We start from the raw sequence: 72089 nt of genomic DNA, 5'->3' as shown, positions 1-72089 counted from the left end.
GCAATTTACAGTTGTTGGTCCCCAGAGTATTGGGGACCTCATGCATTCCCACTTACTCAAGCATTATTATCCTACCCCTGAGGTCCCCTTGCTCAAGAAAGGTTTTTGTTTCGTCTGGCTTCAGCTTACAGCACCATGAAACTCATGGCCAGTCATGTGCTGTCACCCAGCCTGCAAGAGTCACCTTCTCTTAACCTGGCTTTTGCTTTATCTATTGTCTGACCCTACATGGGTCACCTCGTAGCCAAGCACATTTCTCTCACAAATCCCTCCCCCAGTCATAGTTCTGTAATTTAGAACTTTAAATCCTCTGAACCTTTTGATACTGATATTTCCTACAAAATTACCCAGAGGTCCAGGGGACTATGATATGCAAATCCTCTTCTTGAATGTCTGAGTAATCCATTCAATGGTCAGTTAAGTATCCTCACAGCGGGACCTCTGGCAACCTTTTCAGTCTCCTGAGCTTGTGGCTCAGGTTGCATAGTTGTATTGTTCTGTTCTTTTCTCTCCTGTAGCTCACTCAAACCTCAGTCTCTTGGGGGACGGGTTCAATAGTATAAATAGTATCAGATACAGTATAATAAAGAATCTATTAGTAGCTATACAGGAAAGGCCAGGGTGAAAAAGTAACTCAGCCCTTTTCCTAAATTCTGAACAAATTGAAGTTCTCTTGGCAATATAAAAGAAAGTCTTCTGAGTAGCTTCCAATTTTGACTCGCTGACAGAAGGAGTTAACCCTCTCAAGCAGATCAAAGAGCTTTCATTGGAATATATTGCTTGAGTCGATGAACAAAAATGAGTGCGCAAAATTGTTCACAGCCTTAAAGACAAAAAATAAAAAGTTACAAATTGTACTCTGAATTGTAGAGGTAAATTCTCAAAATGAGAGAAATATGGTCTGATGCTTTGATATCAGAAAGAAGCCATACTGCACAGTTCTAGAATATCTGCAATTCATGGAGCTGGTTTAGAGGTAATCCCGCACACAAAGAGTTGCAAACGTCTAGACAAGTTCTCACCAAAGCTTGCAGCAAAGTAGAAAAATAATCTTAAAAATGATTGTTCCTGGTGAATACATCACAACTGGTAAAACAACTTGGGGTAACAGCAGAAAATCTGGGGCCACACTTAACGTTTCCCCTGCAATAAGGGTGGCACCTCCCATGTGCACTGGGTGTTAGTATACCCCCTCTAGTATAACAGATGTTAGTATACCCCCTCTAGTATAACAGATTCCTCTCCGCGCCAAAAATCGCCGCGATAGGAAGCCCCGCCCGCCGAAGCCAGCCTCCAATAGGAGCCAGCCCAGAGGGGCTTTAAATCAGAGGAAGCCCGGCGCCATTTCCTTTCGAACGCTGCTGCTGCTTGTTGCTTCAGCCTGCGCGATCGGCGCCGAGCCCCGCCGGGGGAAGGCTTGCAAAAGCACCCTCCTCCCCCAGGAGACCCAGCGCAGACAGCGAGGCAAAAAGATAAGTACCTACAGGGACTTTACCATCTCCTCTCCGCGCCAAAAATCGCCGCGATAGGAAGCCCCGCCCGCCGAAGCCAGCCTCCAATAGGAGCCAGCCCAGAGGGGCTTTAAATCAGAGGAAGCCCGGTGCCATTTCCTTTCGAACGCTGCTGCTGCTTGTTGCTTCAGCCTGCGCGATCGGCGCCGAGCCCCGCCGGGGGAAGGCTTGCAAAAGCACCCTCCTCCCCCAGGAGACCCAGCGCAGACAGCGAGGCAAAAAGATAAGTACCTACAGGGACTTTACCATCTCCTCTCCGCGCCAAAAATCGCCGCGATAGGAAGCCCCGCCTGCCGAAGCCAGCCTCCAATAGGAGCCAGCCCAGAGGGGCTTTAAATCAGAGGAAGACCGGCGCCGCGCGCCGTGCGTCGCGCGTCTAAGGAGCGCGACAAAGGGGCCTGCCCCTTTGTTTCGCCCCTTCGTTTCAGCCCCGAGGAGGCCAGAGTCCTTCCTGCGGAAGTGTTCTATCTACAACAAAGGTAGCAACTATGAAAGGTACGGAGCTAACCGTTTCAGCCGTATGGAATAAAAGTACCACTCAACCATTTTCATCCATTCCAGTCTCCACAGCGTCATAACATACATCTACAACAAGACCCTCCACCCCTTCAGGACGCGAGTCAGGTTAGACACTCGTTGTGCATTCACATACTACCTCTCCACCAACGCACCCGGACCTCGATCCATCCCCCTTCCCACCTGCATTTTTCCAGCATTCATCCACCTGCACCGGCAATCTACAAGCATTCAGCCAGCCTGTCCTGCAAGCTTCCAGCATTCATCCAGCCTCACCTTCAAGCTTCCAGCATTCATCCAGCCTCACCTGCAAACAAGACCAATTCATCCAGCCTCACCTGCAAGCTTCCAGCATTCATCCAGCCTCACCTGCAAACAAGACCAATTCATCCAGCCTCACCTGCAAGCTTCCAGCATTCATCCAGCCTCACCTGCAAACAAGACCAATTCATCCAGCCTCACCTGCAAGCTTCCAGCATTCATCCAGCCTCACCTGCAAACAAGACCAATTCATCCAGCCTCACCTGCAAGCTTCCAGCATTCATCCAGCCTCACCTGCAAGCTTCCAGCATTCATCCAGCCTCACCTGCAAACAAGACCAATTCATCCAGCCTCACCTGCAAACAAGACCAATTCATCCAGCCTCACCTGCAAGCTTCCAGCATTCATCCAGCCTCACCTTCAAGCTTCCAGCATTCATCCAGCCTCACCTGCAAACAAGACCAATTCATCCAGCCTCACCTGCAAGCTTCCAGCACTCATCCAGCCTCACCTGCAAACAAGACCAATTCATCCAGCCTCACCTGCAAGCTTCCAGCACTCATCCAGCCTCACCTTCAAGCTTCCAGCATTCATCCACCTGCAAACAAGACCAATTCATCCAGCCTCACCTGCAAGCTTCCAGCATTCATCCAGCCTCACCTGCATACAAGACCAATTCATCCAGCCTCGCCTGCAAATTTCCTACAGTCATCCAGCCTTAACTGCAAGCCTTTAGCACTCTTCATGACCCACCTGCAAGATTCTAGCACTCATACAGCCTCTCCTGAAAGCCTCTAACACTCATCAAACCTGCACAGACAAGCCTCCAACTTTCACATAGCCCCTCTCACTATCCTTCTAATCTCGCAACATAGTTCTTACAAATGGCTCCATTTTTCACAATTCCAATTCTCCAACATAATCCACCACCTAAAAGAATTTCTTTCCGACATGCCCAACAACACAACCTTAAATCCCTCTCTTCAATTTTGATCACTCCTACCACGCAATTGCTAGGCCTCACCCTTTTCTCTTTAAGCCTTTTCAATGCTCAATCTCTAACGAAAAAGTCTGTAATCTTAAACGACTACCTCATCGACGTGAAACCGGAGATATGTGCAATCACTGAAACGTGGTTAAAACCAGCAGACACAGCAATAATTAATCAATTACCTACAGAGGCTTACGACTTCTTCTCGCTACCTCGTCATAAAAAAAAGGGAGGAGGTATTCTTTTAGCAACTAAAAAGGACCTCAAATTCTCTCTACAGCAATCCAATTCCAATTCTAAACTTGAATTTGGCTTCTTCACCTCAGACAAGCTCCAAATCCTTCTCGTATACGCTCCCCCAGGACTCCTGGAATCAGATGCTTCACCACTGGTCGAACTAACCTCTTCCCTCATCAACCTTGACTCGCCAGCTATCATACTAGGTGATTTCAACATGCACGTAGATAACCCTACCCCATCACATAACTGTGAAACACTACTCACAGCCTTCTCAGCGCTAGGCTTCACTCAACTAGTTAACAAACCTACTCACAAAGCCGGCCACACGTTAGACCTGATCTTCGTTAACGCTGCAATCAAGCCCGTATCTATCCCAGATTGCACAAAGGTCCCATGGTCAGATCACTACCTCATAACAACTTCATTCTCTATAAAAGATACTAGCCCGGCTTGTATTCCTTCGCCCTCCTTCACATACAGGAAAACTTGCTCCCCAGAAGACCTCAATAATCACCTATCACCTCAACTCCACAAACTGGACCTTACAGATCCGAACTCAGCACTTCGATCATGGAATACAATCACCGAAACTATAGCTAACAAGCTATGCCCTTCAATTACAAAAAAACCACACCAGAATTCCTCCAAAAGACAGCCCTGGTTCTCCTCAGAACTAAGAAAGCTCAAACTCCAACTAAGGCAAAATGAGGCTAAATGGCGCAAAAACCCAGGAACCAACACCCTTTCAATCTACAAATCATCTCTGCATCTATACAAATCAAGCACATTAAGATCCAAGAGGGACTATTACGCCTCGAAGATACACGACCTTGTATTCGATGCCAAAGCCCTCTTCAGCTATGTAGCCAACCTCACACAATTAAACCACCAGAGATTGCACATGACCAAGCTCAATCGAAAGCGGAAGAATTAGCTCTATTCTTCAGCAACAAAATCAACACTCTTCTATCTCAGCTCCCCACTAACCCCACTGGGCCACTAACCACTCCTCAACCCTCAATCAACTACACCCAGCTAGAAGAACTTGACACAACTTCATCCATGGAGATCCAAGGAATTCTAAGGAAAATGAAACCTTCCTCCCACCCTTCAGATCACATCCCAGCCAATCTACTACTATCAATTCCGGATTCGATCTCCAAAACCCTGGCAGATATCATAAATTGTTCCCTCTCACAAGGACTCTACCCTGACAACCTTAAACTAGCATCACTCAAACCCCTTCTCAAAAAACCAAATCTTGACCCAAACGATCCTAACAATTTTAGACCGATAGCCAACCTCCCCTTCATAGCCAAGATAATGGAAAAATTGGTAAACTCTCGACTCTCAAACTTCCTTGAAGACAATAACCTACTATCCCCATCTCAATACGGATTCCGTAAAACCTTAAGCACGGAAGCCCTCCTCATCTCTATGACCGACCACATCATCTTAGGCTTAGACAAAGGACAATCATTCCTTCTGATCCTACTCGACCTTTCATCTGCATTTGACACGGTCAATCACGCTCTTCTCATCAACCAACTAACAGCCATAGGTATCTCTGGCACTGCCCTATCTTGGTTTAGAACCTTCCTCAGCAACAGAGGATATAAGGTTAAGATTCATAATAAAGAATCCTCTCTTCACCCTGCGTCAGTAGGAGTCCCTCAGGGCTCGTCCCTGTCTCCAACCTTGTTTAAACATTTATCTGTTACCCTTATGTGAACTTCTCTCTGACCTCAATCTCAAACACTTCCTCTACGCTGATGATATTCAGGTACTGATCCCCATCAAGGAGTCACTCGCAAAAACACTATCTCACTGGGAACCTGCCTCCAAAATATCAAACAGCTTCTCACAAGTCTCAACCTGATAACTAAATTCATCAAAAACGGAACTTCTAATCATCACACCAGAAAACAAGCTCCCTCACACACACTCATCCAACCATACCAAACACCACACAAGTGAGAGACCTAGGAGTTCTAATTGATAATCACCTAAACCTGAAAGCGAACATCAACAAAACCACTAGAGACTGCTTTATAAGCTCCAAGTGCTGAAAAGAATACGACCTCTCTTCCACACACATGACTTTAGAACAATTCTACAATCAATCATTTTCGCAAAGCTGGACTATTGTAACTCCATCATGCTTGGTCTACCTTCATCACACACCAAACCATTGCAAATGGTCCAAAATGCCTCCGCCCGTATACTCACTAACACCAGGAGAAGAGAACACATAACCCCTATCCTGATGGGCCTCCACTGGCTACCCATCCACTTCAGAATAATCTACAAGGCCATTCTCACCATTTTCAAAAACATCCATCAATTAGCCCCAATCGACCTCCATATCCCCCTCCGATTACACCACTCAACAAGACCGACAAGAGATGCTTACAAAGGTTCACTTCAAGTTCCTCCAGCCAAAACGACCAGACACATCACGCTCAGAGATCGGGCCTTCTCCACAGCCGGTCCAACTTTATGGAACTCCATTCCCCCGGATCTCAGAATGGAACTCAGCATCTCAACATTCAAGAAAAGACTCAAGACGTGGCTGTTCACGCAGGCCTTTCCTAACTCAAACATTACTTAAACTCCCTTAAATCATCAATCATTAATAGCCACCTCTTATAATGTTTTGTATATATATATATATATCTGATCTCCATTTCCCTTCTTACCCCAAGTTATTGATTCCCTGTTACATGTAACTGCTTTTCTGCACCATTGTTCAAATTGTAAAGTTTATTTGAGTTTCACCCCCTGTTTCTTGTGAACCAGCATGATGGGACTACCGTCCTGAATGTTGGTATATAAAAAAACTTAAATAAATAAATAAATAAATAATGGTGGACCTACAGAATCTTGGTCTTATGGGTTACGCATTAATCAGTTTGTTTTAGTCCAAGCTGAGATCTTATCAAGACATAGGTTTAAACTTCTTTCAGCGGCCCCCATCTTGCCCAGTGAAACAAACAACTGTACATCATCTCCATAATAAAAGGGGAAAGACTAGACCCCTGAGGGACTCCAGCATTTAAGAGCCATGAGGAAGAAAAGCTGTTTATGAGACAGACCTGCTGTGCCCTTTCAGACAGCAATGAAGCAAACCAGTCCAAAGCCGGATAGTTTATGCCTACTTCTCTATAGTGATACGGCGAACTCTTCAAAAACGTACAATCCTTGGGCTAATAAATGGGCAGGAAGGCTCTTACTGATATATCCCAAGTTCGATATAAAGAATCACTAGACACATTATAACCCCGGTTTTCTTCCTGGGTAAAGCGTGACTAGACAGGCACAGAGCAAAGTCTGAAATGGCTCAAAATGCTATGCATGGGCAGCCTTAAACGTCCTGCATGGCAAGGGGTCACTGGTGGAAAGATCTGGAATCTTCTGAGTGACTGTAAGAGACCTGTTCCTTTGAATCTGGATGTTATACTCGTCTAAAAAAAAATGCAAAACCAAGTAAATTCTTGTGAACATACAATCCGCTTAACCCCTTTCTCTCCCACAGGATCTCTGCACCTAACTCATCTCTTTCACTGTGCATTTACTCGTGGAAGGGTAAGCCTGGCTCTTAAAAACAAAAACAGAACAGTGACAATAGAGATGGTTATTTATTACTAATATAACATAACCACAGGAGTAATAATGACAAAGAACAAGTGCAAACAGTAGGGAAGTGTAAATGATCCTTCTGAACATCACTGAACTCCAGCTGTGTAGAAAACCATAGCCAACAATTGTAAATCAGAGGCTAGATGCACTTTCAGGGACCTGTTTCCTCTCATTCCTTGGATAAGGAAGAAAGGGGGAAGGATGCCTGAGGTTGGAATCCCCAGCTTTGTGGTAACCAAGACAAATAGAGAAGAGCAGCCCAGCCAGTAACATTAAGATATTAATGTGGCTTTTGGCTTCCACCCTAAACAAGAAGACAGCGCAAAACTCAGCCGTGCACGGCGTCAGGAAGGTAAGATCTGAAGAATGGAATACGGGAGTATAAGCCTCCTGTTCAGAGCACTAGAGTGCACTACACACCGCCAGCCTAGGCCTGCCTGCCATCAGAGGGGGTTACTGGATCAAAATCCGTGATCTCCGTCGAAAGGCTGCCGATGAGTCTGAGCTTCAACATCTTCTGCCCATCTCTAAAACAAAGATCTGTGGAAAACAACGTTGGCCCTCTGCTTCTTCCCATCTCATAGGGACCTCTCTCTGTTTTTACTACTTCTTTCTTAGTCCTCCTTTAGAGGGAAGTTGGAGAATCTTCGTTTCTTCTAAGAGGATTAATCTCATAGCGGACCACTAGATCTGAGTCTTTGTGCTCACAAACTTTAGCCCAAGTTTTCAAAGTGGACTTACGCGCGTGATTTGTTTTCAAATTGACAGGCTCCCGAGCAGCTGTAACGTCCTACGTGCAACCTTTAACATGCGAACTTGTGATTTTCAAAGGAGTTCCGCGCATGAAAATAGTATCTACTCAGGTAAGTAGCATGTAGGTGCAGAGGTGCTATTTTATAAATCTCGAGGCTCATTTTGGGTTCGCCCGTACTTTTTTTGCCAGGGGGGAAACAAGGGTGGGCTAGGGGCATTCTGGAGCGGGGTTCAGAAGTACATGGCGGTAAGTTGCAGTTTTGTTAGAAGTATACATCTACACATTACCAACTTAATTTGTACACTTTGCATCGTGCAAGTGGATTGGACTTGGTCCGTTGTCTGCATTTCTGGGTGAACTGGTGGGGGCTCAGGGTAAAAGTGCTAAGGCTCTAGATACAGGGGTCAGGAACCTTTTTGGCTGAGAGAGCCATAAACGCCCACATATTTTAAATGTAAATTCCATGAGAGCCATACAATATGTTTAAACTAAATACAAGTAAATGTGTGCATTTTATGTAAGATCACACTTTTAATGTACAATAAGTCTCTGAAAATATTAACCAGGCCTTAAGACACCAATACATACATCTCCTATTAGGAAAACGGACCAAGTCAGGCTGCTATAGAGTCCTACCCAGAAACAACACGCCCAGCAGAAAAACCTCACTGAATCACGTGCTGTCCCTCACCTAACATAGAATAAAGAGACCAAAACGCTAACAAGAAGCATGCAGAAAAAACTGAATTGGAAACTGCAACAAGCCAGAGTCTCTGTATGCAGTGTAACAAAGGAAAAAAGAAACCATCACCCATCCTTATAAAACAAATCAAGAAATATAAAATCATCAGCATTAAAACTGTACTAACAAAAGAACATATTTCGAAACAGCTGATGAGTGGAATATCCAATAATTAAAAACTCATAAAACATTTCCAGATACCAACAAAATATTTCAAATAGCAGACACAAAGATCCAGTAATGAAAAATAATAAGGATACAAAAATTTTTTGCTCTGCATACCTGGGAACGTTGATATCCAGGTGTCCTGAGATTGTTCTGAATTGGAGGAGGCGGGGTGGTTTGCTTGGAACTTTCTCCTCTCTCTCAGTCACATACCAGCACTCTCCTCTCTCACACTGGCTCTCAATGACACACCTATACACACATGCTCTCAGTACTCACATATACCATGCTTTTCTCTCTCACTTATATAGGCTCTTAATTACACATTTACACACATGCTGTCTATCTTTCACGCTTACACACACACACAGGCTTTCAATCACACACATTTCTCTCACACACAGACTCTCATTCACATGCTTACAACACTGTCCTCTCTTTCTCTCATTTACACACAGGCTCTCAATCACATACTCACATGCTCCCTCACCTAAATCAGCTCTCAATCACACACAGGACACACATGGTCTCTCTCTCTCATTGAAACACAGGCTCTCAATCACATACTCCATCACCTAAACCAGCTGTCAATCAGACACAGACACACATGATCTCTCTCTTACTTATACACACAGGCTCTTAATCATACATACACATGATTTCTCTCACACACAAAGGATCTCAATCATACACACATACTCTTTCACACAAACAGGTTTTCGATCACAAACTTACACATACAGTTCCCAATGGTAAACTTACAATCATGCTCTCTCTCACAGGCAGGCTCTCAATCACAGACATACTCTCTTTCACATATACAGGCTCTCAATCATTCACATACATGCAATCTCTCACTCACACACACAGGATCTCAAAACACACATGCTTGCTCGCTCATTCACTATCACTCTCCCCCACCCCCACCCCGGGAACTCGCGGCAGCAGCAGCAGCCTCTTCCCAACGCTAACCTCCTTCATTTTCAGCCCTCGCGGAGGCGAAGGCGAAGTCCCATCGGTCGCGGTTGAAACTCTTCATTTTCCTCCGAGCCGCGCTGCAGTCTTCTTCCCGTCGGACATTAGCCGTGGCCTCTTCTTCCCGCGCAGGCACCCGATGCTCACCACTTCCTCTACCGGGCCGCAGGAAGAAGAGAGCACGCTGGTGCGCTCTCTTCTTCCCGCGGCCCGGAAGAGGAAGTGGTGAGCATCGGGTGCCTGCGCGGGAAGACCTCCCGCGCAGGCACCCGATGACTCCAGCGCTGGCACCCAGCTGACACCCGATGACTCCCGCGCAGGCACCCGGCTGACTCCAGTCGTGCCGCTGACTCTCTCTTCTCCTCCCCCCCCCCCCCCGCGGCCCGGAAGAGGAAGTGGAGAGCATCGGGTGCCTGCGCGGGAAGAAGAGACCACGGTCTCTTCTTCCTGCGGCAGGCACCCGATGCTCTCCCACTTCCTCTTCTGGGCTGCGGGGGGGGGGGGGAGGGAGGAGAAGAGAGCACGCCGGTGCCGCTGACTCCAGCTGGTCCTGCCGACGTTCGCCCGGGCTGACAGCATTTTAAGCCCGGGTGGCGGAGGGACCGGGGAGCAGCTGGGTCAGTGGGAACCGCGAAGTGTGGCGACCACTGGTCCGCGAGCCAGATGCAGCCCTCAAAAGAGCCATATCTGGCTCGCGAGCCATGGGTTCCCGACCCCTGCTCTAGATGAAATGGAGAAGGACTGGGTGAACTGGCGATTCCAGGAAACATGCACAAGTAAGTATTTTCAAAATGGTATACTTTATAAAATACCTGCCTCTGTGTTTCATTCTGGGCGTTTGTGCAGAGTCACACTTATTTCTTGCATAAGATAGATACGCGCATATGCTTATAAAATGGGTTAAGGAAGTGTGCGCTTCCTTGCATTGCGCAAATGCTGTACCGCAGATAGGTTTGAAAGTTGGGCTTCAGTGTGTGCATAAAAGCATTCCCCGCCCTGACTCCGCACCCCTGGAATGCCTCTTGCTAGCGTGGATAATACGCACAATTCCTGCATTCTTTACACACACAGCCTACCTAATTGATTTTCACAGTTCCACTTAAACACATAAAACAGGGCTCTGTGCACACAAATCACTTGAAAATCAGGTCCTGCAATATTTTCCTGTTGCACTGTCATCCATCCTTAGTACTGATTTTCTCCTTTAGTTGAACAAATGGTAAATGAACAAATTAAACCGATCAATAGGAGGGTTACAAGTTATAAACAGCTGCTCACTGCCCTCACTTTTTAAAGTCCTCTTAGTTAAAAAATAAACCAAAAAAACCCCTCAATCTGATTTCAGAATCTGAATCCGCTTCATATCCCTCAATCTTCAGCTTCATCCAAATTGGTTGAAAAAATTTTTGAAATTTGGGGCCCATTCCCCTGAGACTTATTGTGCTCCTTTCAGTATTTGGACCTCGAGGGCTTCATTGCCAGAGCGACTCATGCTCATGAAATTCTGTTTCCCGTGCACAATCGATGCTGTGAACATGAATGAGGGGGCTGCGTGTGTACTTGCAACAGCCCTTCCTGCACAGGCTTTTACCCTCACTAGCAAGAGGCGTCCTGGGCTGAAGTCAGGCCAGGACGCAGGCTTGCGTACGCATACTTTTGATCTGAGCAGAAATGCACAAGCAGAAAGTTCCAGCTGCTCAGGAGCAAGTGTGTGTGTTTGCAGGTGCGGGGACAGCCGCGCATTTTCCAAGCAGACTTAAATTCACATAAGGGTCCGCTTTGAAGGTTCCGGCTAAAACGTCTGCGGGCAGGGCCAGTGCACCCTAGGTGAACCTTACAGCCTTATGGCCCCCAGCCCCACTCCGGCCTCCTCCCCACAAACCAATCTCCACACACACAATTTAAAATTATGAATTTATAATAGGTTTTAAATGATTAAGGACATTTAAAGTTCAGCCTCTGAGATAAAAAATATTGAGGACGATATTCAGCAGGACCTAGCCAGCTAAGCAGTGGCGGCTGAATATCCGCCACTTAACCAAGATAACTAGCCGACCAAGTGGCAGGGAGGGCGAGGGTGAGGGTGTTCGGGAGGGGATAAGATTTAGCTCGAGCAAGTATCCAGCTAATTGAATATCAGAGTTAGCCGGACAACTTATTCCTGCTAAGTCTGGTCAGCCCATAAGGCTGGTCCTAAAAAGTTAACCAGATAAACTTAACCAGCTAACTTTAAGATAGCCAGATACATTCAGCGGCATGACCATGCCACTGAATATTATGGGCTAATTTAACCAGATAAGTTTATCCCGCTAACTAGCCAAGCCGCACAGCAGCACAATATCTATCTCATCACTTACAGCAACATGCACGACTGTGGTGCCAAACCAGAGAATCCGCAAAACAGCAAAGAAAGACACTTGGAAGCAATATGGTATTAGGCCTAGTGTAATGCATGTTTTGGTATGGACTTGGGTCTCAGAAAGTCATTAGTAAACTGAATTACAATTGCAGTGTAGTAAACCTCCTAATCAAAAACAGCACTAAACTGCCTACACGGAAACAGTAATAACCCTATCTATGAAAAAGCAATACTACAAATATTACATCAGCCCTAAGACACCAACACACCTATTAGGAAGAAAAGAAGAAGAAGCCCGGCTGTTATAGATTCCTACACAAAAACTACACATCAGCAGACTAAATCACCTCGGTCACATGCAAGAAACACAGACAGAACCTCCCAAATACAGACTAAAGAGACCATAAAGTATACATAGAACATGTAGACAAAAACTGAACTGGAAACTACAAACAAGCCAGACTCTGTATGTAGTGCAATAATGGAAAAACAGAAACATCACCATTCCTCATAAAATATCAAACAATTAAAACCAAGAAACATAAAGCATCAATCATAATAGTAAACTCATACTAATAAAAGAATAAATATTTCAAAATAGCAGACACATCAAATAACACCCAATAATTAAAAATAATAAGAATTAAAAAAAAAAATGCCCCACTCCTCCATACCTTGGGAACTTTGATTTTCAGTCACTTTGAACCTTGTCATAGATTAGTAGGGAGGGGAGTGGGAGCACAGAAGCTTTCTCTCTCTCTCATATACACATGTTCATTCTTTCACATACACACTCACTCATTACATTCCCTCTCTCACACATGCATACACCACACACAAAACACTCTCACACACACACTGCCATATGTTCTCTCACTCACATAGGCTCTGTCACTCACACACTCTCATATGCTTCTCACATACACACACACATGCTCACTCTCTCTTACTGTCATATGCTGGGCTCTCCCTCTTGTTGTTGGCCACTGGCAGAATGGGCTCTGCACCAAGCCTGATGGGTCTCTTCCTTAATGCTTCAGGGCCTCTCTTTCACTTTTTCAGCTGCTTGCATCTTCTTCAGCCACTGGTGGGATGAGTTCCTCTCTTCTTCAGCCCACTGGTGGGACAGGGTCACACTGATGATTTTGCTACCACCTCCCCAAGGTTTTCTGCTCTAGAACACTTCCAGTTTGCCTAATGGAAAGCACCAGCCCCTATCTGCAGGTACAAAGTATTGCAGGTGTTTAGCCCTATCTGGGATGTTATCAAATTATTCTCTGAATGGTCTATTTGGCCCAGAAAATAGCATTCTATATAAATTATTACTGTTCTCATGATTCATATAGGGCATACCAGATGTATGCAGCACTGTGTAGAGACACAGAGGAGGTAACTTTATACCACTGCGCAGAAGTTAGCTGGCAAATATATGCCCTAAGTTACACCAGTTTTCAAAGCGGACTTGGGCACATATGTCCCCTTTAAAATTATCTCAACAAAACTACTTGCATACAATTACACTTACTATTTGGTGCATGTAATTTTGCCAAGAGAACGTAACACAAAACTTTTTAAAATCAAAAAGTGGATGCATAAGTCCCAGCCCTACCCAGGTTGCACACCCCCCCTAGAATGCCTTTCTCCTATGCACATAAAAGTGCACACTTGAGTGTGGCACATGCATCATTTTACATGTGTATCAGTAATGCACATTTTCTAATGGCCCAGTTTTGGTGGGCAAATTCTCTCTCTCTGCACACACACATATACATACAGAAGAAGAAGCAGCTAGATGCAGTAGCTGATGGTATCTGAGCCTTCCCGTGGGTTTAGGAAGGATTCTCTGTTGCAGCTTCTCAATAACCTGTAAGCAGGAAAGCCTCAATAGGGCTACAGTACAGATTGTCCCTCACCTACAGTGAATGTGTGATTGATCAGAAGTCATCAGTCAGTCTTGGCAGTCAGCATCAGGTTACTGAGTTCAGCACATGATCAGCATGGTCTCTGCCCACAGCAGACTAACAAGGTCCTCTCTTTTTCATTTTCCCGTGGGAACCCTGGCCCCAGTGACCTAAGAACACAAAGTGAACCTCGGCTCAGGGCAGTGACCTGGGAGAGAGCGTCAATGGAAAAACCAGCCCTCAGTGCGGAAAGAAGAAATAATCCCTGCAGCTGTCATTCTTCAAAGACAAAATAGCACTGACAAATCCAAAACAGCCCGATATCAGAGCTTAATTAATTAACTGAAGATGACAGGCAGCACATCTCACTAATGTTTCCCAGGTGAATTTGACTCATCTCATGCTTAATCTCTGCTGAACAGCTCTGCTTAAGGGAAGAAGGAGGGATTCCAAACAGCAGGACGTCCTCCTGCCTCTCTGACCTACTCATTCCCCCAATACAGCCTGTATCTCTATGATCGCCATAATCAACATAAGCTCTTTACTGTTAATGCCGCCCTCACTCCTGCCCCACAGCACCTCCTATATTCTAACACTGAGACTCGCACACACAAGCTCTACTAATGACACCTCACTCCCTGCCCCACAGCACCCTCCTGCTATTCTAACACTCGCACACACAGCTCTGCTAATGCCCTGATTCCTGCCCCGCAGTACCTCCTCGCCTATTCTAACCACGCACATACAGGCTCTGCTAATGCACCCTTACTCCTGCCCCGCAGCACCTCCTGCTATTCTAACACTGAGACTCGCACACACAGCTCTGCGAATGCACCTTACTCCTGCCCCGCAGCCACCCTCCTGCTATTCTAACACTGAGACTCGTTACACACAGCTCTGTTAATGCATCTTACTCCTGCCCCGCCGCACCTCCTGCTATTCTAACACTGAGACTCGCACACACAGCTCTGCTAATGCACCTACTCCTGCCCCGCAGCCACCTTCTGCCTATTCTAACAACTGAGACTCGCACACACAGCTCTGCTAATTGCACCATTACTCCTGCCCCGCAGCACCTCCTACTATTGTAACACTGAGACTCGCACACACAGCTCTGCTAATGCACCTTACTCCTGCCCTGCAGCACCCTCCTGCTATTCTAACACTCGCACAAAACAGCTCTGCTAATGCACCTTACTCTTTGCCCCACAGCACCTCCTGCTATTTCTAACACTGAGACTCGCACACACAGCTCTGCTAATGCACCTTACTTCCTGACTCCGAGCACCTCCCTATTTTAACACTCACACACACAGCTCTGCTAATGCACCTTGCTCCTGCCCCGCAGCACCTCCTACTATTCAAACACTCATACACACAGCTCTCATAATGCACCTTACTCCTGCCCCGCAGCACCTCCCAGCTATTCTAACACTCACACAGAACAGCTCTGTAATGCACCCTTACTCCTGCCCCGCAGCACCTCCTGCTATTCTAACACTCGCACACACAGCTCTTCCAATGCACCTTACTCCTGCCCCGCAGCACATCCTGCTATTCTAACAGTCATACACACAGCTCTGCTAATGCACCTTACTCCTGCCTCGCAGCACCTCCTGCTATTCTAACACTCGCACACACCAGCTCTGTTAATGCACCTTACTCCTGCCCCGCAGCACCTCCTGCTATTCTAACAACTCGCACATACAGCTCTGCTAATGCACCTTACTCCTGCTCCGCAGCACCTCCTGCTATTCTAACACTCGCACACACAGCTCTGCTAATGCACCTTACAATTGCCCCGCAGCACCTTCTGCTATTCTAACACTCGCACACACAGCTTGCTACTGCACCTTACTCCTGCCCCACAGCACCTCCTGCCTATTCTAACACTTGAGACTCACACACACAGCTCTGCTAATGCACCTTACTCCTGCCCCGCAGCACCTCCTGCTATTCTAACACTCATACACACAGCTCTGATAATGTACCTTACTCCTGCCCCGCAGCACCTCCTGCTATTTTTAACACTCGCACATACAGCTCTGCTAATGCATCTTACTCCTGCCTCCGCAGCACCTCCTGCTATTCTAACACTCGCACACACAGCTCTGCTAATGCACCTTACAACTGCCCCGCAGCACCTTCTGCTATTCTAACACTCGCACACACAGCTCTGCTAATGCACCTTACTCCCTGCCCCGCAGCACCTCCTGTTCTAACACTCATACACACAGCTCTGCTAATGCACCTTACTCCTGCCCCCGCAGCACCTCCTGCTATTCTAAAACTCATACACACAGCTCTGCTACTGTACCTTACTCCTGCCCCGCAGCACCTCCTGCTATTCTAACACTCGCACACACAGCTCTGCTAATGCACCTTACTCCTGCCCCGCAGCACCTCCTGCTATTCTAACACTGAGACTCGCACACACAGCTCTGCTAATGAACCTTACTCCTGCCCTGCAGCACTTCCCTACTATTCTAACACTGAGACTCGCACACACAGCTCTGCTAATGCACCTTACTCCTGCCCCCGCAGCACCTCCTGCTATTCTAACACTCATACACACAGCTCTGCTAATGTACCTTACTCCTGCCCCACAGCACACTCTGCTATTCTAACACTCGTACATAACAGCTCTGCTAATGCCACCTTACTCCTGCTCCGCAGCACCTCCTGCTATTCTAACACTCGCACACACAGCTCTTGCTAATGCACCTTACTCCTGCCCCGCAGCACCTCCTGCTATTCTAACACTCGCATATACAGCTCTGCTAATGCACCTTACTCCTGCCTCGCAGCACCTCCCTGCTATTCTGAGAACTCGCACACACCGCTCTGCTAATGCCACCTTACTCCTGCCCCACAGCACCTCCTGCTATGCTAACCACTCGCACACACAGCTCTGCTAATGCACCTTACAATTGCCCGCAGCACCTTCTGCTATTCTAACACTCGCACACACAGCTCTGCTAATGCACCTTACTCCTGCCCCGCCGCACCTCCTGCTATTCTAACACTCGCACATACAGCTCTGCTAATGCACCTTACTCCTGCCCCGCCAGGCAACCTCCTGCTATTCTAACACTGAGACTCGCCACACACAGCTCTGCTAATGCACCTTACTCCTGCCCGCAGCCACATCCTGATATTCTAACACTCATACACACAGCTCTGCTAATGTACCTTACTCCTGCCCCGCAGCACTCCTGCTATTCTAACACTCGCACCTACAGCTCTGGCTAAATGCATCTTTACTCCTGCTCCGCAGCACCTCCTGCTTATTCTAACACTCGCACACACAGCTCTATGCTAATGCACCTTACAATTGCCCCGCAGCACCTTCTGCTATTCTAACACTCGCACACACAGCTCTGCTAATGCACCTTACTCCTGCCCCCGCAGCACCTCCTGCTATTCTAACACTGAGACTTCGCACACACAGATACTGCTAATGCCACCTTACTCTCTGCCCCGCAGCACCTCCGTTTCTAACACTCATACACACAGCTCTTCTAATGTACCTACTCCTGCCCCACAGCACCTCCCTGCTATTCTAACACTCGTACATACAGCTCTGCTAATGCACCATTACTCCTGCTCCGCAGCACCTCCTGCTATTCTAACACTCGCACACACAGCTCTGCTAATGCACCTTACTCCTGCCCCGCAGCACCTCCTGCTATTCTAACACTCGCACATACAGCTCTGCTAATGCACCTTACTCCTGCCCCGCAGCACCTCCTGCTATTCTAACACTCATACACACAGCTCTGCTAATGTACCTTACTCCTGCCCCACAGCACCTCCTGCTATTCTAACACTCGTACATACAGCTCTGCTAAGCACCTTACTCCTGCCTCCGCAGCACCTCCTGCTATTCTAACACTCGCCCACACAGCTCTGCTAATGCACCTTACTCCTGCCCCGCAGCACCTCCTGCTATTCTAACACTCGCATATACAGCTCTGCTAATGCACCTTACTCCTGCCTCGCAGCACCTCCTGCTATTCTGAGACTCGCACACACCGCTCTGCTAATGCACCTTACTCCTGCCCCACAGCACCTCCTGCTATGCTAACACTCGCACACACAGCTCTGCTAATGCCACCTTACAATTGCCCCGCAGCACCTTCTGCTATTCTAACACTCGCACACACAGCTCTGCTAATGCACCTTACTCCTGCCCCCGCAGCACCTCCTGCTATTCTAACACTCGCACATACAGCTCTGCTAATGCACCTTACTCCTGCCCCGCAGCACCTCCTGCTATTCTAACACTGAGACTCACACACACAGCTCTGCTAATGCACCTTACTCCTGCCCCGCAGCACCTCCTGCTATTCTAACACTCATACACACAGCTCTGCTAATGTACCTTACTCCTGCCCCGCAGCACCTCCTGCTATTCTAACACTCGCACATACAGCTCTGCTAATGCATCTTACTCCTGCTCCGCAGCACCTCCTGCTATTCTAACACTCGCACACACAGCTCTGCTAATGCACCTTACAATTGCCCCGCAGCACCTTCTGCTATTCTAACACTCGCACACACAGCTCTGCTAATGCACCTTACTCCTGCCCCGCAGCACCTCCTGCTATTCTAACACTGAGACTCGCACGCACAGATCTGCTAATGCACCTTACTCCTGCCCCGCAGCACCTCCTGTTCTAACACTCATACACACAGCTCTGCTAATGCACCTTACTCCTGCCCCGCAGCACCTCCTGCTATTCTAACACTCATACACACAGCTCTGCTAATGTACCTTACTCCTGCCCCGCAGCACCTCCTGCTATTCTAACACTCGCACACACAGCTCTGCTAATGCACCTTACTCCTGCCCCGCAGCACCTCCTGCTATTCTAACACTGAGACTCGCACACACAGCTCTGCTAATGCACCTTACTCCTGCCCCGCAGCACCTCCTACTATTCTAACACTGAGACTCGCACACACAGCTCTGCTAATGCACCTTACTCCTGCCCCGCAGCACCTCCTGCTATTCTAACACTCGCACACACAGCTCTGCTAATGCACCTTACTCCTGCCCCGCAGCACCTCCTGCTATTCTAACACTCGCACATACAGCTCTGCTAATGCACCTTACTCCTGCCCCGCAGCACCTCCTGCTATTCTAACACTCATACACACAGCTCTGCTAATGTACCTTACTCCTGCCCCACAGCACCTTTTGCTATTCTAACACTCGTACATACAGCTCTGCTAATGCACCTTACTCCTGCTCCGCAGCACCTCCTGCTATTCTAACACTCGCACACACAGCTCTGCTAATGCACCTTACTCCTGCCCCGCAGCACCTCCTGCTATTCTAACACTCGCACATACAGCTCTGCTAATCGCACCTTACTCCTGCCCCGCAGCACCTCCTGCTATTCTAACACTGAGACTCGCACACACCGCTCTGCTAATGCACCTTACTCCTGCCCCACAGCACCTCCTGCTATTCTAACACTCGCACACACAGCTCTGCTAATGCACCTTACAATTGCCCCGCAGCACCTTCTGCTATTCTAACACTCGCACACACAGCTCTGCTAATGCACCTTACTCCTGCCCCGCAGCACCTCCTGCTATTCTAACACTCGCACATACAGCTCTGCTAATGCACCTTACTCCTGCCTCGCAGCACCTCCTGCTATTCTAACACTGAGACTCGCACACACAGCTCTGCTTATTCACCTTACTCCTGCCCCGCAGAGCTGGGTATGTTATGAATGGCTTGTACTATTAGAATCAAACTCTGAAGAGCACAAAAATTCCCTATATTCTAACTCTAATCTGTTTACTGTGTGTATATTCAATATCAGTAGTTTAGGGGAATAAATTAGACAAGGAATAGTGTGTTGGAATGATTTTTAGGGAAGCACGGAGGTTATTTTTAATACAGATACTGTTATTTTTATGTATCGAAGTGATTGTTTTTCATGTTTTAAAGATTGTATCTCACCAAGATGTTTTAGGGTGTAGGAAAAACGAACAAGTGCTATATCACGTTAATAAAAATATATTAGAACATTTTATTCTCAGATGAGTAACAGAATGTTTTTACTCCCTTTGCATATCACATGTTCATGATTTTAGATGAGTTGCATCAGTTCACAGGGTAATTCTGTTCCTGGCAGCATTAAATGCAATCATTGCTTGACAGTTAAGATTCAATGTCAAAAAGTGGAGAGTTCTGTATTCGGGGTACAGAAATTCGAAGGGGCTGTTTGGTAAGAGACTGGTATACACGGACTAAGAGAGAGGCTTCGGGGTGATAGTGAACTCAGAAACATGAGAATCGCAATGCTGGGTCAGACTAAGGTCCATTGAGCTCAGTGGCCAGTCCAGGTTGCAAGTACCAGGCAGATACTATAGAGTAGATATAGTGTCTAATGATCAGAAGGTGGCAAGGCTGTGGCTAAGACTAGAGGGATGCTGGGCTACATAGAGAGAGAGGCATAACCAGCAGGAAAAAGGAAGTAATAATTGTGAGCCTCATTGGTGAGGCTGGAAACTACAGCCGTTAGCCTTACCTCAATGGTGGGAAAATTAATGGAGATGCTGCTGAAAGAAAAGATTGTGAACTATCTAAAATCCAGTGGGTTGCAAGATCCGAAGCAACATGGTTTTATCAGAGGAGGGTTGTGTCAAACGAGCCCAATTCATTTTTTTTTTTGATTGGGTAACTAGAGAAAATCATAAGGCGTTACTTAGTGGAAGTGAAGAATTTTGTAACACATGAGTTGTGATAGTGGAGCAAAGTAAACCATGCTGTTTTGATATATGTGCCTATTGTATATAATAGCATTATGTCCTTATGAGTGAACTCTTCATGATCTTTTTACTGAACTTGCTGCATTGTGCTTGATAAGTACAATGCATCTACCATATATGGGGTTATTATTGTGCATGAAGACTAAGGAACCTGACCGTTGGGTTGAGTCAGGCTATTGCTTATCACAAGGGAGGTAGTAGAAGGATGGTAAGCTACTGTTATGTGATTTGGAAGTAAGCCAAAGAGAGAACTGTAAATGAAAAGTTAGACAGCTCTGATTAGATCGAAAGGAGAGTGCCTTAGCCATCCTACTGAACCCTTGATCAAAAGGAGAGTGCCATTAAGTCATCCTATCAAAGCGATGATCAATCTTCAGTACTGTGTTTCTCGATATATCGTGATACCCTGCTCACACTAGGAAACTATGAGGGAAGTATCACTGTAAATATCTTTCGCTTCTGCTATTGCTTTTTATATGAATATAACTTTGGTATCTAACTGAATATAAGAATTTATAAAATACTTTTAGTTTGTTTTTTGTCAGATGTAGTCATAAGTATATGTAGCTTTTCATACTTTCACATAAGCTGTAGTCAAGTGTCATTATTATTTTCTTAATGGGTTTGTATGATCTAGATTACAAGGCAAAAACTGCCATCTTTCATGCCACTACAATCAAGGAAGATCTCTCAATGTCGTTTATTTAGATTCCAGCAAAGCTTTTGATATGGCCCCACATAGGAGGCTCATGAAAAAAATGAGACACGTGAGAATGGGTCCCAAAATGGTAGATTGTATTACAAATTGGTTAATTGTCAGATGATAGCATGTAATGGCAAATGGAACCTATTCTGAGGAAAGAATAATGGTAAGTGGAATCCCTCAAGGGTTGATTCTGGACCTGATCTGTTCAACAACTTTGTAAGCGATATTGCAGAGGGGTTAGAAGGAAAGGTTTGTCTTGGTGCAGCTGATACAAAGATCTACAACAGAGTGGACACCCCTGAAGGAAGAGAGAGAGTGAGAAGCAATCTAAGTAATCTTGAAGAGTAGTCAAAGGTTTAGCAGCTGGGATTCAATGCTTAGAAGTGCAAAGTCAAGCATTTTGGGTGCAATAATCCAAAGGAGTGGTACACAACAGTGGGCAAGAGACTGATGTGCATAGACTAGGCGAGAGACCTCGGGGTGATAGACGATCTGAAGGTAGCGAAGCAATGTGACAAGGCAGTGGCTATGGCCAGAAGGATACTGGGCTGCATAGAGAGAGGCATAACCAGCAGGAAAAAGGTGATAATGACGCTGTACAGGCTCTGGGTGAGGCCTTACCTGGAGTACTGTGTTCAGTTCTGCAGATCGTATCTCATAAAGGATAGAGACGGGATGGAAGCAGATAGAGAAAGGCAACCAAAATGGTGTAGTGTCTGTCAGTGGCATAGCCACGGTTGGGCCATGTCTCACTCACTTTGGGTTCAGGCTCATCCAAGCAAGGCTGTTTCACAAAGGATGAGGCCTGTTGGAGTAATGCCATTGAGGGATCCCATCCCCGCAGCAGCGAAAAGAAGCACCTGAGCTGCAATGCTGTCGCGGGATCCCATCCCTGCGGCGGCAGCAGAAGTAAGAGTTTGTGCCTAATGAAAAGACCCTGCATGTGTGTGGGTGAGAATGGGAGCTTGAATGTGTGTGTGTGTTGGGGAGTGAGAATGGGAGCCAGGGGTGTGTGTGTGTGAGAGAGCTTGTGCGTGTGTGTGTGTGTATGTGGGGGGGGGAAACCATATGAAAGCGAGAGCTTGTGTGTGAGGAAGTCAGTGAGAGAAAGCATGAGCCCCTGTGTGTGTGTGTGAGGGAGGAAGGGAAAAGGAATTAGGAAATGACCAACACGAGAAGAGTGGGGGGAAAAAAAAGAGACCAGGACCAACCTGTTTGTATTTTTCTAAGATCAGACAACAAAGATAAAATATATATTTTGAGATTTTGGCAATTCCCAAAGATGGTATATCTTTGGGAATGTGCATCTTATATTTTGCTGTTTCTTCAGTATTTCACTGTTCAGAGTCTAGTCAGCTTTCTATTTGGGTTTTGTCTGCATGTTTCTGTTTCTAATGTGTAGTCTCATTTCTATATTAGGTAAAGGTCGGTCTCTGTTTTGCCTGTGTGTGTGACTGAAGTGTAGTTTTTCTTCTTACACGTAGTTTCTCTGTAGTAGTCCAGCTTGTTCTGTTATTCCCGTAGGTGATGTATTAATGTTCTAGGGCTTGATGTAGTATTTGCATTGCTGCTTTTTCATAAGGTTGCTTTTATTTGAATCCTGAGAGTCAGTCCTGTGACTGTATGGTATGGCAAGGTTCTAGATGTCTCTTTCTTTGCAGGAGTTTGTAACTTCACAAAATAGCAGTGGAGGAATATTTTTTGCTGAGGTATCACCAGAATTTGAATATTTATTTTCCATGTTGGTTGTAATATGAATTGTCCTAGCTATGTTCTGCACCTGTTTTGATGATTAATGCTATGTTAGTGTAGTTATGATGATATCCAGCTTTCTGCAAAGAGAATTCATGAAAGTCAAAGAATACATTAATTTTTGTTTTATTACATGATCGTTTGGATCTGTTTGTTTTCTTTGCTTTTTACATAATATACTTTATTTATAAACTGCAATGAATATAAAATAAATTTAATACAGATTATTAAGGAAATTTTAATTCTGGTAAATGCTTGAAATAGAGGTAAAATGTTTTAAAATTTCATGCATGATGCATAATGGCTGTTACAAACAACTTAGAAAGTCATTGTGGAGTAGAGTATATGGCTTGATTTATCAATAAGAATACAACTATTAGATGAAACTGAAGGCCCTAAATATATATACCCTGGAGGAGAGGAGACATGAGGGAAACTTGAGTAGACTTTGAAATACTGGAAATGTATTAAAATTGCATTAAAAAAAAAACCTTTTTAATGGAAAGGAAGCTGTAGAACCAGGGATGATATGAAGCTCCAAGACAGTAGACTCAGGAACAACGTCAGGAAGTATATTTTCATGGAAAGCACGGTGGATGCTTGAATGCCCTCCTAAAGGAAGTGTGAAGACAAAAAGAGTGATGGAATCTGAAAGGACGTGGGATAAACACAGAAGATTCCTAGTGGCAAACAGATTAAAAATAAAGCACTGAGGAAGTGGTAGAAACTTTTCTTCATGGGGCAACCTGCACGAAGCAGCAGTTCCAACCCTGAAACGAAGGTGAGGGGGTAACCAGCACGAAGCGGCAGTTCCAACCCTGAAACGAAGGCAAGAGGATAACCTGCACATAGTGGCAGTTAAATCCCTAAATAAAAAGCAAAGGGGTCACCTGCGTGGAGCAGCAGTTATATGCCTAAACTGAAGGCAAGAGGGTAACCTGAGCAGAGTGACAGTTGCAATCCTAAAAAGAAGGCACAGGGGGCTAACCTGCATGGGGCAGCAGTTACAATCTGAAAAAGGCAATGAAGGGGTAATCTGCACAGAGCAACAGCAGTTGCCTCCCTATACACGTTGATGGGCAGACTGGATGGACCATTTTGCTCTTTGTCTGCCGTCATTTACTGTGTTCCTATTTATGAGCTCTTTTCAGCAGAGGCCCTGGGACTGCTCAGCTCATCAATAGTAAATTAGGGGAATGCATTCTCAAGTCCTTGAAGCGAGGAGGCTCTTCAGATAAAGCCACATGCATGAGTGAGTACATGATGCCAGTCTGTGTGCTCTAACTTGTACTTAAGATATTCATTTCTGCTTCCTTTTCCCAATAAATCATTTGATCCATATCTGCAATAGTTTTCAGGATAGAAAACGGCAAATGTTTTCTTTTCTTAAATAAAAGTATTTATTCATTGTTTCATTAGTGCAATACGTATATGCATTTTACAGGATCCACGTTATAGCAATAATATATACTGTCTGTCAAAGTATTAACTAACAAATCAACTTTTGCTTGCATCAAAACCAAACTGTCTTTGTTTCTTGCTCCTGTCATACTCCCTTCTCCACGCATCACCCTCGCTTCATTATCTCATTCACGCTCATTAAGCAAATTTCAATCAAACCAGAAGACTTGTTATTGTGGTAGGGAAGGGAAAGTGACCGAGGTGAAAAGCCTCCAGTCAGATAAGAAAGAAGGTGCAGAGCAGGCAGATTCCTCTGCTCCAGGCGGGCAGACTGTACAAAGCACAGAGATGGACAAGAAAGTAATGGGGTCTTGTGTTCAAGCTCCCAAGACATTGCTATAATATCTCAGTGCACTTCCGTCTTCCCAGCTGCAAATGGGTCAATAGTATGCTTGCTCATTCCTATCACACCCTCATGCATATGTGCATGGCTGTCTTCCTCAGAACTGGCTGCACCTATGCTTCCAAAATGCTCTCGATGATAGACATTTTAAGGCTGTATTTGGAAATATGAGACTGAAAAAAAATCTTACTGTTCACACTCTCACAGGATACTTGAATAAAGTTGTGTGGTTGTCGTGTTAATCCATTATCATAATTTTATAGTGCTACTGTGTTGGGTTGGCAGTTCACGGGACAGCCTCATGAGCCCACCTTGCTCACCTCACTCTTTGGCTTGACTTCTTGGATTCTCGCTTGGACCTTGACCATCTCTGGATTGCCGCCTAGACCTGAACACACCTTGTCTGCTGCCTGCCTTGACCTCTGGCCTGTCCTCAAGGACCCACCTAAGTCCTGCCAGCCGCCAGAACCCAAAAGCTCAACCTGTGGGGGAGGAGGCCAGTATAGATGAAGCTCCAGTCTTTCCCGTCGTAGGGCACGTCTGCCAGCTGTAGTGTGGGCCTAATGGGCCCGCCTGCTAGGATGTGCCAACCATGCCACAGCACTAAGAGTCCACCGATACCAAGCTCGTTACATACTGGATGTTCTCAGCACTTTACAATAGTAGGAAGTATTCAAGTATGATAAGTCCATGCCCCAGAGAGCTTACAATCAAACAGGTCTATTTTAAAAGGTTTGCTCATACAAAAACGCCCACATATGCATATATGTGTGTGGTGCGTGTGAAACGTGGATTTAAAAAAGCCTCAAAACACATGTGTATACCCATGCGAGCGTGAGGAATAAGGGGACAGAAAGGGGCAGGGCTGGGGCGTTCCAGGGCAGGGCCAAGACTTGCGCGCATAACTCCAAATTTTAAAACTCGGAACTGCAGCACGCATACGCTAGATATCTGTGTAACTTTACTGTTGCTCTGTAGATCTCGAGTTTTAGAGCTTATAGTATAGGGTGACAGGTCCGGGTCAACTGGGGGGCATGTAGGATGAAGAACCAGAGAGGTCTGAACTATCTTGCTATTATCTGGACAGACTGGTGGACTAATTGCAAAACTGGGAATGTGCCTTGCACGAGCATGTTTTAAAATCTGCTGACATACACGAGTAAAAGCCAACAAGGTCCTAAGGAAGACACTGTGTGTGTCTAGAGTAACTTCTTAAAATTAGGAGCATATGTATATGTGGTTGGTGCATTTTAACATGTTGTTTAAGTGTGCGCACGATTAAAAATTCTAGGATATCTGTGCTTGCGTGCCGATACCTGCGTGTATGGGCACAGGCGCACTCGTTTTAAAATGGATCTGTAGGTGTTATCTGAAGCAATGGGAGATGAAGTGACTTACCCAAAGTCACTTGAATACCAGAACCAAACAAGTTACAGGTGAAACCTTTTTACTGGAGTCACCTGATAGATTTGTGATGAGCTTTCAAGACCTACCCATTCTCCATCAGGTCAAAGCAAAATGAGAAGGAGACATGATTACTGTTTCCTAAGAGCCAAAATCCTATGGCAAGCTTTCTGCTTTCATATGACCTGGAACTTGAGGAAATATTTATAGAAAATGATGAACTGAGATTTGTCAGCACAAGCAAAACAGTTAGAGATGTAAAGCAGGTCAATGTTAGAAGGAGTCACAGCTCATGTTTCCTCGGGCAGGCTTTAAAAAAGTCTAGACTCAGCTTTAGAAGCTGTTACTTTCACTCGAATGACATGCTCCTGGGTGAAGGGGCCTTGTTTATGTAGCCTGGCAGCTCCCAAGGTCACTGAGACGGGCTCTGTAAAGGTTCTTTCTTGAGGGGAAGCCACAGTTCCAATACCCTACTAGGGGACACAAGGTGTTCACGGAGATCCATATGCACATCAAGAAGGGAACTATCCATATTTGATCATGAAACAGGACAATTTCTCAAACAAAAAATATCTTTTAGCAGATTTCAGCAATTAGATAGTTTTTGTCTATTCTTAATTCTTAACAATGACGCCTACTGGTGCTGTCCTCAACTATTTCCTTCTGCTAAAAGTAATGTACCCAATAGGTTACGGGGATATCCTTACAACCTATTCAGCTTGCTGCCCTATATCTTCTTCAGCAATCAGTATATATACCCTGTATCCCTTGCAGGCAAGTCCACACTGGTGGTAAACTTGAACTCTTGAGTTTGTTTTGTACTAATCAAACTCCTCTGAGATTTCTGCTCATTCAGATTTCTCTTGCTTGCTTCTACAGACCATGTCTTATCCCTACTCCTTGCTGACAGGCCAATGCAATACCGTGCCCTCAGGCTAGGGCACAGGTTAACCAGCGGTTGAACGGGCGTTTTAGACGCGCGTCCATAACCCTTTATGCGATAAGGGGATTAGTGCGTCCAAACCAGTGCGTAGTTAATAGCGCTCATCACATGTAAATGCCAGGTTGATGAGGCTATTAGCTAGGACCTCCTTATGTAAAACATAAATGTGTGCCTGACGCACACATTTTTACCCTCAAAAATTAAACGCCAGCCCCAGAGCTGGCATTAAGTCTTGAGGAGCCCACAGGTTTATAGAAAAGCAGAAGATACTACTTTTCTGTGGTTCCTCCAACTTAATATTGTGGTGATATTAAAATTGGAGGCACCACAGAAAGCAGCAACATAAAAAAAATAAAGTCTTGCTGGCGGTCAGGACGCTCAATTTACGGGCATCCATTTTCCTAACCCGTGCACAGCCACTCCTCCTGGGCGCCCGATGCCATGGACACGCTAGGGACGCACAATTTATCCCCAGCGCATCCTTTTTAGTGCAGCGGCTCGTTTGCCTATTGCGTCGAGCACCCAGGAGAGGCGATTGTTTTTTACCGCACATACGAGTCCAGTTTTATTGGACGTTTTTAGCGCCTCGGTACTGCAGCAGCTTGTGAGAATTTGTTCCATCAGTTCCATCACTCCCAGGAATTCCTGGAGGGTGCTACCTCCTCTCTCTTAAACAGAGGGGAACTCCTTTTACCTTTTAATTCTTTTTCTTTCTAGGGAAAGATCATAGCACTTTAAGCCTCTCTTTCTAGATGGCAAAAGAGGTTTCTCCTCTGCTCCAGAGGCAAAACTCCTTTTCCTCTAGGGTTTTTATAAAACTTCTCTTCTCGGGATAGACCATTCTGGTCTTTTTACAAAGGGATGCACTGCCCTGGGCCATACCATCTCATACCCAAGCCTCTGTGCCACATTTAACTTCTAATAAAAACAGGAGGGGGGGGTCTTTACAAATTGTAAAGGAATCTCTTCTGGAGAGGCTGCTCTTCCAATGCCATGTGCCAAGAGAAAAGCATCCTGGAAGAAGTGGAGATTTTACACCTCCTTGGTTGCACCTTTGATTCCATAATCACTAATCTGGCAGGACGTGGCCCAATATCTGCAGCAGTAGGAGACAGAAGTCCTCTGATGTACTGAGCAGGCCAGATGCTTTTTTTCTGCCAACATCCTTTCTGATTCTAATGTTAAATCATGAAAGGGATAAGGTACAATCACAAATATGAATGATAAAAATGCACATTAGAAATATATGCACTTATCTATCGTTCTGAAAAGTATCCAAAGTGAAGAACACAACAGCAAAATATAAATATTAGTTGATCATACCACAATACATAACCAAAAACAAACAGAAAATAGCTTAATAAAATAACAAAAGTGAAAACCAAAATATACAAAAAAAAGCTGAACCCAAGACCAGCAAAAAACTAATCAATCAATCTAAATCCAGTTCAAAAGATTCCATCTCGATATAATATAAGCAAAAAGACTAAAAGTTTGAGAAGGGATCTAGCTGCCTAAAACTAAGCTCATATAAACGCTATCTAAAAAATAAGACTTCATCTGCCATCTAAAAACTAGATTATTTTTCTGTAATGAACTTCCATTGGAAAAGGATTCTGAATGGCTGGGGCCATACATGGGAACCAATCAGGGCTTAATTTGGTGTTCCAGCACTTCTCAGGCTTAAGAGGCAGAGCAGCAGGGATGTTCTGCTCCGTCCCCTCCCCTCCAGGCAGCCTGCAGGGAAGAGAAGAAGAGAGGGTGAGCCTGGAGCACACAGACAAGAGAACAGCCACTCTGCTCCCGAATCCAGCCCCTTTTCTCGTGTCCCTCCGCCTCCCCCCCCCCACACACACTTCTCCTGTATTGCAGGGAAAAGAAGAGGAAGGAGTGATGCTGAAGCAGAGGTCGCACAACAAAGAACAGACACAAAAAAGGGGTTTGAATTAGCAGATGTGCCAGTTGTCAAGGCTTTAGCCCAGGCCTTGGTGAATGGCATTATACTACTCACAACTTTCCAACTTGTTCTAATTCAATCCCCTTTCTTGTGTCCATTATAGAGAGCTTAATTTCTAGCAGAATCCCATAACAGCGTTCTACCAACTTTTTTTTTTTTTTCCTGGGACCCAAGAAAGCGGAGCAGAGCCGGCAGTGTATATCAGATCTGGCTCACCTGAGGAAACAGAAGAGCGCCAGCAGCTGCATGGATTACATCTGGGCCCCCCAGCCATTGGAGGAAGCAGAGAGTGTGGGAGCTCTGATTCGGGAAGGTGTGGGAGAGAGATAGAGACTTCGTGCCTAGTCCTGGTCCTACCCCATCTCACCCCCTTCCACTTCCTTTCTGTCCACAAATTAAGCCCTGGAACCAGTGCCCCTGAGAACTTAACTGACTCCAAAGAGGACACAAAGGTGGGCTTCACTGACTGAGCTTAAAGCCTGGGTGAGGGCATACCAACTCGGGTAACCCCTTAGGGATCTTGGTCCCAAACTCATATAAGGCTTTAAAAGTGGCAGGCAGAGGAAGTGACCTCATCCTCAAACATTCACAGGTAAGAGTGCTGCTGTGCTCAGATTAATAAAGATTGCAAAAAAATAAACGATTCAGATCCAGAAAATAATTATAAATACTGAGGTGGAAACTTGAAGAGGCAGGAAAGGCAGTACAGGTGTGACCGAGAGATTTAAAATCCTTCTTGACTTAGCAAAAGGGGGCCTGGGAGAGAGAGAGCTGCAGGAAGGTGAGCTCAGATAATGAGAGTCACCCGACAGAGGTGTGCTTAGGTAGTAAGGACAGCCAGGCGGCAGAGGAGTGGGTGAGCTCAGATAATAAGGGGAGCCACATAGTGGAGGAAGAGGTGTGCTTATGTAACCCTATCTTAGGTAACCACTTAATACCCTTGGGCCAAGATTAGCTCAAACTCTCTCACTGTCAGGCCGATACAGGACAGTGCGCTCCGACGGAGTGCACTGTTAGCCGGCATTTGGACGCGCGTTTTCGACACGCTAGCTTTACTCCTTATTCAGTAAGGGGTAATGCTAGCGTGCCCAAAATGTGTGTCCAACCCCCCCCCCTCCCCGAACCTAATAGCGCCAGCAACATGCAAATGTAAGGCCAGGAACCAGCTCATTACCCTCGATTTGGACTCCTTGTTCCTATTCACCCATAGGAGCGGTTGGTGGTCCATTATGAGTGCGAAATGCTGTTGTAGTAGGTAACAGTGCAAGGCCTCTAAGGTTCACTTGACTGCCAAGGCCTGCAGTTTTTAGGTGGGAACAGGGGCGGATTGGTCTATCGGGGGATCGGGCATCCCCCGGTGGGCCAGTCGTGCTAGTCACGTGGTCTGCCGAGTGCGGCCGTGACAGAGCCGCACTCGGCAGACCACGTGGTATCTCCTGCAGTGGCGTAGCTAGACAATTTGGCGCCCGGGGCAAGAGACTTCTTCGGCGCCCCCTCCCTCCATCAATGATTTGCATGGAGCGAACACCCGCTACAGTCTTACCTACTTTATCCGCACCGCCACAGCGCCGCCATGTCAGGCAGCACGCGCATGCGCGCGGCTCAAGTGAGGACCCGGGCGACGTTGACGCCTGGAGCTGTACCTCCCTTGCCTGCCTGGTGCTGGAGGATCACGTGCGGGAGCCTGAAGGGTGAGAATGGGGAAGGGGAGCTGACGCCGCATGCACAAGATTTTGTGCGGGAGAGCGCTGAAGCAGGCGCCACAGGGGAGGATAGGGAGGGGAGAAGCCGGAGGCTAAAAGCGCTTTCCTGTTTGCGGTACTGGAGAATTAAAAGTTGCAAAGTGTATGAAACAAACCAAAACCAAGCGCGATGAGGGTTGAGGGGATAGCTCTCTGCATACATGAAAACAGAAGAAAAGGCTGCGACCCTCGGTGCTAGGAAAAAAGTAGACTGCAGCCTAGAGAGGGCTGCACCTTGCGGGCGGCTTCTCGTCACGTTGGTTCATCCTGCACCCCTGGAGGGCAGGGTGGGGCTCACCATAACATCCAACTCTGCCCTTAACGCGCTAATCAGGTCTTTCACATAGCAGCTGTACAGAAACAAAAGCTATACAGCTAAGATAATGGAAGCTTGCTTGCGGCAGGCTCCATCCTTCAACCGCTTTCGCCCACACTCATCATCAGCCTTGAACCGCCAGAAATGCCGCTCTGGTCCGCCTTCTAGTATGTGATGCCTGATTTAGGGAACCGATCCGCTCTCCTTTTTATATTCCTTTGTAAAACTGGCGGACCGGGTGCGATGGATCCCTGGTTTTGGGTCGGCTGAGGCTTACGTAACAGAAAACCGATTTTTCTACCGACCACCCTGCAACCCGAAATAGGGTCAGGGCTGCTCCTACCCCTCGTTTTCCTAAGTTTCATGCTTGCTAAGTGGAACATGGATTGGGCGTGGGCTAGAGCACAGGCGCCCCTAAGTAAATTGAACTACCATTACTATAAATCTCTCATAACAAAACAAAAAAAAAAGACGATCTGCCAGTATTCAACAACACTTACATCTGGGCTTAAAATACTAATTTCTTTTTTTATTTAAATAGCTTTTGGCGCCCCCTTAGACCCGGCGGCCGCCCACCCCGCCCACCCCTCGCTACGCCACTGATCTCCTGGGCCGGCCTGGGTAGCGAATCCCCGGGCCGGTCTTCATCGGGAATCCGCAGCTGGGTCGGAAGTTGGGTTAAGTGGTGGGGAGTCAGGATGAAGGGCCTTCTGATGACTTTTGGAACCTACAGAACTGGTTTCCTGATGTAATTTTTGTAATCTGAATGTTATCTATTTTGGTATATCTACTGAACTTTGATTTTTAACAGTTAACTCTATTTTCCTGTTTAGAATACCGCATTTGGAGTGTGATCTGTTTTATTGCTAACAGTGATCCCCTTTAGAGTGCTACAAGTTACCCTGTCCTCATTACAAAATCCCCAGCCCTGCAATAAGTGGAACAGGGCCCTGCAAGGGTGGAAAGTGTGACTTCTGTTACACTATAATAAACAGAACCTCCAATGAAGTATAATGTAACAATAAACTTGATTTCCACACAAATGCTGGCTGTTTCCCAGAGTGCTTGCTTTATTTGCAGGTAGATAGTATACAAACAGAAACACGAATGTCTGCCACCGTGTATAACAGAATAGAGCTTTCAACTTGCAGATTCCAAGTAACAAAATAAAATGTGCAAAAGACATGGGTCCAATTCAATTAAAATGAAAACAGATATAATAGCATTAAATTTAAACAAGAAGGTTCCACTCAGAACTACAGCAGCCTACTTTCCAGGACTTGTACATCAATAGTCCACACAAATGTATGAAACTGAAAAAAAAAAACCAACCCACCTCATCAGAGCCCTCATGCCTTCCTCAGCTTGACATGTCCTGAAAATTTGTGTGCATAATTATTTTGGACACACACAGACAGTGATTCCACAAGCTTTCTTCCCATTTGGAAGGAAAACTAAAAATGCTTTTGCGATCTGCCATCACATCATAATTATATCCGACCAAAATTTAGATTAAGATTGTCCAGCAATGTGCAATCCAGTCCACTAACTCTAGCAACCAGTAACAGCTAGGACATTCCCACATAGGATTCAAAATAAAAAAATACCCTAGATAAGGAATGATTTTACAAGCAGTCTCATTCTATGACTTGCAGCTGGGATGTATCCTTGGCAGTGTGGACAAGAATAACTGAGCATTCCATGAAGTTAGCAAGTAGCACATTTAAGACTAATCAGAGAAAATTCTTTTTCACTCAACGCACAATTAAGCTCTGGAATTTGTTGCCAGAGGATGTGGTTAGTGCAGTTAGTGTAGCTGGGTTGAAAAAAGGTTTGGATAAGTTCTTGGAGGAGAAGTCCATTACCTGCTATTAATCAAGTTGACTTAGGGAACGGCCTCTGCTATTACTGGCATCAGTAGCTTGGGATCTTCTTGGTGTTTGGGTAATTGCCAGGTTCTTATGGCCTGGTTTTGGCCTCTGTTGGAAACAGGATGCTGGGCTTGATGGACCCTTGGTCTGACCCAGCAAGGCAATTTCTTACGTTCTTATGAGCAGACTGAATGAGCCGACTGGTCTTTTTTATTGTTTACTACGCTACTAGATAGTATTCTATTAGTTTCCCCTTTATCCCAGGACTCAAACTGAAACTGAATATGGTTACAGAGGATTCAGTCCCATCCTATAGCTGCATTCTACTCACACCGAGCACAGCAGATGTCTGCTACACAAACTGGTAACAATAAAAATTCATCTCTTCCAGGATCCTTAGGTTTCACCACAGAGTCTTTCTTTGTCAGCTTCCTGGTTCCAGTTACAATCTCAATCCAACAACAAATTTGGGATCAAACAGCAGATCTCTTCATAGACCTAAGCTGCTCTCACACTGGCCTCCAAAAACACTAATTTAGGATTCCTTCTACAATTACAAGGGTCCTCCTGATTCCTCCCACCAGCATCATTTATTTATTTATTTATTTGTTTTACAGCTTGTTTTTTTTATTCCGACGTTAGAGGGCACATCATATCGGTTTACATCTGAACAAAAAGGTGGAAGATACAAAAAACAGGGATTAATTTATTTATTAATTTATTAAACATTATGGATTAATCTGGGTGAAGGGGTGTCTCTCGGTCACAATACTTGGAAAAATAAGGCAACATGGGAAATCCCTTACATCAACATTTACAAAATTGTCCAAGACAACTGGGAAGAACATGCATGACTCCAATCCCAGGACATAGCATTATAAGATTTTATGATGTCACCACATACTATTTTTAAGTCAAGCTACATGATGGTTAGATATTATTCATCAGACTGTGCAAAGCAGAATATTTAGAGGGTAATAATCAAAGCCATTTCCACAGATTAAACACTGTTTTACCTGTGGCAATGATTACTGTTCACCCGCTACGCGGGTAAAGTTATCCTTGTATGTCAGCAATATGGGTACTTTTATCCATGCATCTTCAGAAGCGGTCACGGGGCATGGTTTGGTTTTGAATAATCAAAACTACCTGCATAAGTTTACTTATTTATTTATTTATTTATTTAAAAACTTTTATATACCGGTATTAGTATGCATACATCATACCGGTTTACAATGTAACTTAAAAGGCAGAAATTACAATGAACAGGGAGGGCGAACAAGGAGGAGTATACAAAGAGCAGGAGGTGGAGGAATTAAAGCAATAAATAAAACTGCAACGGACTATTTACAGGAATATACAAGGCGTAGGCAAGATACTTGCGGAAGTCAAAAAAGCAGTTGCAACTTTGCGCAAGAACTTTTTGATAGGCAATAATCAAAGTAAAACTACCTTTAGGGTTTGCCAAAATGCGGGTGGTTTGATTATCTACTCCTTACGGTATATCACTGAAAATAAAATGTAGAAGGTGGTTTTGGAAACAAGATCAGAAACCTAAGGACAGAATGTGCCCGAGAATGCAGGGACAGGAAAGGGAATGAGCATGAAGTGTAACAGTAACTCTGACACAGCTCGCTTCAGCAAACACATCAATTATCATATGCCGCAGTAAAAGTTGTAAATGTACAAGAAGCACCAGCATTGTTTGATATATATTTTTCCTGAGTATTAGATGAAGTGAGGTTAACAAAAGTAGCTTCCTTTGTTAAACATCTGTGCTCCTGTGACTACTACTAGGTGTATGCAGTGCTGTACAAATACAAAACCTACAGTGAGTCTGTTCTCCGTAGAGCTTACAATCTAATCTAGTTGAGATACACAGACAACAAAAATAATTTCTAATAATCACTTAAGTATCACAGTAAAAAAAAATGTTTAAGGTGAGAGAATCAAGATCAGAAAGACTCAGGGGTTTTGGATTTAAAAGCAATCTCAAAGAGAAGGATCTTTAAGTGGACTTAAACTTGGCCAGAGATGGAGCAAGATGCACCAACGCAGACAAGTCGTTCCGGGCACATTGTGCCACCAATGAGAAAACGTGGAGGAGAATGGTACAGGTAGGAGCAGTTTGCCCGATGAATGGAGCTCATGAGGAGGGATGAAAGAAAACATTGTGAAAGGTCAGACAAAAATAAGACCCATATTTTATATTTATGTAGTTATCTTTGTTTATAGTACATTGTGATTCACTGCACACACAATGACACAACACAAAGTGCACAGGTACAGTGCACTCAAACATATAACACACACAAATATATTAATTGGAGAAAATACTGCTTTGTACTGGGACGGTGAGAGCAAGTAAGTGATATAGGTCACATTTTTGTCATCTGCAAACAGATCAAAAAGTAAATAAATTTCAAGGGTACCTTGATTGGTAAAATCTTATTAGATCTTTGTGGTAATTATTTTGGGGCCGATGCAATACAGTGTGCTCAGAAGAGTGCACTAACCCGTGGTTGGACACAAGTTTTGGATGCACGTCCACAGCCCCTTATTCTCTAAGGGGAATAGTATGTCCAAAATGCACGTCCACCCCCCCCCCCCCGCGAAGCTAATAGCGCTCATCGTATGAAAATGCATGTTGATAAGGCTATTAGCTATTCTCCTCCGATTATATAAAAAATGTGTGCCTGATGTACATAGGAGCGTAAGAAGTGCCATACCGGGTCAAGCCAAAGGTCCATCAAGAGTCAGAAGACAATTCATAAGCGTGACTGCTGACTTCTGACCCTTCCTGGTTTGCTCTGGGTGAACAAAATCCATACACCCAGGATGCAAACTGCTCCTGACATTCCCCTACACTACAGGAATCTGGAATCCAAGGCAGCTCCCAAGCAATAAATCTTCCTGCTTGGGAGATGGCTTGGTGAGTAACAAAAAAGGTATTTGCTATCCAGTACTCTGCAATGAGAGCAATATAATTTGAAATGCAGACCAAGCTACTATAAGGCAATCTGTCTGTACATTAAAACTTGTAAATACTGTTGTCTTAAAGCACTTTCAAGTGGAAGCAAATAGTGTTCGAAGGAAATATTTTACAGGAAAAATAAAATTGCCATAAAGGCCCCAGGAGTGAATGTATTCAGTGTGTGTGCAATGTGTAGATGCATTACAGAACCCAATAACACAAAAGGTGACAATATATTCTCTATGTGTGTATTCTGCAGGCGTGCTAGAGTACCCACTAACAAAAAAAGGTTAGTGAATTCTTTATGTGTTCATTCTGCAGGCATGATAAAGTACCCACTAACACAAAGTTACAGTGCAGGTTTACCAACGTACCCACTAACATAAGAAGTGATAGTGTATTCTGTATGTGTGTATTGTGCAGATGTGCTAGAGAGAACACTGATACACCAGCTGAAAGTTTATTCTTTATGTGTGTATTGTGCAGGCATGCTAGAGAGTAACACAAGAGGTGATAGTCTGTATGTGTGCACTCTGCAGGTGTCCAGAGTATCCACTAACACAAGAGGTGACAGTGTATTTTGTATGAGTGATTGTGCAGGCATGCTAGAGTTCCTACTAACATAAGAGATGAAAGTGTATTCAGTGTGTGTGTGTACTGTGCAAGAGTGCTAGTATGCTAGAGTAGCCACTAACACAAGAGGTGACAGTGTTTATTTATGTGTACTCTGTGCAGGCATACTAGACAACTAGAGTACCAGCTAAGACAAGAGGTGGCAATGTATTCTGTATGTGTTCATTGTGCAGGCATACTAGAGTGCCTGCTAACACAAGAGGTGACACTGGCAATGTATTCTGTATGTGTGCATTGTGTATACAGTGCTAGAGTACCCACTAACACAAGAGATGACAGTATATTTTGTTTGTGTGCATTGTGCAGGCATACTAGAGTACTGACTGATGCAAGTGTCAAAGGAAGTCAAGTTGAAATGCAAACCAGGTAATCATTTCATGCAACTGCAGAACTAATCCTGCATTCAGCCATACAGAGAGCAAACAGAACATTCCCATTTTCAGCTGAGATGTCCACTCCATCTGATTATGTGGGATTTTAGTGTTTTGCGTGCAATGTATTATCGTACTTTTTGCATGTAACTAGTAGGCTGTACCATCTCATTGGCACTTCCAGCAGACTCCAGCACCAATCCGAAAACTGTTGTCCAGATTTCGTCTGTTTCCAATCCTGGTACATGTGATCAGTCATATTTCCCATGCAAAGCAATCTGCTAGCAATGCACGGTATTTAACACTTTGCTTGGGGGCTACTTGCTACTTTAGGAGGTAACAACATGTGAACATTGTTTTAAAATCCATCATTTGCATTCAACAACACGGCAGTGCTTCATCTGATTTACAAATATTCCAGTGTTTCCAGTTTATTAATTTAAAACATTTGTTATCCACGTTATCATATCATTTTAGGCAGAGTATAAAAATATGTTCATAGAAACTTATAGACTCAAATACACAAACTGATAATAGATAATCACACAAGTTGTTCATTAGTTGGCTAAGCCACATCTGCATGTATCTTTTTCAGGAGCTGCTGTATGGGAATGCACCAGCCATCTCTTCAGCTCTCAATCCCTGGGATTTGTGGAAGGCCAATTCACTAAGAATCCTAGAAAGCTACAATACGTCAGGCTCAATGCCTCGGCATCTGCACCTGCTCTGCTGCAAAGGGGGACAAAAGTCAGACTGGATGTCTGTTCACAGGGGTTGACACCAAGACAAGAGAAGGTCTTCTAGGGCACTGCTGTTACTGCATGCCTGGCAGGGCTGGGGAGGGGAGAGAGGCCCTGTGCACTTCCTACACAGAGAAGAGCTCAGAAGTCCGACCCCACTCCCCACTGAGGTCTCAGCGACCCCCACTTCTTCCCACTCCAAGCAGAGGGAGATCTGTTACCCTTTCACTTCCACTGCTCCCTTTCTGTTACTCCAGTGAGGACAGAGCTCAACTCTGCCCCTCCTTTGCCCCAGAATGAAGGGAATTTTGTTCTCTCTCTCTTTATTGCTGGAAGCTGCCCTCTCCTCTTTGCCACCAGGGGGAGGGGGCAGTGCCCCTCCTTTGACTCAGATGGAGGGGGCTCAGCTTGTCCCCCTTTTTGCACTCAGGAAGGTGCTCAGTTGCCTTTCTTGGTGCACTTGGGCAGGGGGCTCACTTGCCTCTGAGACAGAGTTGCTTTGCCTAGGTGGGGGGAGGGAGGAAGCTCAATTCCCTTGACTTGGGGGAAAGAGGGCTCAATTGCTCCCTCCCTTTGTCCCAGGGGGAAGGGAACTTAGTTCTCCTTCTCTCATAGCTCCTAGCTGCCCCCTTTTTGCCAAGACAAGGGGGCTCAGTTATACCCTCTTTACCCCAGGAGAAGTCTTCGTTCTCAGTTCAGTCTCTTTTTGCCTTGGGCTTTCAGTTTTTGCGCCAGGAGGAGGAGGAGTCCTCTGTTGCCCTGTCACTTTGCTGCTGGGGATAGGGGGCTCAGTTAGCAACCTTTTTGCCCTGGCTGGAGGGGGCTTAGTTGCTCCAGGGGTAGAGGTTGCTCTTTCCCTCTGAGAGGAAGGCTGTTTAATTATCCCCCTCTCTCTGCTTCCTAAAGGAGAAGTTGTTTAGTGCACAGGGTGGAGGTTTGCTCTGTTAGGTCCTTCCTTCCCCCCCTGGGGTGCAGTTTGCTTATTTGCTCCACTCTCCCTGGGGTGAAAGTTGTTCTCTTTACCACTTCCCTTTTGCCCCTGGAGTGGAGGTTGTTTAGTTGCCCTCTTTCTTTCCTCCTGGGGAGGAGGTTGCTCCATTGCCACCCTCTCTGCCCCTGGGGTAGATGTTATTTAGTTGTCTCCCCTTTGCCCGGGGGTGAACATTGTTCAGTTCCCCCTTATCATTATACTGAGGGTGGACATGGTTTAATTGCCCCATCTCTTTGCCCCTGATTGTTCAGTTGACCCCTATTATTGCTTAATAGGCCCCTCTCTGTACCTGGGGTGGAAGTTGATTAGTTGTCCTCTCTCTTTGCTTCTGAGGTGGAGATTGTTCAGTTGCCCACCTCTCTTTTTCCCAGGGGTAAAAACTGTTCAGTCCTCGTCCCCGATTGTCCTGGGGTGGAGTTGCTTAGTTGCCCCCTCTCTTTGCTCCTGGTGTGGAGGTTGCTCAGCTGTCTCCCTGTGCCCTTGGAATGAAGGTTGCTCAGTTGCCCCCTCATTTTGTCCCTGTAGTAGAGGTCGTTCATTTGCCCCCAATCATTGTCCTGGGGGTGAAGGTTGCTTAGTTGCCCCCTTCTTTGTCCATGGGGTGGAGGTTGCTTAGGTTCCCCCCCCTATCATAGTCATGGGGTAGAGGTTGCTTAGTTGCCCCTTCTCATTTCCCTAGGGCGAAGGTTGTTCAGTTGCCCCCGTCATTATCCTGGTAATGGAGGTTGCTTAGTTGTCCCCTCTCTTTGCACCTTGGTTGGAGTTTGCTCAGTTGCGCCCCCCACCCGTTGCCCCTGGGGTAGAGGTTGTTGAGTTGTTCTCTTTCTTTGCCCCTCGGGGAGGGGGGGGGGATGCTTCAGCCGCTATTGTTCTTTGCACGGACGATGCTCCGCTTCAGACCAGTGCTGGAGAGTCAGCCAATCAGAGCGTACCAGTCAGCGAGCGTCTCAGCGCATCAGCCAATCGGCGTGAGCAACCCTGCACCTCAGCCAATCAGGTGCCTTCCTGTGCGCCGCTTACTCCAGGTGCAGCTGTGACCCTCGCGCAGTCAGTGCTGGAGTCGGGGACGGGCCGCGTCGGGCAGGTAAGTGCGAGCTTCTCTTCTCTTTCTCTCCATGCCCAGAGCCGCAAGTCCGCCTCAGCTTCCGTTCTCATTCTGGCATGTGTCCTGCTCTGTCTATCCCCGGGAGCAGGACCTCAGCTTCCATCTTCATCCTCGCATGTGCCCTGCTCAAACCTTCCTGCTCCCTTACTTTCTGTTTCCTGCCCCTCCACACCACCGCTTTCCAGCTCCGTATACCCCTTCTCTGTTGTATGTCGTCTGCCCCCGTCCCTCATTCAACCCTCCTTTGCTTCTTGTCCCCCACCTCCCGGCTGATAAAATACTACAGTTGGAGGGAGCTGCATCCCCGGATCTGCTCAGCCCCCTATCATTCCCCTCCCCGGAGAATCTGGGAGTCAGGAATGGTTCTTGTTCAGGCGTTTTGGTGCTGAAAGCAGGGACTGCATGAGGCTCTGGAATCCGTGGGCTAGTGCTCCTTGATGCGTGGCTACCGAGGGCAGCTGCAGCCCCTTGCGAGCTGCTCGGATGGGGCCACATTGAGGTGATGGATGGATTAGGGGAGGGGGTGCGCAGCTGCCCATGTGCAGATGGCTGGATCGGGACAGATGTCCTGCCTCAGCCTTTCACTGGCACACAAAAGTCCCGGGCGAACAAAAGAAGCTTCAGTGAGTGATGAAAGGGCCAGTGTGCGGACTGCTGCCCCTCACCCTCCAGCACAGAGCTCCGTGTCTGAGGCAAAGATTGATAGGAGCTTTTTAGAAAGGAAAGAGCTGATTTCTCTGCAAGTCTTGACATTGTTTCAGGAGCAGACTTTAAGCTTTTCCTTACTTTTTTGACCCTTGACCCTTCGATACAATGTGGTAGACAGTGGCACCTCCTGTGCTGCTTTCTACTATCCTTTTTTTAAAGAACTCTTTAATTTAAATTTTTTACAGATTTTTTTTAATATACATTAGCTTTGAGCACATCCCTTTCTGCAGGGGTGGTGTATGAAATTGGCTCCCCTGGTGCCTAGCTTGGGAAAGATTTGGGGGATTGCTGGGGCACAGAGTAGGGATCCTGCTGTCATTCAGTCTCCCATTCCAGCAGGATTTTGGACTGCCCTCAGTCGTCCTAAGGCCATTCTGATGCCTATACCTTCATTGCTCGATTCTAGCACTTCAGATTGCCAAACTATTTTTCCTTTTTTCAGTGGATGTTATCCCATAGAAATACTGAAAGTTTATTTCAGTGCTGAATACTTAGCATTTGTTTTGATGACATAACAATAAATATGCACCTAGAAATGCGATGATGGAATCTGCTGATCTTGCAGCAGAGTGTGAAAGCCTTGTTTAGAAGTGGGTCAGGATGACAAAACCTTCCATGTGCCTGCACAGCGCAGCTCCCTGACTACAAGCTCAGATATGCACAGCTTACGGGTTATCATCCTAATGGCTTTCTGCACAAGGCACATGGAATTCTGTCTTGTCTTTCTGTTGCAGCTATCAACAAAGACCTGCTGTAGGCTATAGTTGTCCTGTCATCTGTTGGCATCAGCCCCAGAATGAGCACAACCTGAGCTTTTTATGTTTGGACAGTGCAGGAGTTGAGGATAAGTAAAAATGATTTTAATTATCATTTGGAGAATATACGGAAGCCAAAGTCAGGGTGTGATCATGCAGAGTGCAAAATCTGCCCCCTCCCCTTTTTTTTTCCCTTCATTTACAGAAGAGAAATATGAGCCATCTGCATATCTAGATTTCCTTTGATTTTTGGAAGTGGGCTTTGGTCCTGTGTACATGAAATCTGCTAAAAACCAAAGTGTTCTGGTTACAAGTTAAAGAATAAAAGCTGAACAGGAGCATTTTCCAAATTTAAGGAGCGAGATTTAGCCTTAATTGGAAACAACGCTATTCTTAATATTTTGCCTACCAGCATGGTGCTTTTCCAGAATGTTTCACTTCAGGGGATGGTAGTTTGACACCTTGTGGATCGCTGCTACAGGCACCCACAGCCGCAGTGTACAAGATGGGTAAGAGGCAGGCAGACAAAAACAGATGCACAATGTTTTTTGGTTTTTTTATTTGCTTTCATGAGACACCTTGAAATATTCCTTGGAGTGCCCACCCTTTTCTGTGTATCCTGAGCAATAGGAATGTCACTTCCTCACAGGTGTGGCCCACTGCATCTGCTCACAACTGTGATAAAGCGTGGTGCATAAATCACCTAACTAATGCATCGTTCCTTTGTTTTGAGGATAAATTAGAAAGTGGACACGGCGTTCTTCAGTTAGAAGTCCTCCATGGCTAAGGTGTGCATTTAAGAGCAGTATACTAGGTGTCCCCTCTGTATTAAGGGGTATGCAAAAACTTAGTGTAGTAAAATCACAATATGCATTCCACAAGAGCACTTTGAGGAATACGATAACATTTGTTACTGTGTAGGGTAGTGTTGGTGCATAAATGGTAACACATGTGAACCGCATAAGGAAGAATTAGTGCATGAAAGGTAATATGCAGTGTTAGTGAATGAATGGTAATGCACCTATATGGCACTGTTAATGCATGAAAGGTAGCACACGTGTGTGCAGCCGTGCTAATGCATAAGACCCAAAATACCTGTGTACTAACTGGCCCAAAACAGATGTAAGCGTGTTTGGATTTGAAGCAGCCACATATGTGCATGGTTTGCCCCACATTGGGACCTTTCTACTTAGTGTGTTACTTTTACTACACAGGTTTGACAGTCCTGATTCTTAGGAAGGAGTTGTAATTCCCTGACCTGAGCCTTCCGCTGGCAGCCATGCACGCCACAGCTGGCGCCTCGTTTGTGTGGGGAATGGGCGCATTGGTGGTATTTGGAGGTTGCTGTGGTTACATGTGCTGTTCCTTCTCGACTGCTGGAAGACATTTTGTTAGAGAATGAAAGAGCATTTACTTAAACATCCAAAGCACCAAAAAATATCTTCTCCTTTTCTTTGACAACAGTAATTTTCCTCAATCCTTGCCATACTGTTTGCTTGCCTTGGTAACATTTGTGGGTCCTGTTAGAGCAACACACAGAGTCTGCAGCCGTTGTGTATGCAGGTACAGTCTGAACTCTAAAGGCACCTGATTCCTTTACAGCACTCCCTGCTTTTCCAGTACTGAGACCCCCACCCTCCATACACACACACACACACACACACACACAGCTCTGCCAATGCACCTCACTCCTGCCCTGCAGCACCCTCTGCCATTCTAGTACTGACACCTACCCCAACATATATAGCTCTGCCAATGCACCTCACTCCTGCCCTGCAGCACACTCTGCCATTCTAGTACTGATACCTACCCCAACATATATAGCTCTGCCAATGCACCTCACTCCTGCCCTGCAGCACCCTCTGCCATTCTAGTACTGACTCCCCACACATACACAGAGCTCTGCTAATGTACCTCATTCCTTCCCAGCACCCTCTGCTGTTCCAGTACGGAGACCTCCACCCCCCATACACACACACAGCTCTGCCAATGCACCTCACTCCTGCCCTGCAGTACCCTCTGCCATTCTAGTACTGACTTCCCACACACACACACACACAGAGCTCTGCTAATGTGCCTCATTCCTTCGCAGCGCCCTCTACTGTTCCAGTACTGAGACCCCCACCCCCCATACACACACACACAGCTCTGCCAATGCACCTCACTCCTGCCCTGCAGTACCCTCTGCCATTCTAGTACTGAGACCTACCCCCAACATATATAGCTCTGCCAATGCACCCCACTCCTGCCCTGCAGCACCCTCTGCCATTCTAGTACTGGCTCCCCACACATACACAGAGCTCTGCTAATGTACCTCATTCCTTCCCAGTGCCCTCTGCTGTTCCAGTACTGAGACCCCCACCCCCATACACACACACACACACAGCTCTGCCAATGCACCTCACTCCTGCCCTGCAGCACCCTCTGCCATTCTAGTACTGACTTCCCACACACACACACAGAGCTCTGCTAATGTACCTCATTCCTTCCCAGCGCCCTCTGCTGTTCCAGTACTGAGACCCCCACCCCCCATACACACACACACACAGCTCTGCCAATGCACCTCACTCCTGCCCTGCAGCACCCTCTGCCATTCTAGTACTGACTTCCCACACACACACAGAGCTCTGCTAATGTACCTCATTCCTTCCCAGCGCCCTCTGCTGTTCCAGTAGGGAGATCTCCCCATAAGCACACAGCTCTGTCAATGAACCTTACTCTGGTCCTGCAGCACCTTTTTCTCTTCCAGTACTGAGACCTCCCACACACACACACAACACTACCAGTGCACCTCCCTCCTGCCCTGCATTGGCACACGTCTCTGCCAGTGCATCTTGAATCAGAGGTTCCTAAACTTTCCTCTCTTCCAGAGTTAGGGTGGTGTATTTTGGCAGAAGGCTCGCCTCCTGCTTCTTTCACTTTTTCTTGTTAGTCCAGTCTAAAGGTATCACCTGATTAAATATTGTTTTTGTTTCTATTTGCCAGTCTTTCTGCCTGTCCTTCCTAAAGCTGGGCTCCTTTCCCAGGAAAGGCAGTGCATGTTGGAGATGGTGAGCGTTGCTCTTTCTGTGTGGTCCTTGCTTTCTGCCTAGACCAGCACCTGAACCCTCATCTCCTGTCTGGTGCAATGCGCGGGCTATTGTGATCCTCCCACCCCTTTTCCTCTTCCTGAACTCCAATAGGGATGCGGCTAGTGTCGAGTCGGTAATCTGTTTTAAAACTGTTTTTTTCACGCTGGCTAAAACTTTTTATTGCTTCATGTGTATTTCATATTTCTGAAAGTGAAACATTTCCCTTGTTTCTCTTAAGGAAACTTACACTGAATTGTTTTCTGAGCTGCCGTAAACTTCAGCCTTGCGTTGTTCCACGATGCAATGAGAAATCTCTCCCTGCTGCTTTCTCCCTTATTCCAGTCTGTAGTGTATGACCGTAGTGTCCAGAAGAGAAGGTGTTTTAAAGGAAATAACCTGCGTTGAATGTAGCAATACCAGGATCTCTGGCTTGCATTAGGAACTGTAGTTGGTAGAAAGCATGAGGTTTGGAGTCGGAGTCTCCTCGGTCTGATGCGAGGCTGCTCCTTGGCGGCGGCGGCTGCTGCAGACTGTTCTGGTGATTGTTGGAGACGGCTGTTGCTATCATGGAGACTTGGGCTAGAACTTGTTCAGGAAGAACAGGGGAAGAGTATTTCTTGATGTAAAAAATATCAAAGCAACTACAATGCGGGGAGGGGAGCGGCGCCGTGGGCTGTCTTGGATGGCACTTCATCTACCCCTGAAATCATCCGCAGACCTGGCTTGGACGGAGGAACTGGACAGAGATCTAGTCATAGAAAGGAAAAGGGGGGAAATGGTATTGGTGGGAGATGTTAACTTGCCAGATGTGGATTGGAATAGCCCATCGGTGGAGAGATCCTGAATTACTTTTATTTTATTTTGTTTTGTTTCACTTTTAATGTATGTTGCAAAACCTTTTGAAGTTTTGTTCATTATGCTGGGTGATCCCTTAGAGACCAGGATAACAGTATAAGAATGTTTAATTTAATTAAATACCTTCAAGGCACTCTCCTCTGACAGATGGTAATGAAACCCTTGAGAGAAGGGGCAATACTGAACCTGCTGCTTATGAATGGTGAAAATGTTTCTAATATCCGGGTAGGTGCCCACCTGAGCACCAGTGATCATCAGCGGATGGGTCTGATATAACGGCCAAAGTGGGCAGGAGTCCTTCAGAGCTTAAAGTCCTGGATTTCAAAAATAATGGGGAGGTACCTGAAGGAGGCGCTGATGGGGTGAGAGGGGGGTCGGTGAATTGGAAGAAGCAGCGTGGGCTAAACGACAAGGGCAAGATGTCTTCATGTCAGGAAAGTCAATGAAAAGTAAGAGGCCAATGTCTCTGTCTTCATGTCAGGAAAGTCAATGAAAAGTAAGAGCCCAATGTCTCTGGTTTTCCAGAGACATTGGGCTGAAAAGGTAAGGGGCAAAAGATTAGCATTCATAGAGAAGAGTGGATTTCAGAGGGGCAGTACTGGGAAGAATATCTGGTAAAGCTGAAAGAAGCCGGAAAGGCAGTGAGATTGGCGAAGGCGTGCGTGAAAGAGCAAGGTATTGTCACCGAATCAGGGATGCGCAGAGGGGGGATTGCAAGACCAAGGGAAAAAAGGACTCGTGGACGGCGATGAGGAAAAAGCAGAAACGCTAAACCAATATTTTTGGTTTAGTGTTCACTGAAGAATTGCTTGGAGCTGACCACCAGTTGTTGGCAGGGGTACCTGTGGGTAGTGAGGTAGATGTTGTTTTTTGTGTGCCACATTTCCATAAGAGAGGCTCTGTGCAGAGCTAGCAAGATATGAGACCAGATAGGATTATCTTAGGATATTAAGGGACCTCCGAGACGTTCTGGTGGGGGCCATAGATCTGTGATGGCAGGAGTCTTCCCGTGAGACACGAGAACGGTAGATATTGCCCATTTTTCATAAAGATGGACCAGAAGGGAGGACAGAAACTAAAGGCTGGTTAACCTTACTCAGTGGTGTGAAATGTTAATGGAGACTCTACAGAAGACAAGGATAGTGAAGTACCTAGAATTCAGTGGGTTGCAGGATCGAGGTAGCATGGTTTTACCAGAGGGAGATTGTGTCAAACAAACTGGATCTATACCTTTGATTGGTTAACTAGAGAATTCGATCAAGGACGAGCACTGGAGGTGGTTTACTTGGATTTCAACAAACTGCATGGGAGACTCCATAAATAAACAGAGCTGCCTGGGGTGGATCCCAAGGTGACGGAATGGATTACAAACGGATTGTGTAATGGACAAGTGGAAGGAGGGTGATGAGTGTCAGGAATTGGTCCTGGGGCCGATTTTGTGAGTGAGATTGCAGAGGACTTAGAAGGAAGTTTGCATTTTTGCCGATGACACTAAAGTCAGCAACAGGACACCCCTGAAGGAGTAGACAGACAAGAAGTGATCTAAGAAAACTTGAGGAGTAGTCAGGTGCTTGTCAGTTAAGATTCAGTGCAAAAAAAGTGCAGAATTTGGGGGTGCAGAAATCCAAGGGAGAAATACATAGTAGGGGTGGGGGAGATACTGATGTGTACCAACCAAAAGAGAGACTTTGGGGTGATAAGGTAGCAAAAGGTGCAATCAGGAAGTGGCCAAAGCCAGAGGAATACTAGGGGGATGATGGGAAGAGGCATTACCAGCAGAAAAAAAGAAAATATGCATAGGTGATGAGACCACTTCTGGCGGCTGTTCCTCTAAAAGGATAGAGCTGAACTGGAGACGAACCAGAGAAAGGCAACCAAAATGGTGTGGGGTCTGCACCATAAGCCAAATGACACGAGACTTAAACGTGTATGAAAGGAGAATATGATATGATATGTCCAACGAATAAATCACTACACGGTCAACTCAGAGGCCCTGTTCTGAGGGTGAAACGAGGTTCTCGTTGGATGTGGATGTACATAGGATGGACATAAATATGTTTAACAAAAATATCAATATGTATACATGATTAAAAAATATCAAATGCAGTAGATTAGAACATGTATATGGTTTAAATAGAAGCATTAATTGTATAAAATGGATGTACAATTACTTGAATCAATTTTCATTGTTTAATATGATGGTGATGTGATTTAAAACACATGAATGAGGTGAGGTATCATCTGGGTCATTAGTATGGAAAACCAGTAATGTTAGGCTTACGTGATCATATTTTAAGAGATATGTGGTATGAAAGGTATGAGTGGTGTGAATGAAGGGTAATGTATGAATGAAGTGGGATTTTTTAGATATATGTAAGCATTGTGGTCGCATAGCAGTGTGATGATGTAAATAATGTTTAAAATAGTTGGATAATAAAATAAGTGTGGGCATTATATTTTGCCGAGTGCCTCTGAGCTGATTGTGTAGTGTATTAACATATCAGAGGAAGTGCATGTTTATTTTTGACCTGTCAATGAATAAATCGGACATTAGAAACAAACACTTTTTCTAGAGAAAAGAATGTTCTAGAAGATGACTCTGGAACAACATCTGAAAATATTACTTCATGGAAAGAGTGGTGGATACATAAAATGGACTCCCATGGGAGACAAAAATGGTAACAGAAATGAAAAAAAAATAAATCCATGAGATAAACACAGAGGATCCTAATGGCTAAGAGATGAGGGTAGAACCAGAGATCACTATGATGATGGCAGACTAGATGGGCCTTAATGTTCCTTATCTACTGTCTTATCCTATGGTATTGGTAGAAACAGGAATGGGAGGTTGCAGTATTACAAGGGGAAAGGTGATAAGAACAAAAGAAAAGGCAGCGAAATGGAAGCAGGACACTGCAGATCAACACCTAGTAAAAGGACAGTATCCAGGGACAAAATGAATTCTGTATTGGGATACCACTCATTGGTGTCCAGTCTCCAAAGCCGAGCTACAGAAGCAGATCCCATGTCTGCTAAAGACACCTTTCTGCCTCATGACTTTCCTCCAGGTAATCAGCTGTTGCCTACATTTCAGGAATCAGATTTTATGTTTGCCAGCCAGTGCTTAGTCACACATTTAGAATACCCAGCATGCAAATAGCGAGACACAAAATGAGGAAACCTTACTGGAGAGTAGGCCTTGAAAGGTGAATTTGTTTTGTAATTGCAGGAGATGGCTCCAGATATCAGTTTCAGGCTAGAGGGCATGGAATGATGAAAGCTTAGGTTGAAGAGTGCCTAGCACTTTCAGATTTTTGCCCTTTTATGCTCTCAATGCCAAAGAGTGACTCCAGGCCTTACCACAAGGCAGCGCAGAGACCCTGCAGAATCACCCACTGGTTTTGGGATGCATGTTTAAGTTACCTGTGCCTCAGATGCCTCACTTCATTCCTAACCAGGGCACAGATATGAGAGCCAAGGGTGTGAGACCCTGCTCTGTACAAGGGAGCCCTATATAGAAACTGAGTGCCAGTCGAGTCAGCCTGGCAAAATGCCACCTACAAAAATCAAGCCCAATACTGCCGTAGCACTCCTGACAGTCTGCTTTCTCTGTCTTGTGCTTCACTCTTAATAACAGCAGTAGGGAGGCTCTTACGTTACTTGCCATGACTAATTTTGTTAATTTATTTTCTTATATTGGCATATTCGTAACCTTCATAGTAGCTCATGCGCAGAATGAAGACGCCGAGCATCTCAAAGGCTGCATGGTGTTGTGGGCCAGTTTTAGGAAAGATATTTTCTCATAGGAGGGACTGGGAGAAACCCCTGGATAGATTAGCCCTTATCCTGGAGCTATGCTGAGGCCTTGTGGGTTGAAGGAACTTAATGAAGAATCTAATTGTTCTGCCACCGTAAGAGTGCAGACTGCGACATTTTCTCTTTTAATGGTAAAAGGCAGCCTCGGCACACCGATCGCGGGCAGTAAGATCAAGATGTCTGGTTTTAATGGTGCTTCAGCCCTAATTCTCCATTTCTCCTTTCCATTGTGAGGAAATCGACTTCTTGATCCGTCTTAGCCGCCTCGGTCTAAGTTTTATAAAATTACTCTCCATAAGAAGGGTTGTGCCAGGTCAGACCAAGGTCCATGGAGCCCAGCATCCTGTCAGGGTCACTTGGACGTATGCAGCAGATCCTAATGAGATCCATTGCCCGGCTGCTCGCTCCCAGGTGGTGTTTACTGCATCTACCTAACTGTTAATGAGCCCTGTGCTACAAACCTTTTCTAAATTTAGCTTATTAGCCTTCACTGCATCCTCCGGCAACAAATTCCACACCTTAATCTTGCGTTGACTGAAAAAAACACTTTCTTAAATTTTGTTTTAAAGCTGCTAACCTGCTGTCTTTGCTTACTGGTCAGTCCCTGTCCACAAGGCTCCAAGCTCCAAAGGCTAAGTATATTATATTACTGCCCGACAGCTTTGAAAATATAACCAAAAGTTCTGTGGGAATGTATTGTGGGGGGTGTCTTAGAGGAGAGCTTGGGCTGCTGCTGCACTGAAGGGCAGATAGTGTGGAGTAGTGATATTGAATCAAAGCGCTGGAAAAGGAAGGGGAAAAAATGAAATAATTCTGCTTTCCTAACAGCAGGATGCCTATCTTGGGGAGGGGCTGTTCCTAGTCACCAGCAGGCAGGTCGACTTGGGAATCCCAGGGACAAGTGCCAGTCTGCTTACTGGTCAGTCCCTGTCCACAAGGCTCCAAGCTCCAAAGGCTAAGTATATTATTTTACTGCCCGATAGCTTTGAAATATAACCAGAAGTTCTGTGGGCTTGTATTGTAGAGTAGTGATATTGAATCTTAGCAGCGCTAAAAGGGAGGAAAATCCCCCCAAAAACAACAAAAAAAAAAAATATATATATTTACCTCTCTTTAAGTAAACAGAGGATCCTAAAAAAATCCCTATAGCTCCATGGAAGCTAAAATTATAGTAGCTAATAACTGTTTAATTCCCACCCACCCCAGGGTTTGTCCTGCTTATAATTGGTAACAAGATTATTTGCTAATTTCATAATTCTCTATCAAATCAAATGAGCAAAATGAGGAATATTCAGTGTAACAATTGTGGAGCCTTTATCTTGAGGAAAAACATCTGGAAACTTAGGGCTTGCCCCATTTGTTCAGAACTCTCTACCATGAAAAAGGAATTGGCTCACCTTAAAAGATGAATTAGCTGCAATAAAGTATCACCCACTTTACAGAATTCAGGAATCGTTTCACCCTTACCACAAAAAATTCAAAAGCCCAGAAAAAAAGTGGTTTTCACTGGGCTCAGATAGAATTAAGACCTGTGACCAAAGACACCCATTCTTCACAAGTGTGCAGCCCACATGTCCCCCGTCCCACTTACACAGGGCATAAAGGAACCCAAGAACAAGTGGATTAAAGTGGACTCTGGTAGAATAAGACCTGTGAGGCAGAGACACTCAGGTGACACAAATACAAAATGCCTTCTCTGTCTTAAATAATAAAGAAGCTCTAGCGAGGGAGACTGAAGTGGTATCTGAAAGGAAAGAAGAAACCCCATGCACGCAGAAATTAAATTATAAAACCAATAAACATAAGAAAAAGCTCATTTTGCTGGGTGACTCAAATCGTCAGAGGTACTAATATGGGAACTCTTTTTCAAGGGAAACACTATGGTAAAAATCCCTCCAGGATGGTAGAAATGCTATTCAGATAGTCGATGCAATCCAAGAGGGAAGGACTCTGAAGTTGATATTATCATCCATCTGGGAACCAATGACCTTGCTAGAAACAGCATCCAAGTGATACAGAGAGATTTCCAGACTCTGGCGAAGCAGATTAGTCACATGGCGAAGACTAATGTTTTTTCAGAAGTGTTACCTGTTCATGGCAAGGGGAAAGAGAGGCTAAGCCATATAGATAACGTCAATGCATAAGTTTTGGAAATATTGGAGGCTGGGGCTATGTGTGGAACAGTAAAAGGCTCTATGTCAAAGATGGCTTACATCTGTCTGTGGCTGGAAAAAGGATCCTAAGAGAGAAATTCAAATCCTATGCCATAAGGCATTTAAACATGATGATGGGGGAGGCAGAAGGGAATTGGAATGTTACCCCCGAAATCTAAAGGAAATGGGTGAAGGGAATAACAAAAGTCAGCTGAAAAAGGCACAAAAGAAGTCCAAGAAGAGCAGTAACCCGAAGGAGAGAAGCTGGAAAGCTATAAGCACAAATGCTCATAGTCTAGGCAATAAAATCCCAGACCTGCAAGCCCTAATGGTGGAAGTGGACTTGGACATTGTTGCTATTATGGGGAAATGGTTCACTGATTCTCATGACTGAGATACGGCCATACCGGGCTATAACTTGTTAAGGAAGGACAGAAGACAGAAAAGGGGGAGGAGTAGCTCTTTATGTCAAAAACAATATCCAAGCAACTGAACTGCAAGGAATGTGGGGTAGAGAAGAAACATTATGGGCCATCCTAAAAAAAGATGATGGTGCATCCATTTTTACTGGAGTGGTTTATAGGCCTCCAACTCCAATGAGATCTCTGTCTAGTTCTTCCGTTTAAGACATCCAAAAGATAGGTAAGAAGGGAGAAGTGTTGATTGTTGGTGATTTTAAGCTGCCTGACTTAGACTGGAGAATCCCTTCTGCAGAATCTAACAGAAGTAGAGGGATAGTTGATGCCCTGCAAGGGGCTCTGTTCAAACAAATGGTAATGGAACCCAAGAGGGAGGGAGTTATACTCGACCTAGTGCTCACTAACGGGAGAATATCTTTAATGTCCGGGTGGGTGCCCAACTCAGCACCAGTGATCATTAAACAGTACAGTTTGATATCGCAAATAGAATACAGAGAAGTCTCACGAAGACCCGAGTTTTGAACTTTAAAATTACAGACTTTGTTGAAATGGGGAAGTACCTGGAGGTAGAACTAGAAGGCTGGGAGAAAATGTGGAACAACAGTGGGTCAAACTAAAAGGAGCAATTACTAAGGCAACTAATCTATATGTTAGAAAAGTAAACAAAAGTAAGAGAAATAAGAAACCGATCTGGTTCTCAAAGGAGGTGGCTGATTAAAATAAAAGCAAAAAGAACAGCATTCAAGAAATATAAAGGATCCCAGAAAGGAACACAAGGAAGAATATCTGGTGAAACAGAGGGAGACAAAGTAATCAAGAAAGCAAAAGTTCAGGTGAAAGAAAGGATTGCCAAAGAGGTAAAGCGAGGTGACAAAACATTTTTCAGATACATCAGAGAAAGGTCCAAAGTGGTTTAGTGAAATTGAAAGGTGAAAAGGATCAATGTGTGGAGAAAGACAAAGAAATGGCAGAAATATTAAACAAATACTTCAGTTTGGTTTTCACTAAAGAAGACCCTGGAGAAGGACTGTCATTAGTTAACAAGACCAGTGGATGGGGTGGAGTAGACAATTCTCAGTTTACAGAAGTGAATGTATGGGAAGAGCTAGGAAAACTGAAAGTGGACAAAGCCATGGGGCCTGATGAGGTTCATCCCAGGATACTGAGGGAGCTCAGAGATGTGCATGACCTGTTCAATAGATCCCTGGAAATGGGAGTGGTGCCAAGTGATTGGAGAAGAGCGGTGGTGGTCCCGCTTCACAAGAGTGGGAGCAGGAGGAGGCTGGAAACTACAGGCTGGTTAGCCTCAGCTCAGTGGTGGGAAAGTAATGGAGACTCTGAAGGAAAGAATCATCAACTATCTACAGTCAGGAGGATTGCTGGACCTGAGGCAGCATGGATTCACCGGGGGAAGGTCCTGTCAGACAAATCTGAATGATTTTTTTGATTGGGTGACTAAAGAATTGGATCAAGGAAGTGCGCTCGATGTGATCTACTTAGATTTCAGCAAAGCCTTTGATACGGCCTTGATTAGGAGGTTTGTGAATAAAATGAGAAGCTTGGGAGTGAGCACCAAGATGGAGGCATGGATTACAAACTGGTTGACGGATGGAAGACAGTGTGTGATGGTAAATGGAACCTCCTCTGAAGAGAGAACGGTGTTAAGCGGAGTGCCACAAGGATCGGTTTTGGGACCAGTCCTGTTCGATATCTTTGTGAATGACATTGCGGAAGGGATAGAAGGTAAAGTTTGTCTTTTGCAGATGATATTAAGATCTGCAATAGAGTGGACATGCCAGAAGGAGTGGAGAGAATGAGATGTGATTTAAGGAAGCTTGAATGGTGGTCGAAGATATGGCAGCTGGAATTCAATGCCAAAAAGTGCAGAGTCATGCACATGGGGTGTGGTAATTCAAAAGAGCTGTATGTGATGGGGGGTGAAGGGCTGTTGTGCATGAAGCAAGAGAGGGATGATAGCGTCTAGTGATCTAAAGTCGACGAAGCAATGTGTCAAGGCAATAGCTAAAGACAAAAGAATACTGGGCTGCATAGAGAGGAATAACCAGTAAGAAAAAGGAGGTGGTGATCCCCCCTTGTACAGATCATTGGTGAGGCCTCACCTGGAGTATTATTTTCAGTTCTGGAGACCGTATCTCAAAAGGGACAGAGACAGGATGGAGGTGTCCAAAGAAGGGCAACAAAAATGGTGGGGGGTCTTCATAAAATGACTTATGAAGAGAGGTTGAAGGACCTAAATATGTATCCCCTGGAGGAGAGGAGGTGCAGGGGAGATATAATACAGGTTTTAATGTTGCTCAATTGACAAACCTTCTCCATTGGAAAGAAATCAGTAGAACTAGGGTCACATAATGAAATTCCAAGGGAGGATGACTCAGAACCAACGTTGGGAAATATTTCTTCATGGAGAGGGTGGTGGATGCCTGAAATGCCCTTCCGGAGGAGTTGGTGAAGACAAAAATGGTGAAAGATTTCAAAGGGGCATGGCATAAACACTGTAAATCCCTAAAAGCTAGAGGATGGAAATGAAGAAAAGAGTGCATGGGAGGTAACTTGCTGGTGTGCTGGTTACTTAACCAATAAGCCTTCATACTGTTGATGCAACTCCATTATTGCTCTCTGCTTTTAATGGCAGGGGAAAAGGGGAATTAGTTTCAGACAGCAACCAACAAGACATTGAATTTTATGGTCTGGGAAAACAAATAAGCATGGGGGTAACTTGCTTATGTGGCTGTTACTACCTTTAACCAATAAGCTTTATACTTGTGATGCAACTCCAACATGGCTCTCTTCTTCAACGGCAAGAAGTAACGGGGAACTGGATTCAGACTGCAGCCAACAAGGGCCCTGACTTTGATGGTTTGGGATACTAAGTATGGGGGTAATTTGTATGGCATGGCAGATGCCACCCCCTGATGCTACCATTATGGGGGAGACCTGTATGGTGCGGCTGATGCTACCATAAGTTTGCTGGGCAGACTGGATGGCCCGTTTGGTCCTTTTCTGCCGTCATTTCTGTTTCTATGTTTCAGTTCACGCTAAAACAAGACACAAAATATAATCACGTTAAAACAAATATTACAAACCCTCTCAATACTTCTCAGTAATTCAGTGTTAAATTAAGACAGCCTTATGTATAAACCTTTTACCGTCCTTAAAACCCAGTCCCTGAGCTAGAGCATCAATGAAAATCTAACACTTAAAAGCAAAATTCAAATCCTGTAAACAGACTAATGCCTGCTCGTTCTATACCTTCACTTTATTTAGTAGCAGCCAGACAATCAAATGCCTTTGTCAATTTATGAAACATTTTCAGGGCATGTCCCCTCCTACCTGTTCCACCCCACTCGTGATTTTGTACATGTCTGTCATATCCCCTCTCCACTGTCTCTCCTCGAAGAGCTCTGACCTGTGGTCAATAGCAGAATTACTGTATACAGATAATCTTGGGGCTTTTGATACTAAAATAATTTAGAAGCATATGCATTTATTCACCTGTTATTACACGCCGAATATTTTTCTGCTTACAAAAGCTGTAGAATTTAATTTCTCTGCCACCGTCCCAGTACATTAAATATCTTCACCCACTGGGAGCTGTGTTTTCTAATGCTGACGGGCAGGGGCTGCCTGCTGTGACTGGCCTGTGTGCTTGCTGTAAATGATTAAAGTAATTATTTCTCTTTGTATGTGTGTCTCAGATCATAAGCTCTATGGATAAGGGACTTTATGCATCTGCAGAGTGCTGCCTACACCTAGCAGCGCTATAGAAGTGTTGCTGTGATCATGCAAGCAGGTCTTCTACCTGGCTAACGCACTATTCAGTCACAGTTATCCTCCTGCTAGTGCCTCGGTCCAGCCCGATTTTATTTTACAAAGACTCTCTCTCTCAGACCCGTGTCAGCTGCCAGTATAAATGTAGTAATCGACATGTCTCATTCCCATGGAGAAAGAGAGAGCTGCGATTAATGCAGGCAGGGGCAAAGTGAATTTAGAGAGGAGCTGGATAGGTTGATCGGGTAAACTGCAGCCGGAGCGCGGCGGGCTGTCTCCTCTGGCAGAGTGCCATTGCTAACACACTTTCTGCAGATTGGTTCACAAAGCCCAAGCCCCTAGTCTGGGCACCTGGAGCATTCCTTCTTCTTGGTTCCTCTTACCTGATGTGTTCGCGTTTAAAACATTTTTTTTTTTTTTTAACTATTTTGAGAGAAGGATGAGAAAAGGAAGCAGAGTGCAGAGTCCATGGCTTCCTCAGCACCTGAGATGAAATGGTTCTAGTCCTTGCCCCACGCTCAGGAATCAGCTTTAAGCTAACAATTCTAGCTCAAGCAAAGTCGGTGAATCCAAACTCTTTGTCTGTAGCTTAAACTACAGCAAATAGCTGCCAGGCTTGGGGAGTGTGGAATGCACTCATACTTCTAAGTCAGTGTCATCTATACATATTAAAATTAGTTTTAGCCTCAAAACCCAAAATGAAGCAGCACTAGTTTCAGAAGAGTAGGATCAAGAAATGGGCCACCCAGTGTCAGATAAATGAATGGTATGAAGCCAGGGCATTCAATGGATTTTATTTAAAACACATTAATAATCTTCTTTTTTGAAATCTTGCCATATTAGTCATCTTAAAAGTGTTTTGTTTGTCGGAGCCACCTTGGCGCTCTATGCAGATAAAACGAGTTCCTGTTTTAATGAAGACCTCGGGGTGTGACAGATTCATTGTACTGGGACCCCAGGTTAAAATGTCCCCCAGAAATGGTTTATTTTGTGACTGACATATTAACAACAAAAAATCATCCTGTGTGACGTAATCTAGAAGTCCTTTTTTTTTAAAACAAATCCAGTATTCTATAATGATCAGAGGAAGGGCCTTAAGTCATTGGCATATGGGTCCTCTGCAGGATCTCTGACCACTTCCAGGATAAATGACCTTATTTATTCTGCAATACGATGCCAAGTCTTGGCCTCTGGATGAGGAGAGGAGAAATATGCCTGTGATGGTGACCTTTCCAATGCTTCTCTTTCTATCCCATAGGAAAGCCCTGCAGTGAGTTGATTCCAGTGACTGGTAGGAAAGCAGCTAGTGGCCTGAGGCACGGGGAGAAGTCTGAATGCTTGTTAAATATCATTTGATTTTTCCGTTCTCCATTAGTTCATCTGTCCTGCTCCTGAAGGCTGAAGGAAGTTGTAAATAATGTGTAAGTTTAAAAAAAAAAAATTGAGTTGCAGCTGAAATCAGGTTAAGCAGAGAGAAGGAAGACCCTGCCTGTTCATTTTAAAAGCAGGATTATGTCTAAATGTGCAGGGGCTGCACAATAAAAGGCAGGACTGTGTCCTGGAAGCCCCAGTCACTTGAGGATGAGACCGGAAGAGGGACGCTGGTATTTCTCTCTCTCTCTCAGAAGATGAAAGGCATAAGCTGGTGTGGGGATAACCACACTCCCCTAGGACACTTGAAATCAAGCAAGAAAGATCTTTGCAGTTGGTAAGGGTCCCATCGCTAAGCTCATCTTCCAGAGGGATGGAGTATTCACGTCAGTACTGTGTATATAGAAATAGCCAGTGCAGCGATCACCATTGCATTTACTATGTTTCTTGAGAGGGACTGGGGGGACCTGCTCAATGCAGTGCAACTAGTTATCAGGGACTGACTGCAGGGAACAAGCTATGCATGCTACAGTTATGGGTGGGGTGTGTTCTGCAATAAGGGATGGCTGGATGCCAGTTTGGGAGTTACTGAGGCCGGCTTTTTTACTATAATTCTTATTCCACAGCTGTTTCTCCAGTATCCACTTCTTTCCATCCAGTAAGGGATGCCCTGTTTCTGCCACCTAATCCATTGACAGGGCATGCCTTGGCAGCTATAGCTATCATGAAAAAGCTGGTACCTGAAGCCCATAGTCTGACAACACAATAACAAACAGGAAATGCCAGGTCCACTGATAGATAAATATATTGCAAGAATAGATTTTGTAAGGTGTACCTGACACTGGCCAGAAATCATCTTTTCAAGGCACTGGTGCCAGCTTTCTCCCTTCACCCACTCTGCTTGATAACTGAGGAAGCACTGATAGACATAAAGGGTCAGCCTATATCTGCCAGTCTGTCTCATGAGGGACTGGCACTTTGAGACTGGTTCTGATAACTGAAAAGAAACATGGCACATAGACACCGCTGATTTTAAATCCCATCTTTGCAAAAGGATTTCAGAATGAAATATGTGCTCCTTCCTCTTTTAATGAAGAGGATAGAGTAAGTTTCTTTTTGTGTTTACAAAATACAATCGCACTAATCATTTTATGAAGTAACATAACTATACTGCCCATGTATCATGTTTCAGCATTTCATGGTAAAATATTTATTTATTTATTTTTCTGCTACTATATTATTTTGGCAATGAATGAGAAGGGCATTTACCATTTTGAGCTGCATTATAGAAAAGGGACACCAGTACTTGCCAATGCAAATGATTTGGGGAAAGTGGGTCACAGTTTAAGTTCTGGATGAGGAGTATTGGAAGCAATTTCATCTAGTGAAGTGAGACTTTCCATATTTAGCTTGGAAACAAGATGGAGAGATTAGAAATAATAAAAAAAAAAAACCAAACCATACAATCAGGAGTTGTTTATCTGAACTTTGTGATTTTTAGTTCTGAGAGCTCTGGGTGTTGAGGAAAGGAAGTTGTTGAAGTCTTCAACCTCTGATCTAACAGCTGTCCTCATCTGCTTTGCAGGCACGTCTGCATCCAGGGATTTGGCAGAAGGGACGGGCAGAGCAGGGCCTCGTGCCAGCGCTTAGGACGGAGACACAACTCTTCATCACTTGCTCATTCCAGCCTGAAACTACCAGCTTTCAGCCTTCAGATAAAGTTTTACAGACACTATTCTTCTTTTTTTATATTTCTGCTTTACAAACCAATATTGGGTCTAACTGGATTTTAGCAGGATTCTGGTTCCACCTGCTAGCAAGCCCAGCATGGCAAGGATTAGTGGTTTTGTACTTGTAACTGCCTGTCAGCTGATGCTAGGGCTGCTGCTGGCTTCATTAACTGGATCTTCTGGAGCAAATAACGAATGCCCTCAGCTTTGTGTCTGTGAAATAAGGCCATGGTTTACACCGCAGTCCACTTACAGGGAAGCTACCACCGTGGACTGCAATGATCTTCGCTTAACAAAAATCCCCACCAATTTGTCCAGCGACACCCAAGTACTTCTTCTGCAGAGTAACAATATCGCAAGAACCACGGGAGAGCTGCAGCAGCTTTTCAACTTAACTGAGCTGGATTTTTCACAGAATAACTTCACCAATATAAGGGATGTAGGTCTTTGGAACCTCTCTCAACTTACCACTCTGCATCTGGAGGAGAATCAGGTCACAGAGATGACAGATTATTGTTTGCAGGACCTCAGCAACCTCCAGGAGCTTTATATAAACCACAATCAGATCAACAGCATTTCTGCAAATGCCTTTGCAGGCCTAAAGAACCTCCTGAGGCTGCATCTGAATTCCAATCAACTAAAAGTTATTGACAGTCGCTGGTTTGATTCTACACCCAATCTGGAAATTCTCATGATTGGGGAGAACCCAGTCATAGGAATCCTAGATATGAACTTCAAGCCACTGGCAAATCTGAGAAGCCTGGTGTTAGCAGGGATGTACTTGACTGATATTCCTGGAAATGCTTTGGTAGGCTTGGATAACTTGGAAAGCCTTTCATTTTATGATAACAAGCTGCTAAAGGTTCCTCAGCTTGCCCTTCAGAAAGTTCCCAACCTTAAATTCCTAGATCTTAACAAAAATCCCATTCACAAGATCCAAGAAGGAGACTTTCAAAATATGCTTCGCTTGAAGGAGCTTGGGATCAACAACATGGCAGAACTGGTCTCCATTGACAGATATGCACTAGACAACCTCCCTGAACTTACCAAACTGGAAGCCACCAACAACCCCAAACTGTCCTACATCCATCGCTTGGCATTCCGCAGTGTTCCCACCCTGGAGAGCCTGATGCTCAACAACAATGCCCTGAATGCGGTCTACCAGAAAACTGTGGAACTGCTTCCCAACTTGCGGGAGATCAGCATCCACAGCAATCCCCTGAGGTGCGATTGTGTCATCCATTGGATGAATTCCAACAAGACCGGTATCCGTTTCATGGAGCCCCTGTCCATGTTCTGCGCCCTGCCGCCGGAGTGCCGGGGACAGCAAGTGAAAGAAGCCTTATTGCAGGATTCCAGTGAGCAGTGTCTCCCCATGATTTCCCATGACACTTTCCCAAATCATCTCAACTTGGATGTGGGAATGACTGTCTTCTTGGACTGCCGAGCCATGGCGGAGCCAGAGCCAGAAATTTACTGGGTCACGCCGCTGGGAAATAAGATCACAGTGGAGACTCTTTCAGATAAATACAAGCTGAGCAGAGAAGGGACCTTGGAAATCTCCAATATTCAGGTGCAAGATTCAGGCAGGTACACCTGTGTGGCTCAAAATACAGAAGGTGCTGACACAAGGGTTGCTACTTTAAGAGTTAATGGAACGTTGTTGGATGGGACCCAGATGCTGAAAATCTTCATTAAGCAAGCAGAGACTCACTCGGTCTTGGTTTCCTGGAAGGTCAATTCTAATGTCATGACATCCAATTTAAAGTGGTCCTCTGCCACCATGAAAATAGACAACCCTCACATTACTTACACTGCCAGGGTCCCGGTGGATGTGCATGAGTACAACTTAACTCACTTGCAGCCAGCCACAGAGTATGAGGTTTGTCTGACAGTCTCCAATATCCACCAGCAGATGCAAAAATCCTGCGTCAATGCCACCACCAAAAGCCAGGCTTTTGCGCTGGACATCTCTGACCAACAGACAAGCACTGCCCTGGCGGCTGTGATGGGCTCCATGTTTGGGCTCATCAGCCTGACTTCCATCACCATTTATGTTGCCAAACGGTTTAAGAGGAAGAACTACCACCATTCCTTGAAAAAGTATATGCAAAAGACCTCCTCTATCCCCCTGAACGAGCTGTACCCTCCTCTCATCAATCTGTGGGAAGCAGACAGCGAGAAGGACAAGGAGGGTTCTTCTGATGCCAAGGCCACCCAAGTGGACACTTCTAGAAGCTATTACATGTGGTAACTCTGGAGGGGGGTGGGTGGGAAAGGAGGATTATTTTCTGCTTCTGGTAGTAGGGAGCACAAAGACTTTTTTTTGCTTTATTCTGCAAAAGTGACAAGTTTTAAAGATGTTTTGTATTTCTGACTTTGCTAGAACTGTGGCAGAGTGGTGCACATGGTGGAGATTTCAGATTTTTTTAGTATAGCGTATCGCGATGGGTTTGACACAATGGCATCTCCGCATAGCATCCAGTTGTTGTTAGTAGTCGTGCTAAACTTACTACAATACAGTTCTAACTACAAGTGGAGAAGCAACAGGCTCTTAAGCAGAGTTGTGCGTGTCTGGGAGAGATTGTTACAGATAGTCGGACATGGCCCTTAAGTCCTCCTGTCTTTGGGAACCCCCTTAAAAAGAGATTAGGCGGACCTACAGCCTGTGAGCTCAGAACTCCTCGGAGGGATGGGCTCGAGGAGACTGGACCTCTTTCATCTGTCTGAAGGATATTAGCTGACTGGAATGTAATGTTGTATCAACGAGCTGAATGTTTTGATTTTGAGCAAAATAATTTTTTGATTTTTCTTTTTGTAATAGATTAAGAAATTTTAGCTTTCAACTAACTGGTGATTATAAAAGTATATATCGAGCCTTTTCTTATGTAACAAACACTAAACGGTAAGTGTTATTTTCTTGTTTTTATTATAATTTGTAGGTACGTGTAAAAGGAGTTGTTTAATTCACCAGAGGGTGGTATATGCTGCAGACAAAGCTGGAGTAAGCGTCTCTTTGCTAGATAGATCCTTAGCTCTAATGGATTCTAGTTTTTTAGTTTTCTGCAGGTTAGGATTATCCAAGCTGTAAAACAATTAGAGATCTGTTTACTAAAGGTTTTCTCCAATTTGGTGTCTATGGGAGAAAAGTAGTTAGTAAATAGGGCCATTTGCAAAATGACATTTCATTAAAAACAAGCTACTTCTTATTTTGTAACCAATCATTGTCCTTCAAAAGCACAATTTGAGGAAAGGCCTCAGTAAAGACGTCTGTGTGCACTGGAATATAGAAACGCACTGTCACATATAGATTATTTTCTATGTTAATAAACTTTGTTTTATTTATTGTACAAACTAATTGTATGATGTGTCTTGCTTTTGAATTCAAGAAAAGGCAGGTTTTGACCTTTTTTAATCTCCAATTTTATTTCTTTTACATTTCTTATATAACCACACACAGTGGAGACGTCCATTCTATGTGGTTTACAATATATCACACAATATAAATTAAAGGAAACAACTAAGCACAAAATAATTCCTGTTAAAATAAAACTAGAATATAAAATCAGCAGAAGGGCAAAGGGGACAAATGGGCCTTGTTTTTAGCGAAGCTTTTGTAGTCTGTAACACTGTGAAACTCCTGTGGATAGGCATTCCAGGTAATAGGCCCCACAACGGAGAAAGCTCTGCGACCAGTAGACTGTAACTCACCCCTTTGTAAAAGAAGTCATATTGAGTGGAAATCTATCCTCTGGGTGAAAAGAACATGGAGATTTGTATTTAATAAGCCGGTCAACTAAATAAGAAGGACCCTCATCATGGAGAGCCTTATAAACCAGTGTTCTCTTAAAACTGTCCAGTGCAGCTGATTAAGAATAGGTGATGTATGATCTCAAGCAGAGCAGACCACTATTGGGCATTTGGAGCAATTGCAAAGCCTGAGTATAATACTTTGGCAGGGCCACCTAAAGAAAATTACAATAGTGGATAGTAGTCAAAACAAAGGGCTAGCACCGTACAAAATCATCAGCAGGAAGATTGTATCTCAAAGACCGTACCATTCTAAATGTGTACAAGACTGATCTAATAACAGCACGAAGTAGAAAACTGCATCGGTTGGCATGCCCAGAACCTTAGTGGTATTGCTGAAGATAAGCTGTACTCCGCAATGGATAGACCCAATAGCTGTTCTGGTATTGGACTCTTGCCTATCCAAAAGGCTTCTGTTTTCAACCAAATTTAAATGAAGATTACTGCTGCCTAACGAGCTTTTCGCAACCTTTCAGCAATTCTGCAAGGCATCAGTGGCGGAAGAGACAGGCTTGTACAGTATGAGGATAGAATAGCGCACAAAGGTCTGAAATAAAGATTAAATAACAGAGGGAAGTGCAGAGCCTTGTGTTACTCCCAAAGAAACATCTTTCTGAGACAAAATAACACTGTCCGATTCGAGCCTGCAGCTGAGGGAGAGAAAAGATGTGTAGATCGGTGTTAGATGTGTTCACCTATACCAAAAGCACGGAATGACTTACACTATCACAATTTGCAGAGAAGTCAAGAGATGACAAAAATCAATAAAATCAGCTCCTGATAGCAACAGAGTTTCTGTGCTTGATGAGAAATCGTAATAGTGAAACCATTGCCAATCAAAGAAGGTTAGAAATTGTTTTGTAACTAGATAATGCCTCAGCAGGTACATTTCTCTTTTTTAATTAGGTAACCAAAGCCTTTTAAAATAAATTAGGACCTATACCTTCCTTTAATTCTGGATTAATAATTTCTAGTATCTTTTTGTAGAACGCCTTAAAGTGACCGGCATCTGTCCTGTGGGTTGGTGCAGTTGAATCCAGTCTATTACCAGGGATGGAGCGTATCCAATGATGAATATTCTGTAGAGTTAAGCACTGTAGGTTTCTTAGAGATCTTTCACCCTATAGGTGGCAGTTGCGTGGTGATCTGCTGTAAGGCAAGGCTACGCCTGTGCACCAGTGTCAGGGCAAGGGAGGGTGGCCAAAAACTGTCCCCTATCCCAGAGGTCCTGAGTTGGAAAGTTGATGTGTCAGTGAAAGGAATCTTGACCGTTTTAAACTTTTCGTTCTGTGCAGGTTTCTGTGGATTCTGCTGTCAGTTATATGAGCAGAGCTCATCACTAGAGTGCCCCCTCAGGGAAGCAATACAGCAATTCTAACTGTAACATACACCTCCCACCAATACAATATGAAAACTCGGACTTCTATGTGTACATTCGTCTACAAGCATTTAAAACTATTTTCTGATTCTTTTTGAACTGGACTAGCTTTGAATAAATGTTGTGATGAGATGAGGAATGCGGCTATGCCCGTCCAAAGCCTCAAGCACTGAGCTCAGGGGCTATGAAACAAAGCACCGTTTCTTAAACATTCTTATCCCTGTTATTTGTAGTAGAAAAAAAAAGCTGCAGCTCGCATTAGTCTGTGTGGGTATAACTTTAATTTTGGTTTTGTGAAATTAGGATTTTCAAAATGTAATCTCTAAATTCCCAAATTGCAGCAGGAAGTTTGTCAGGTACAGAAGATAAAAAATAGATCATGAACATCAGATACCCTCCTAGTGGGCGAATGTTATATAGATGAATCTGTGGCCTGGACTTGCAAGATTCCAAAAAGTTCTGCCAAGATTGTAAGTAATAAATTTATGCTCTAGTAAAGCCTCCAGGAATTTCCTTCTTGGGTAAGGGAGAACTTCTTTATCTGGAAGTGGCCATCTGCAAACAGCTGCTACCTTGGGGAAGCTACTGAGAAGCCTGAGATGTGTGTCACTCATGATCCTGCGCTGGAGAAGGTCCATGCTGGGCACTGCCGTCTCCGTCTGATGTCACCTTCCCACCGTAAGTTGGAGTTATAAGGACTGCCCTCAGGGGGTCCTCCTGTTGGTGGGCCCTCGCCAAACAGCCTGTCCTTTGGAGCACGCCTTCGAGCGACACTTTGAGTGAATCTTCTAGTGAGTAATATTGTGTCAGCCACTTATTAACAATGTCTCTTTTGATTTAGCATTTGATATATTAGGACCGCTACAGGTTTGGAGTAACCAACCTTGCTATATTAAAATTGTTGTAATGCGAGGGTGTTATGTAAATAATTGTTATCCTTATACACAACTATTACAAAATAGTAGTAATTTGATCTATGTGCCTGTAGAGCATTCTGCAGTTGGGAGTAATTTTTGTAATATCCCTATGTGTGGCCTGTTAAATATACAGTCTTTAGTGGATAAGTATTCAATTATTGCTGATGTAATTTTAAAGTGTTTGATGTGACTTTAATCATGTATTTGACTGAAACCTTGAGAGTAATACCTTCTGCCTTACTTGGGCTTGTCGACTAGATTTCACTTTTATAAGTGTAGCCCATGTGGTGGAGTGGCAGTTATTTATTGGGATACATTTAAATTCAAAGAATTACCTAATTATTGAATGTACCTATACTGATGCTCTTTTTATGAAACTAGATTCAACTATTGATGTGACTTACTTTTCATTTACAATCCTCCAGATCTTTCAAAACCATTGTTTTGAAAGATCTGTTGGAACTTATTAGTGAACAGTGATACTGTTGTAAATCGTGAATCCTGTTTGATACTGGAAGATTTTAATGTCCAATGGGATGCTGCCAAGAGAGATCAAGATACTACCTTTATGCTGGCAATGTCTGATCTGCACCTAAAACTGGGTCCTAAAGTTCACACACAAGCAGGCCGATACAGTAGAGTGCGCTCCGGCGGATTGCACTGTTAGCCCGCGGTTTTCGATGCGCTATTTTTACCCCTTATACAGTAAGGGGTAATAGTGTGTCAAAAACGCGTGGCCAACCCCCCCCCCCCGAAACTAATAGAGCCTGCAACATGTAAATGCATGTTGATGGCCCTAGGAGTTATTCCCGCACGATTCAGAAAGTAAAATGTGCAGCCAAGCCACACATTTTACTTTCAGAAATTAACGCCTGCCCAAAGGCTGGCGTTAATTTCTGCCGGCACCGGGAAAGTGTACAGAGAAGCAGAAAAATCTGCTTTTCTGTACACTTTCCGACTTAATATCATAGCGATATTAAGTCTGAGGCCCCAAAAGTAAAACAAAATTAAAAATTAAAAAAAAATAAATGTTAAATCGGCCTGCGGGTCGGAAGACGGACGCTCAATTATGCCAGCATCCGTTTTCTGAACCCGTGGCTGTCAGCGGGCTTGAGAACCGACACCGGAAGAATTGAGCGTCGTCTGTCAAACCCGCTGACAGCCGCCGCTTCTGTCAAAAAGGAGGTGCTAGGGATGCGCTACGGTCCCAAGCGCCTCCTTTTACTGCGGGCCCTCATTTGCATGCGGGCCGATACTAAATCGCGCACACAGGGGAGCAGGCGCTCGCCGGCTCTCCCGCACTTTTTTCTGTATTGGCCCGAAGGCTGGTCATTCTATTGACCTGGTGTTAACATCTTCCAAGTTTAAGCTAGCAAAAAATTATATTCCATTAAACTCTTTCTCCTTGTCTGATCATGATTTGATCATCGTTTCACCCAGTTTTGGTTTAAAGAGCGAGGCCAGACCAGATTTAGTAGTAGAATTTAGAAACTTTCAGAATGTAAATTTGAACTTGTTTGAAGAAGTGAATACATTTCCTGTTTATTTTGCTGACCTTTCTCTACAGAGTCCCAGGTGGATATTTGGAATTAAACATTATCTACAATATCTAAAAATTTGGTTCCATCATTCCAGTAGATTGGAAAAGGTAATTTGTTAAGGCATTGTATCATTCAGTTGGTCTTATTCTTAAATGACTGGTACGTCATGCAGAATGAAAATGGAGGAAAGGTAAATCTGAGCATTATTTGTAAGATTAAGCAGGCTAAGAGGGATTATTTTAAATGGAAGCTGTGCATGGCAAAGCATAAACCCAAACCGTTGTTTAGAGACTAGTTACTCATTTTCTACTAAACAGATGGAAGACTCTCTCTCTTCTTAAGATCCTGACTACTGCCAATATGTTTATTACTTTTTTTTTAATGAAAAAGTATCTCAGATAGGTAATGAACTTGTGCGCAAGTCTAATTCTCAAACGACGTATGATGTTGGAAAGAATGGTTCCAAATCCTACATGCTTGATGAACATTAGTACATTTTCCACTTTTAAGGAATTGACCATAGTGGAGATGGGAGAACTTATTCTACCTCATCTACTTTATTATGCATTTTATAGATTTTTTTTTTCTTTATCTTTATTTCGTTCACCACCCTGAACTTAGAAGGGTGCAGGTTATAAATACTTTTATAAATAAATCTATACTTATCCAATGCCAACTAAATTAGTCAAAAAGCCTGAATTTGGGCAAGTTGAATGATTGACAGTTATTGTGAATGCTAATCTCTCTAGGGTTTTTTTTTTCCTCCATCCCTGTAAACCACAAGGATACATCCTCTTCTCAAAAAGAGTACACCGGATCTTTTAGATATGACATTTTATCGGCCTATTTCTAATCTTCCATGTGATAGAGAAGGTTGTATTTTCACAAATCCAGATTTTGTTTAGAAACCTTGAAGGCTCTTTATCCCAAACAGTCTGGTTTCTGATCAGGTTACAACATGGAATCAGCACTTAACAGCTCTATTAAATAAAACTGATGAGGGAAATGCCTCTTTTGGTGGTGCTGCTTTAATTTGATGGACCATGGGCTGTTAAAGAGACTCTTGGATTTAGAGTTTTCTGATACTGTTTTAGCATGGTTCACTTCCTATTAATCGAACAGGTCTTTCCAAGTAGGTTGGGGTACACCTGTCTCTGGGACTAAGCTTTTTAATTGTGGTGTTTTCAAGGGTCTGGTCTTGCTCTTATTTAATTTTGTTTCTTGCCCCTTTTGACTGTTTTGATTGAAAATTTAAGCTGTAGTGCATGTTTTTATGCGGATGACATCAGGGTCATCACATATAGGAGAATTTTGTTAATTTTAATGGGTTTAGATTGTATTTCTGTTTGACTTGTTATCCATAAAGGCAAGGTCAATCCAGATAAATCAAAGGCACTTTGGATCAGCAGGCAAGATAATTCCCTAGAAAATCCTCCTAAAATGGGTAATGATGCAATCCCTATCAAAGAAAATGTGATTTGTCTAGGTGGTGACACTACAAGTATCTTCTGTAGTGTAGAGTTGTTTTTATTCTTTACCACTGATGCGTCGATTCGTCCCTATCTTGAAGAGTGTAACATTTGTACATTGATAATCTTTTCGCATTTAGGGGTAGATTTTAAAAGGTGCGTGCGGGCATATATGTGCGCATGCTACCCGGCGCGCATACGTGTATGGCCAATTTTATAACTTGCGCATGCAAGTTATAAAATCGAGGGTCGGCGCACACAAAGGGGTGCACATTTGTGCACCTTGCGTGTACCGAGCTGCGCTGCCTTCCCCTGTTCCCTCTGAGGCCGCTCCGAAATCGGAGGGAACTTCCCTTCCGCTACCTCCCCCTACCTTTTTTCTTTTTTTTTTTTTTGCTTCTATGTCAAAACTTACTTCAGTCCTGGGGCTGAAGTAAGTTGCGCATGCCGGCCAACTGCCGGCGAGCGATCCCAATCACAGCAGCAAATGGCCGCTGTGCCTGGAGCCTCTGGCCCTGCCCCCGCCCCGGACCACCGCTTTTTGCAAGCCCCGGGACTTACACGAGTCCCGGGGCTATACACGCATCGCCGGGCCTTTTGAGAATAGGCCCGGTGCACATAACCCTTTGAAAATCCGGCCCTTAGACTATTGTAGCGGTTCTCGACCGGTGTGTCGCAACACACCAGTGTGTCGCCAAGTACACGCAGGGGTGTCGCCACACTTCCCGGTCCCCCGCTGACCCAGCTGCTTCCCTTGCCCCAGCGAAATAAGATCTCATCCTCCACCCAGGCTTAAAATGCTGATAGCCCGGGAGGAACGCGGCAGGAGAGCTGGCACCAGTACAGTCTCTTCTTCCCATGGCCGGAAGAGGAAGTCCTATGCAGTGCAGCGCAGAGCAAACATGGAGCAATGTCAGCCCCCTGCAGTGGATGTGAGTCCTTTCTTGAGGCCGTGAGGGCTTGAAGTGGAGGAGGCTGCTGCTGCCGCTAGTTCAGAGGGGGCATGGGAGAGAGATAGAGTGAATGAGCAAGCATGTGTGTTTGAGATCCTGTGTATGTGTGAGATAGCATATATGTAAGCGAGTGATTGAGAGCCTGTATGTGTAAGTGTGTGATTGACAACTTGTTTGTGTGAAAGAGAGCATGTGTGTATGATTGAGAACCTTTATGTGTTAGAGAGAGCATGTGTAGGTATGATTAAGAGCCTGTGTGTATAAGTAAGAGAGAGAGCATGTGTGTCTGTTTAAGTGTGAAAAGACAGACAGCATGCTTATAAATGTGTGATTAAGAGCCTATAAGTGAGAGAGAGAGCATGTGTATATGTGTGTGAAGAGAGAGTTGAAAGTTGCAAGCAAACCATCCCTCCTCCTGCTAATTCAAAACAATCAATCTCAGGACACCTGGATATCAAACGTTCCCAGGTATGCAGAGCAAAGCATTTTTTAATCCTTATTTTTCATTATTGGGTCTTTGTGTCTTCTAATTTGAAATATGTTATTGGTATCTAGAAATTATTGATATGAGTTTTTAATTGTTGGATATTCCATTCATCAGCTGTTTTGAAATAATCTGTTCTTTTTATTAGTATGGTTTTACTGCTACTGATTTTATATTTCTTATAAGGACTGGTGATGTTTCTTTTTCCTTTGTTACACTGCACAGTCTCTCTCTGGCTTTTTGTGGTTTCCAGTTCAGTTTTTGTCTGCATGTTTCTAGTTATGCATTTTGGTCTCTTTATTCTTTGTTAGGTGAGGGTCAGCACATGTGATTCAGGTAAGGTTTCTGCTGGTGTGTAGTTTCTGTGTAGGGCTCTATAGCAGCCTGGCTTGGTCCGTTTTCCTTATAGGAGATGTATTGGTATCTTAAGGCCTGGTGCAATATTTTCAGTGTTGCCTTTTCTTAGGTAAGGTGGTTATTGTTTGGTACTGTTTTGGTATAGGATTTATTTATTTATGCGATTTCTGTTCAGACAGAGTACTTGTCTTTCCCATGTGTCATTCTTAACAATAAAAATAATACTGGACCTTTATTTTTTATTTCCGCCATGAATTGTAATGAGCAGTGTGTCACACATGTGAGTGTGGTCTGTCAGGTGTGTCACGATGGGGAAAAAGGTTGAGAACCACTGGACTATTGCATCATAGTTTATTTAGATCATCTGGTTAATCTATTAAAATGCTTCCTGTTACAAAATACTGCAGCTCATTTGATATTTAATCTGCAGAAGTACAGCAGTTTCTCTGCTGTTTTGGAAAAACACCATTGGCTCCCTGTGTCTTCTCGAATTAAATTTAAGTTAATGTGCATGGTTTTTAAATTGCTTCAGAGACACCAGCCGTATTATCTGTCAGGTTTGTTAAACCATTATCGTCCCACGAGGGCATTACTTTCCTCTCAGAAAGGTCTTTTAGAAATTCCTTTTCACATTAAAATGGAATTGACAAGGCGGTCCACATTTTTATATCAGGCCCTTTTGTGGAACTCTTTGCCTTTAGATATTTGATTAGAATCAAATTACTATAAATTTTGTAAAATTGTGAAAACATGGCTTTTTAATTCAGTTTTTGGCTGATTTGGGGGATTGATTTTATTATGCTGGTTAATTGCAATATTTTGATTGCCGTGAACATGTATTTGTTTATGTATTATGTATTTTTATTTTGTACTTTGTTATAATTATCTGTATTTTATTGTAAACTGCTTTGATTATTTGAAAATCAGCATAACAAGTTTAATAGAAAACATAAGAAAGGGAACTGCAGAGAGAGAGGCTGACCACCGGCATGCTTAGATCGTAATCCCATCTCAGCTCTTCCTGGTGTGCTAGAGGTTTGCAGCTCCCGTGGCTGACGTCTTCTGGGGCCTCCTTCCATCTCCATAAGAGTTGCGGTGCAGAGCCGAAGCCATGGGCCAAAGGGGCTTACCCCTAGAAGAGTTTTTTTGTTCTGTTTAATCTGGCTTGTTTCCTCTGGGGTTTTTTTTCTTGTTTTGGCAACCTTGTCAATAGATAGGCAAGAAGAGGAAAGTCTAGCTCTGTTGTAACCTCTTTGAGGTCACAACCAACAATGGAAATTTTATTTCAAAATAATCAAGGTACTGTTTTGGGGGGTCTAGAGCAGTGGTTCTCAACCTTTTTCCCATCATGTCACACCTGACAGACCACGCTCACATGTGTGACACGCTGCTCATTATAATTCATGGTGGAAATAAAAACTAAAGGCCCAGTATTATTTTTGTTGTTAAGAATGACACAAGGGAAAGATAAGTTCTCTGTCTGAACAGAAATTGCATAAATAGTAAACATCCCATACCAAAACACCAATTTCCAGCACTCAAACATTACACCAGGCCTTAAGACACCAATACACCTCCTATTAGGAAAACGGACCAAGCCAGGCCTACAGAGCCCTACACAGAAACTACACGCCAGCAGAAAACCTCACCTCAGTCACATGTGCAGCCCCTCACCTAACAAAGAATAAAGAGACCATAAAGCATAACTAGAAGCATGCAGACAAAAACTGAACTGGAAGCCACAAAAAGCCAGAGAGACTGTATGTAGTGCAACAAAGGAAAAACAAACTTCACCAGTCCTCAAAACAAATCAAGAAATATAAAATCAAAAGCAGTAAAACCATACTAACAAAATAGCTGATGAACAGAATATCCAATAATTAAAAATTCATATAAAAATGTATAGATACTAATAAAATATTTCAAAACAGACACAAAAGACCCAATAATGAAAAATAAGGAAAAAAAAATCCTTTGCTCTGCATACCTAGGAACGTTTGATATCCAGGTGCTCTGAGATTGTTTTGAATTAGGAGGAAGGATGATTTGCTTGCAACTTTCTCCTCTCTCTGTCACACACAGGTTCTTAATCATACACACACACATGATCTCTCTTACTTACACAAACAGGTTTTCAATCACACACTTACACATACAGGCTCAATTGCTCGCTTACATACATGCTGTCTCTCACGCCTACACAGGAACTCAAACACATGTTTACTCACTCTCTCTTCCCTCCCCGAACTAGTGGCAGCAACAGCCTCCTCCACTTCCAGCCCTCGTGGCCTCAAAAAAGGACTCTCATCTGCCGTGGGGGCAGACATTGCTCCGCGCCACGCTGCTCTCTTTGGGCCG

The 72089-nt window shown here is 44.5% G+C and overlaps 1 protein-coding gene across 2 annotated transcripts; it reads left to right on the top strand.

Annotated features, from left to right (window-relative positions):
- Positions 1 to 40034: 40034 nt before the first annotated feature.
- LRRN1 (leucine rich repeat neuronal 1) lies at positions 40035 to 62170 on the top strand. Of its 2 annotated transcripts, none has more exons than XM_029601468.1 (2): positions 40035 to 40134; positions 58678 to 62170. In XM_029601468.1, exon 2 carries the CDS (start codon positions 58920 to 58922, stop codon positions 61074 to 61076), a length of 2157 nt encoding a protein of 718 aa, XP_029457328.1. In that variant the 5' UTR covers positions 40035 to 40134; positions 58678 to 58919; the 3' UTR covers positions 61077 to 62170. The 2 variants fall into 2 exon arrangements, with proteins under 2 accessions (XP_029457328.1, XP_029457329.1); XM_029601469.1 differs by lacking the exon at positions 40035 to 40134 and adding an exon at positions 57008 to 57142.
- The last annotated feature ends 9919 nt before the right edge of the window (positions 62171 to 72089 follow it).

This window comes from Rhinatrema bivittatum, chromosome 4 (genome assembly GCF_901001135.1).
Source record: "Rhinatrema bivittatum chromosome 4, aRhiBiv1.1, whole genome shotgun sequence".
NCBI lineage: Eukaryota > Metazoa > Chordata > Amphibia > Gymnophiona > Rhinatrematidae > Rhinatrema > Rhinatrema bivittatum.
The sequence above is the reverse complement of the archived record's forward strand: the minus strand, read 5'-3'. Positions and strand labels throughout refer to the sequence as shown.

Excerpts from the sequence above, each read along its gene's own strand:
- LRRN1 (XM_029601468.1), top strand. The coding sequence starts at position 58,920 with ATGGCAAGGATTAGTGGTTTTGTACTTGTAACTGCCTGTCAGCTGATG.